The 72,089-nt window shown below is 37.6% G+C and overlaps 1 protein-coding gene across 1 annotated transcript; it reads right to left on the bottom strand.

The window, feature by feature from the left end:
• Positions 1-26,321: 26,321 nt before the first annotated feature.
• On the bottom strand, positions 26,322-70,539 carry LOC149079568 (motile sperm domain-containing protein 2-like). The gene is made up of 15 exons (XM_089240178.1): positions 70,245-70,539; positions 52,962-53,108; positions 48,864-48,950; positions 48,555-48,709; positions 48,071-48,131; positions 44,947-44,985; positions 43,464-43,588; positions 43,060-43,149; positions 40,485-40,535; positions 39,578-39,669; positions 34,503-34,602; positions 32,613-32,709; positions 30,517-30,643; positions 30,272-30,374; positions 26,322-28,794 (listed from the first exon to the last, which is right to left on the bottom strand). Exons 1-15 carry the CDS (start codon positions 70,330-70,332, stop codon positions 28,675-28,677), a joined length of 1,482 nt encoding a protein of 493 aa, XP_089096304.1. The 5' UTR covers positions 70,333-70,539; the 3' UTR covers positions 26,322-28,674.
• Positions 70,540-72,089: the final 1,550 nt, after the last annotated feature.

Below are 72,089 nucleotides of genomic sequence, written 5' to 3'. Positions count from 1 at the left end.
TGCTGTAGGTAGCTACGAAGTTATGTGAAGGTGGTTTTCAAGGTTACCGAACAATTCTCCCAGAGCAAACAAAGGTAATTTTAATTCTTTGTATTTGACTTTGAGCAAGTTTCCATTATTATTTTTATGTAAAATGAAATATTTCCATGCATGATTTAATGACATAAATTTTAACAATCATCATTTTCACTGATTTCATTTGTATCAACAACCCTAGTGGAACAAATACAGTCGAACCCGATTTAACATCATCATCCCACCCACAGAATTTTGACGTTGTATCAGATCATAATCATAATAGCGTTTCGGAGAGGCTGTATTACATAAATTCACATGTTTATTAAGAAATGTTGTATTTCAGTGTCTTATTTATATTGCACCATGAATAAAATAACCTATTTATACACATTCAATTTTAAGTTGAGAAAATTCATAAAAATTGTAAACTGTACAATCACTTGAATATTTCTCAATATAAAACTCAACAGAAACATACTTCCCTCTGAAATTATTGTAATTTCAGCGACACATTTTATATGTGCAAAAACAAAATAAGCAAGGGGGAAAGGTGGCATTGTTTTTAGTCCATACCATATTGGTTTCTCTCAAGAAATATCTTGCTATGAGTAATTATCTTTATAATAATTTTTTCAGATACTATTGAAAGAACAACTGTTTTTGACATAATTGCATTGAGGAAATTAAGATAGATGATTTCTTAATGGCTACCTATACCACTCAAAATTTGACCAGTGCAAGTAAAAACATGTACTGTTGAAAAACTTGTCTTCGCTATATAAATGAGAGGGAGGACATTAAAAAAAAACTTTTAGAAGCTATACTAACTGAAAAGCAATATTAATTCTTTGCAAAACGTGTTATATTTACTGATGAGCAAATTTTGTGAATGGAAATATTAAAACAATATACTTGACGACAAATAATATACTTTTTAACTAGTGAGACCATACAACACTGCAAAATTTCTATGTTAATTTAAATAGGGGTTCCCCGATCCACAAGAGGTTGCTAAGGATGTGTTTTAGAGTAGAGTGAAAATATATAGTAAGCTGCGTGCCAATAGGTTTTTGCACTTCATCTGTCTGACCAAAATTTTAGGGTAGAAACATGGCTCGAAAAATTGGAAAAGGCGCGGGCCAAATTTTTTGGCAGTCAAGCATATTTTTAGAAGAAATAATCCGAAGTAAAAAAAAATTATATTCAACTTTTTCAGCACTTAGTGATGATCTTCACATGTTGGAAGATTCAGACATAAACTCCAAATATTTTATGATCTGCATAGAAAATTTTAGGTGTCAGTATGAATTTTTTTTTTGCAATGTTGGCTCTTAAGATTTGCCAAGCCCTAGGTAAATACATCTAGTCATGAACATGTGCATCTATGTGGAACGCCAGGCCTCCCTTGCAAAACACAGTTTATACATTTTCGATCCTACTGTGATAAAATGGTGGCGAGTCGACTCAATGCTATTGTGCACGAATTATCTCTACTTATACAACTAAAGACTGTGTTATAATTTGAAATAAAATGGAACAGCTTTGGTATAAGGGACAGGTTGGCGATTTTCAGCGACTTTTTTTTCCGGCGCCAAATATGTCAGACGGCCCGAGAAAAAGCCGCCAGACACTACGTGCGCCAGAAAAAAAAAGTCGCCAGCATAGAAAACAGTAAAAACAAATGGCATAAACAAAAATAAGCTGTGGAGTGTTTAAAAAATAAAACTGGATAAAAAAAAATGAATCAGGGTTTAAATGAAACCCGGACCGTTGTGAATAAACAACGGTCCTGTTGTATAAATAAAAATATTCTATTTATTATAAATTAAAACCCGGACTCTTTCCGGACGTTTACAAAATAATTAAACTAGCTGGCGATGTTAGAGTAAAAAAAAAAATTGCAAAGCACGGGTGACAAAAATGTGTGGCGAGTCCCTTGGAAAAAAAGTTTGTTTACAATCAGTTGTAAACATGAAATCGCTGCCACCACCCACTGCGGAAAAACGATTGTTAAATAATTAGTAGTAGTTGTAGGCTTCAAACGGCATCCCGATTGGTTAGCGATCTGTTACTCTCGAAACCAAAAATTTTCTCTCCCTCTAACTACTGTTTCACGTCACGTGACCTTAAGGACTGGTAGTTCATAGTACCTCTTAACTACTAGTAGTTGACGCGGTCCTTAGCTGCAGTCCTCCGACCTGTAGTTCATTAGGACTAGTAGTTACTAAGGACTGCAGAGATAGTTCACCCCCTGAGTAGCCGCCATTGTTGGAGATCAACCGCTGCCACACGCCTCGGCATTGATTCAAAGAGACTTTGGATGTGTTCTTGGGGTACAGCAGACCAAGCAGCTTCCACGCGTTGCCAAAGTTGATGTGGCAGCTGGGGATGTAATCTGGGTCAATCGTTGAGCAACCATGGACCACATGTTTTCTATCGGCGAAAGATCCGGAGAGTGAGCTGACCAGGGAAGCAATTCAATCTGGCGATTGACGAAGAACCTTTGGACAATGCGTGCCACGTGTGGTCGCGCATTATCCTGTTGAAATATGGCTGTGGGCGAGCCCTGAAGGTAAGGAAGGACAACTGGCTCCAACACCTCGGAGATGTAGCGCTGGGGGTCTATTACGCTCACGTCGTTATACAACGAGGTCGTTAGTGACGTCACGCCCTTAACGCAAATTCTCAACGAGCCTCATAACGCAAATCTCAGCGACCAGCGTCAAAAACTTGATTTTTCTCAGCAACCCGCGGTATGTCGTTATCTATTTTACGAAAAACTCCCTGGTCCGAGAGTTGCGTTAGCTCCGAAAGGGATGGACCAATCGGATAATTTTCTCCGCTGCTGATAATCATCATCACTATCAACGAGTGCTGCAGCACGTGCGTTATTATTATTTTATTTACTCGTGCGGTTGGTTGTCCCTAATTTTCTAAGCAACATTTTTTTTTAAATTCATCCGGATTCTTTTTACTTTCATCAAATATTTGAGAAAAAGGTAGGCTATGCACGCACATGATACTGGCGCGCGGGGAAATTTTCTAAATTATTACGTTTAAAAAAATGATTTTCTATTGAAGTTCAATGACGCTATGTGAATTTGCAAAACGACTATCAAAAATATCATCATCATATATTACCATGTTTTTAACACATTTATCTACCGTCTTGATATTAAGTCAAAATCAAGAACAAGTAACCTTTTATTTACATCATCAATTAGACAATTGGTTTCCTTGTGTCACACATGGAAAATGAAGTGCCACCAAATTTACACTGTTGTTGACATCTTTTTTATACTCCGATCAGAAAATGCACTCAAGGATTAGAAAAAATTTATTTGTTGATTTAATAAAATTTACTTTGATTTTTTTATAGTGTACTTAGAGTGTGCGCAGAGTATAGTGTGTGTGTGTAATGGTGTTTACTGCATTACACTTCTGTGTACTGCACAGAAAGTAGCAATACTTAATTGATATTACAAAATATCAATGTTATTAAACGAATTAAGAATGGGAAAATCTGGAGACGTTTAAATATATATTGACGTCGATTTTGAACGAGATGTAAAAAAAATATTATAGTGAATTTCAAAATGTCTTGAAAACATAGCGATAGAGAGATTTACCAGTTAAATACTATTCTTATATTGAGATGAGTTTAAGATTAGAATAAAGGCATTTCCATGCAAGATTTAAAAAAAAAAAAAAAACGTTTTGTAGAGTGATTTATCTTTTTACCGAGTATAATTTATAACGATTTACCACTATGAATAATTTTTTCCAATCAGTATGTGTACAGATAACATTTTAAACGATAATGCTGTCTCTAAATCATGTTACTAAATTAAGTAACGTAATTCAGAGAATTATTATTCATTATAATGAACAATTTGATAAATTAATAATGAATGCATAATTTCCAATTCTAACTAATTTGTCTCCGTTGCTCTCACCTTCATCGAAAAATGTACGCGCGAGCGGCCATGTTTATTTCCGTAACGCGAACATAACGAGTGGTCTGCGGTTCTCGTTAGTTAACGTTTTACGTAGCGATGTCGATAACGAATATCGCTAGTAACGATGTGAGAAAAATCAACCTTTAGCGATGGTGACGTAAATCTATCCCACAATGCACCGCAAACCCCAAACACGTTTGAAACGCGGGCATAACGACATGAGCGTAATAGACCCCCTGGCCTTTTAAAGTACCGGCAATGCGTACTAGAGGAGTGCGAGAGTGATATCCAATACCGCCCCATACCATAATACCCGGTGCAGGACCAGTGTGGCGGTGCATAACGCAGCTGTTCAGCATCCTCTCTCCACGGTGTCTCCAGAATCGAATCCGACCATCGTGGTATTGCAGACAGAAGCGTGACTCGTCAGTAAAGACAATTTCATTCCATTGTGCCGTCCACATCCTTCTTTCATCGCACCATTGGCGGCGGAGACGTCTGTGGTTCTGCGTCAAGGGTAGGCGAAGCAATGGACGTCTTGCGGACAGACCACTCTGCTGTAAACAGCGTCGAATGGTACGCGCAGACACTGGATGATGCGGTACAGACTGAATGTGCTGTGCTATGGTTCGTGATGTGGCTGAGCGATCCGTCACTGCCATACGCCTGTCATCACGTGAAGTGGTGCACTGAGGTGGATGCGATAGAACACGTCGGTCCGTCGTACCCTCCTGCATCCAACGATCACATATCCGCATTACAGTTGTTTGGTTTCGTCCAACACGACTACCGATTTCCCTGAAAGATAATCCACAATCTCGGTAGGCCACTATCCTTCCTCTGTCGAACTCGGATACTTGATCAAAAGATGATCGCTGTTTTCTACGAGGCATAATTGATCGTTTTTTCGAAAAAAACACAATAAAAACACCATTGCCGTACTTCAAATCGTCGAAATGTCCAAGCCTTAAATAGCGCTTTGAAGTGGCGCCACAGGCGCGCGTGATGTGCGTCTGCGCTGAAATTCTAATCATTTGCATATCTCACCTCCGCTAATGCATGTTGTAAATTTCATATTATTTGCATGCTTCCTTCAGGGTGTTGCATTTACGGTGGCCAGCAGTGCATAGCTGCCAACTTTTGAAAATGAAAATTCGGGAGATTTTCGCGCAAACCCGTATTTTATGCTAAAACCACTCCCTATAGGGATTTTTCCAAATAAAATAGGGATTTTCCAAACATAAAAGTTAAAGCGTAGGGAATAAAATCCCTACTCAAAAACTGAAGTCAAATTAAAATGAGGATTTTACACACATGGAAGTTAAACCCTTGGGAATAAAATTCCTACGCAAAAAACAAGTGAAATTGGAGGCCAAAACTTCAATGATGTAAAAATAAATATTGTGTTCAATCAGAAACGCTGTGAAAAAACATTCTCCGCGAATGACCCCAAAATCATCGGAAGATGAAGGAAAACACCGTCAATTTTTGAAGAACACTGACTTTTTGTGACACTTGCTTGATGTTTTTTTTTTCACTTCACGACTGATGATGGCAATCTTTCCATGACCGATGTTTATGTCCGTAACACAACTTGTACAAAAAGGAAAAGTCGGCCCTTTTCTGGAACGTTTGATGAAAGGAAATTCATCATAATAAGTATCTTTAAAATTGATTAAATATGTTTTTGCTTATCAGTATTCATGCTTTGTTATATCGCACGTACGTAACTTCAACAAAAGAAATTTTGACCACATGTGCATCACCATAATCTTCAATTATTATCCAGGACTATTGGCTGCTAAGCCATTTCCCTGCACGATAAGACAAACAACTTTCTTGTTACCATCAGAGGGTTTGTAAAACTTCCTTAAAAAGGGAATTTCCCCATTTACGACGTGTGACGTCATTTCGAAAGGGAAAAAAAAAGAGGCTTCATGCCCCACAAGAAATTCCTTAGGGATTGTTTTCATAAGCGGGGATTTTTTTTAATGAAGTAGGGAATTTTTAGGGACAATTAGGGATTTTTGTGATTTTCGTAAAAATTCGGGAGATTTAAGAACTTTTCGGGAGATCGAGCGATGAAGATAAAATTCGGGAGATTCCCGAAAAATTCGGGAGACTTGGCAGCTATGGCAGTGTATAATAAAATCAAACAAGTTAACATTTCAATAAAATGGATAAAAATTATATCTAGAAATTCATTGTATCTTACTTGTTCCCTCGCTGCCTGGCGAAGTATAGAGCCCATTGGTACGCGGATCCTGTTGTCCTGATCCTGGCATAGAGAGAGAGAGAGAGAATGAAAGACAAAATTAAAATGTACGAATATATCAATAAACAGTGCACAAAAAATATATTCGCTTGCAGACCATTAGAACCTTGAACTTTCACCCTCTATATCGGGGTGCCGTAGGTGGGACATGAACAGATTATCGCTCTGCCAATAAAATGCAGTACTGCATTGACAGCATGGTTGCTAAAAGCGAATAGGAATGATGACTCACACTATCTCTTAGATAGCGGTAAATATAGAAATGTGTCTGAAGTGCATCTTTACCGCGGGAATCAATAGCTACCTATTAGGAATAAACGTATACCATATATTCGTGATAATTGATGCTAACTAATTATATGTGTTAAGATAATATGATGAATACGAATAAATGACAATAAAATCACCATACGATGATTAAAATGCTGTAGTTGCAACGATGTTAATAGTGATGTGATTATTGCTGTATGATTATAATGTAAATAAAAATTATAATGATCAATTATTTTTAACTTGAGGTGAAATAGGGGAATATGTACCGTACGCACAACTTTTAACCGAACGATGGCGGTATCTTGGGTTCTATTTATTGTAAAAATAAAAAGAAAGGTAGCATTCTTCTTCGTGTGTGTGTGATTTGAGGTCTTCCATAAGTGTATGTAGTTAATTTTTTCTTAAGGGGGTCATCTAGATGTGAACACTAGATAAAACTTTTGGTAGTTCGGAAGTAACCCCATTTTTTCTTCAATATTTGGATTCACTATCTCAAGAAATGCTGAAATGCCAAGTTTCATCAATTTTGAACGAACAGTTAGTGAAATATTGCCCTACCATTTTTTGCATTGGGAACCCCCACACCCCTCCAAAAATGGGTTTATTTGGTTTTAAGTATTTTATTTTTTGCTTATTATAGCAAAATCTCCCTATCACCACTAACGGGACCGTGAAAATGTGGCCGCTATTGGGAATCTTTATTTCTGAAAAAATACCTAACATTTACGATCTATGTAATATGTAAAATGTTAATCGGTTCTGTAATTAATTACGATAATTATATAACTTTATTATAATTGAAAAAAGTACGAGTGAACATTTTTTGATAGAAAGTGTCTCGAAATGGTGAAAAGAGTGACAAATTTTGGTCTATCTATTATATTTTCTATGAAATAATTAATACACAAAATAATGACCAGAAAGAGAAAATAATGACCATCCATACCGTCACGGTCCGCGCCCTGGAACTAGTCTGCCTGGTGCTTTGATTCGACATCGGATGGATCGATGTATTATGGATCGACTCCTATATAGAATATAAAGGGGTTAGTTTTTCATCGATAATTCTTGGATTTCATTCATGAAAAGTACAGAGAGAATATAGCAATGGGGGGGGGGGGTGTGCCCGAAGGCGTGCATCACTGGATGGCATCTGGAGACGATATGTTGTGGAGGTGCTTTGGTCCTTTCTTGTTCCCGCTGTTGTAAGCATCTCTTCTTTTGTTTGAACGTGACCCTTCGGGAGGCTTCCAGACGATGCAGCAGGAGGAAAAGAAAGGTCGAAAAATAGACCGATGATGATTGAAACCGAAACAAGTACACTCCGAGAGCCATATTTTACCTATCGAGTTCGGGAGCTCGGGCCGCGAAACATTTTTGACAAAATACTGTTATGACTTAATTATAACACCGAGACAAATAAATAATAGCTAAATGAAATGCAGTGAAACCTCGATAACGATTACGGACCAAGAAAAAATATTGTTGTAGAGGGATTATTGTTATATCGAGAGGTAACATTATCATCACATGCCCTGAAATTTCTGTTGCTGTTGGCATCTTTTCTGAATCATGTTGTTAGACCACCAAAAAAAATGCGCTTTTGAGTATTTATTCACCTCAAAAATAATTTAATTGATTAATAAAATTCATTTGGATGTATTGCCCCCGTAAAGAGGTTAATCGCAATACGCCGTGGCATGGCCCCCATGGCCCGGGACGGTTACCATCATTTGTTTGCTTTTTCACGCTATAAACTAACTACAGAAGGGGCCCGTTAAAAATCTGACCGAGGGGCCCGCAAAGATTCCAGCCTAGGGCCCCGCTACAGGATGTGGGGGCCATGATGGCCCTCATATCCTGTAGCAGGGCGCCAAGGCTGGGATCTTTGGCGGGCCCCGAGCCAGACTGATTCTCATGGGCCCCTACATAGTAAATTTACAGCGAGAAAAATAAAAAAAGACAAGAATCATCTCGGGCTCCCGAGCTGGAGCCCTGCCAGCCCAACCAGTGTGGGGAGGGGCATGCAGAGGCACCCACATGAATAAAACATTAAAGGGGGCTGAAAGTTGCTGGTCGTCCTGAATATATGGGACACAAGCGCGTACGCAGGAGAGAGAGAGAAAGAGTGCCCCCTAGGCTGGAATATTTGTCGGGTCCCCAGAACCAAGTTTTTCACGGGCCAAAATTTATAGCATGAAAAATCAAAAAATGATAATTGTTCCGGGCACCTGGGCTGGAGCCCTGTCAGCCCTATGTGGTATGTGGGACCATGTCTACCCATGTGGGAGCCATGCCACCCCCAGCGTCACAGGTGGAGTCGACTGATCTAATGTATATAGTGCTCATATGTATATATGAGCTGACATCATCATCATCGTGCCCCCCCCCAGACTTCCAAGTCAATCTTCGCCTATGATGGAGGGAGCATTGCATTGTTTTTACAGAAATTATTGGGGGCCCTCAGTTCCCTCATAATATGTATTGGGAGGGGCCTCAAATGGCTCCGTCGGCCCAGGGAACAGGGGGAAAAAAATTTCAAAGAAATTTTTATTTGAATATCATTATTTCATCAGCCACTGCAGAAAAATAACGAGCGGTGTGTAAAACACTGTGATGTTTCCACAAAAACTTTTGGCCCTGGGCAGCAATTTTGAGAGGACGGCAAGTTTTAGGGGAAACAAAAGCTATAAAAACAAAAACTATAAACAAAAAACCCGGGCACGGCCCGGGGGCCTCAAGAGAAGAGGGGCCTCACAGAAATGAAATCCAGTTCAAATTTTCTAGGATTTACCAGATAGGGCCTCCGAAAAACCACTTGGCCCGGGGGCCCATGATACTCTTAAGACGGCCCTGTCAGCAATGGGCCCCCCACGTCATCGAACAAGGCTTCTGGATTGAAATGTTTTGTGGGTATCAGGGCAGGATTTCCCAATCTCCCCCCCCCCCCCCCCCTCCCGCAGCTGAACTTATATGAAAAAATTCCTCCTGAGACTTCAGCCAGGAGCTCTGTGGGACCTTCCTTCATGAGAGAGCCATCTTTTCTTTCTCTTATTTTCGGTTGTGTGAAGGCTTTCTTGCTCTGCCCCAGGGATACAGTGGGTGCATCAATAGGACGGGATCCAGACGCACGTTTTACATTTGTGCTACTCGCCAGAGGACACACCGCATAACTTCAAAGTAGAATACTTCAAAGTACTATAAACTGGTGAGTGACTGGGAATTTCCGATATTTATTACCGACCAGCAGCAAAACACCTAAAAATCTCTAGCAGTCCAATCATAACGATGGAGTGCGTATTAACCTGTTCTCAGAAATGAAGGAAGTAATTGGCATGTGCATGGCAGATGTCAGCGACTAATCAGTGAAGTACCAGCTGCATATATTGTGTTTTGAATCGGTCACCAAGGTCAGGGACGTCGGAAGTGTTTCGAACCTGTGGGTGCTCGTCTTGAGTTCTATGTAGGAAATTTCGATTTCTGAATCAATTCTGTATTCATATATATGTGTGTGTGTGTGTGTGATTATAATCAATTTCTGTTCATTTCAATGTTATTCGAAGGTTATGAACTCAAAATTTATCTTAAATCGCATAAAGGCCCTTGGACCAAATATGGCCCTAGGGGTTATCTGATGCGGCCTGCCCTCCTCCAACCTAATTTTGCAAAAATGAACAAGCGGCACATCTACAGATCGCTTAAGTGTCCCGTGGTATAATTCCAGAGCATTTAAGTAGCCCATGGCACATTTTCAGTGCCATGACTCTATTATGTCTAGGCCTGCCCATCTCTCACTACTTTCTTGGGATGGATGCCATGTCCGCACCCTTCCCCGCAAAGTTAAAGCTGACAGGGCTCCAGCTCGAGGCAATAACCATTACTTGGCCCACTATTTAGAGGGGTGAAGAAGGGTCGAGGGGTACGAATTCTATTGTGTTTTATTTTTTTTTACATCATACATTTACTGAACGGTGGGGGAGGAAAATGTTTAATCTAGTTTCTAAACCAACAACCTCTTTACTTAAACATTACAAGGGGGGTGCCAAAATGCGTGCTTGCCCCGTGCTGACCAAGTACATATCTAGCTGCGGCTTTCGTACTATAAGTTCGTAAGTCAGTCGTTCTAAACCAGCGGTTCTCAACCTTTTTTTGACTCGCGGAGCCCCGTAGGTCAATTTTTTAACACTATTTACAATTATTTTTTTTAATTTTTCTCGAGCGGCCGAGGAGCCTCTGGAGAGTTTACAAGGAGCCCTTGGGCTCCGCGAAGCGCCGGTTGAGAACCGCTGTTCTAAACACTTGGAAGCACGTGGACTGGTAAATCTCTTTTGTGTAAGTGAAAGGCCCGGCTTCGCAATGCAAATATAAGCCAATGATAGGCATTTTAAACGACAAATCTAAAAATGGTACTACCAGGGCCACAACTAAAGGGAGCAGGGTGGTCCGGTGCGCTAGGCAGGCAAGAGTGGCATGGTGGTAAGATGCTCGTCTACTATCGCGAAGGTTGTTGTCTGGGTCCCGGGTTCGAACCCAAGGGAGAATATAGATAAGATATTTTTCCTAACGAACTCGAGGCGACCACCGATAGACAGCGCCTTCACTTCCAACCCATCTCACTAATGGCAGTAAATTGCAATATAGCGATATGTCCAGAGTTGGTGTTTGGTGAAATAGTAGGCCAGAGGGGGCACAAATTTTATCATCTAACCTCCTCTTCAGCATTATAAAGAGGCGCCAAAATATCCGGGGAGCGTACTTGCCCCGACTAACCAAGCGTCTAGTTGCGGCCCTGGGTACTACTCTGGTTTAAATAGCTTTCTCTGACACGGTCCCGCCCCTTCACAGGAGCAATGGCTAAAATTGGCTAAATCCGATAGAGCCTGGTCCGCGTGTTCTTTTTGAAAGAAAGAAAGTACCGACAACGAGGTTCAAGCATGGGGATGGGGGGCCCCCTCCACATCCTGAAGCAGGCCCCTGGGCTGGGAGCTTTCACGGGGCCCCCTTTATGATGAATCTATAGCGTGAAAAAACAAAAAAAAAATATTAAAATCCTCCCGGGGCCCCAGGGCTGGAGCCTTGTCAGCCCACCCCTTGTGGGGCCATGGGTTCAAGGCACAAAGAAAGTGTTCATATCGAAACTTTCAGCCTTGCCACGACACACAACCTACCACCATTTTTTTTCACAGAAATAGAAACCAACGATTTTGAATTAAAACTATTAAATTCTTTAAAAAAAAAAAGGGGGGGGCTATGGCTGGAGAAGGAGAGTGGTCATTCCAAAACATTTTCGCATTTATACGTCGTTTTGACCTGCATGAGCGTCCCAACTAACGAGGTTTCGTTATAATGAAACTGAGCCCCCCCCCCCCCATTTTGAATAACTGCACGCCTATAGCTAGGGCCGTAACTAGGCAAGCGTATGCACACAGGGCCTACTTGTAAGGGGACCCAGAATGGGCCTGAATTAGAATTCTTGCACACGGCACAGGAGTGGCACAATGGGCACGAGTGTGGCCATTGCTCAAGGGTTAGTTGCCCTGAATGAAAGGGGGGGGGGCCTCTCTTCCCACGAGAAAAAAAATGATTGACTAAATATGTTTACATAATAGGTGCCACATGCGATTTTAATATTTAAGGTCATTAAAATTATTTTATAATATTTCTATTACATAATTAAAATATACCTTTGAGACAGCGGAGAGCAATGGACACCACGGGCAAAGCTGAAATAGAACGTCTTGGCTCGGTTGCGTACTAACGACGAATGTTAGACATGTATGTGGGGAATCGGTCAAAGCCGACCACAGGATGAAGGTTGGCTATATTTCCATAATCAGGTTTCCTGCTAACTTGGCGAAATCTCTGTAACAAGTTTGGCGAGTTTCATATTACCCATAATTCCTCAAGAATTATAGCTATGGTAACCCTAATAAGACATGAAGCCATGATATTCACTAAATTATCAGTTTTTGATCATGCCACACACTGAAACTAACTTTAATTGTTATATATAATTACCTTTCATCAATTTTATGATGAATAATCTTTTATTGAAGTGATGAATTTAAATTAAAGGCAATATGAGCGTTTTAATCTGGCTATATATTCTTCCACCGGGGCGCCATGTTTGTTTTTTGTTGACATCTGGAATTCGGACGCCCTTGACCACCTGTGCGGCTTTGACGAATCAAATACATGAATTTTGCTGTATTTGATGGTATTTATAACCACTAAGACGCCTAATAACCACGACAGCGATTGGCCAGACTGTGACGTCACTTGATTAATATGAATAACATTAATTTATTACATAATAACATTAATTACTATTTAATGAAATAAATATTCTAAAGAAAACAAAATAAAGGTTATTAATTTATTACGTAATAACATTAATTATTATTTAATGAAATAAATATTCTAAAAAGACAGTATAAAGGTCATTAATAAATGCATCTATACCTATATCTTTAAGTACAAATAATATTGCATGCTCTGACATCTGTAGGCTGTACTTCGTATGGCCCACGAAAAGGTTCGCACCGATCCGTAAAGAATTTTTAAAGATTATTTTCTCCTTTCGTCGGGTTTTATCCTTATTGGATTACAGATCTCTTGGTGCTGTTGGAACAAAGTCAATATTTACCCAGGGCGACCGAGCGTAGCCAGCGGGAAGCGGATATATCCGCGGCGCAAGCGAAGTGCCCTGCGTTACTTGTTGGTCGATTTTCTTGCTTGATTGGTTCAAGCAAGATGATCATTCATGGTCATTCTTGATAAAATGACCATGATACCTATAGAAAACCCCTGTAGCAAGAAAATCGACCAACAAGTAACGCGGATATATCCGCTTCCTTCGGGCGTGGGGGTCGCGGGGCACAGCTCCCTCGCTACGCTCAGTCGCCCTGGGCAAATATTGACTTTATTCCAACAGCACCAAGAGATCTGTAATTCAGTAAGGTTAAAACCCGACGAAAGGAACGTACCAACAGTCCAATGAAGTAATTAATAACTGTAATAACTTATAATTACTGACTATAAATATAACATAGGTTATATACATCAAAATAATTATTATTATAATAATACTACTTAGTAATACAAATACAACGCCACAACAGGCAAATTGCCCAACGAGGTGGCTGACTTAAGAACATCATGGATCCCCGAACCATTTTTTGAAGGCCCCAACGAATCGGTACATGCGGGAATGTGCGTGTACGTGTAGTGAAACCTGACGTGAAGTTTTTTGTTTCTCTGTAATGCTTGTTATGTGTAGTGCTGCCATCAGTTTTTCTAACTATGAGTGAAGTGTTATGATTGAATGATTTATCGTTGTAGGACTGTTGCTCTCTGTGGCGAGACTTTTTAACGGGGAGATCGGCACGTATTTGCGCCTTGAAGTTGCGAACCACAGAAAACCAACTTCAGCCAACCACCACTGTGGTGTTCGAACCCGGATCCTCGCATCGCGAGTCCGTCACTATAACCACTCGACCACCACAGCGGATGTTAATTTGTATTTCTTATTATTATAGTATAAATTATTAATTACAATTGTTAATAATAACATTTATAATAAATATAACTTATTATTAATTATCTAGCACTTATAATAAATCAATTTCAATTCATTAGTTCTCATTTAATTGTAAAATCGACTTTTGCTACATTTTCGTGACGTCACAAGATGCTATGACGCCACATAGAGCTATTCTAACACAGCTACCACATATAAGCAAGTATCGCATATTGGCGAGATAAAAATTTCGCCATGACAAGTAACCTGGAGAAAAGCAGACGACAGAGATTATATATTACTGGCGGGAGCATCCAGCTACCGCGACTGCAGCGACATCAAATGCAAAGAAATCACGTGACTCGGTGAAAACAAACTTCCCGCCTGTCGATTTGTCCATAGAAATGTACAGTTCGGTCTCTAAATATTGGGTTTTGCAGATTTAAAAAAAGGATAGAGAGAAGAACTCATCTAAAGAGAGATGAAAAAAGATTAAGTTATTTATTTCATTAATACTGGAGAATCATTTATTTCATTAATACTGGAGAATCATTTATTTCATTAATGTGGAATAATTTCTTTCATAATTGCTTGAATTTTCCTTCATCAATTCTGGATTTTCCTTCATCAATTCTGGATTTTCCTTCATCAATTCTGGATTTTCCTTCATCAATTCTGGATTTTCCTTCATCAATTCTGGATTTTCCTTCATCAATTCTGTATTTTCTTTCATTAATTCTGGAATTATTTCCATTATTAATTATTATTTCTTTCATCAATTCTGGATTTGTTTCTTCCATTAATGCTGAAATTATTTCTTTTATTAATGCAGGAATTATTTCTGTCATTGATTCTGAAATTATATCTCATTAATTATGGAATTATCTCTTTCATTAACTTTATTATTCCTTCCATTAATATTTTATTATTATTTCTTTCATTAATTTTATTATTATCTCTTTCATTAATTTTATTATTATCTCTTTCATTAATTTTATTATTATATATTTCATTAATTTTGGAATTATCACTTTTATCAATGCTGTAATTATCTCTTACATTAATTATAGAATATTTTCTTCCAATAATGCTGACATTATCTTTTTTTTAATGCTGAAATTATAACTTTCATTAATTTTGGAATTATCTCGTCCAAGCTGAAATTATTTTTTCATTTATTGTTTTAAACTCCTATTTATATGCCATAAGAAAATAACGGGGGGGGGGTGTCGTGTTTTCTTTCACCGAGTCACATGATGTTCCAACGAAAGATGTTGGGGGACACCGTTCTCACAGTACTGCCAAGGCGGAGACCGCTGACGTCATACTCTCTCCGGAGGCTTGATTTATATACTATTGGTGCTGCCCAGGGGCGGTCTTGGGGCAGTGCGCCCGGTGCAAAATGAGAAGGGCACCGAAACGCGTTAAATATACATTACTAGAAAAATATCTTTAAGATACTTATTTAAAAAATAACTAAATATACAAAAATAACCGAAATATATACATGAAAAATGACCGAGATGAGAAAAAATTGAAAGTTTGTGTGTATATAATATTACGGTTATTTTTCGAAAAGAAAGGTATCGATGGGCAGTGCACCTATATACGTACAGTACATAGCGATTTGGGCAGATAAAAATACACGCTCTCTCTCTCTCTCTCTCTCTCGAGCTCTTTTCGTTCATCCATGCAGGAGATTTGGAGGGGAAGAAACAATTTCTTTCTCTTTTGTTGTGCAGTGAAAAATAAAATAATCGAGGAATCACCCTTGGTCACCCAATTTTTCTGTCTCCTTGAAATGGTTATGCTCAGAAAAAGGAGTTACAAGCCCCCCCCCCCCTTCCAAATCGGCTCGGGGCACCGCCGAAGTTGCAGGGTCCGGTGTTTTAGCATGATTAAAATAAGTATGATGAAGATAGATCCTTTGTGATGAATATCCTGCGTAAATGTGCGACGTTTTGCTTTTTTAATGTTTTTAAATCTCATAATTAAATCAAAAAAGTTGTGGTTTTATGCGTGTTTACTAGTTAAATAGCAGTAATCCCGTTCTAGAAGAAGCTTTTCTGACTTCTTCATTCCTTAATATCCAAGCAAGAGGTGTGGGGGGGGGGGGGAATGAGGACGATCACCACACCAAGAGTCTAATGATATCGTAGAATGAATCTGTCCCGTATTTTACGGGACAGTATTACTAGCAAAAATTGCCTCCTCTGACACATCACTCTGGATTCACGCCTGGGAGGGGGCTGACTACTGTTTTGCACCGGGTGCCACTAGGTCTAAGACCGGCCCTGGTGCTGCCATTTAATCTCGAAATTTCAGGCAACTCATGCGATGATGAAAGAGAGATAGGAAGAGTTCTTTGTTATTTTTTGGCATAAAATTTTTTTATGGGACGAAAATTTCGGTAACAAAATTCGTACATTTGCGATAATCGATTTTATGTAGAAAAAATAATTATTTCTTTGTACAAAAACATTCGGACAATATGGATGATCGAACAAATAAGTGAAGACACGGATTATGTGCTCTTCAGATAAGGTGACCAGATTCAAAACTGAAAAAGGAGGACGCCTGGTGCGAACCTTAGGCAGTGCCGTCTTAACGCATGCTTCCCCCCCCCCCCCGGGCAATGCCCGAAGGTCCTCGAGAGAAGAGGTGCCTCAGAAAAACGAGACGTAGTTGAATTTTTCGAGAATTTTTCAGGTAGGGCCTCCAAAAAATCCCTTGGCTCGGGGCCTATGATGCTATTACGCATCTCTCTCTCTATTACGGATCTTGCCTGTCGGCCCTACTTTTGTGGGGGTCATGGAATTCCGGTGCTTGATTTCTTTACTTTTATTAATTTACATTAATTAAACAAAAACAGCAATAAAAAATTCGAAAAATGATCAAAGTTATCGAATTACAACGTATATTTGATAAAGAGATGATGAAGCGCTTTAAAAGTATGACAAAACTTCATGTCTGATCAATACGGTTCGAGCCACGATGAAGTGTCAGCAGGTGGACCACGCGCTAATTATTATTAATAATTTATGAATTTTGTAAAATTAATTTAAATGCCGTTCCCTCTCAATGGACCGTGTTTGATTACGATCCAGACCATCAACGCGTTCCTGAAATAATGAAAAAATGAGAGTAATAGAAAAAAAAAATTCCCCTTCAAGATTTACTTCCGTAACACGAAAAGTTTGTAAGTCGGGGAGCAACTACATGAAAAAGTTTCATAGGGAGCCCCAAAAATGGTTTTTGCATTGGGCCGCAAAATTCTCCCAAGCCCGTACCTGTCTCCCATTTTTGAAATATCTCAGGGTATTAAGCAGTTAAAATCATGTAATTTGTTTGTTGGGCTCAGAAGAGAAAGAGCAACAACTCTCTTATTGGAAGTTAGAGGACGGGGAGGACGGGGGGGGGGGGGGTGTGGATATCGTATAAAAATACGATATAGGGCTTATGGCATTTTACTGGCGAACCATTGGTCCTAGAGGAATACTTCCAGTTGGAAAAAGTACCCGAATAGTACTTCAGATATTTGATTCATGTGTTGCCAGGGGTTGCATAATTATCAAAATGAGAAGTTAACTTTTTATACGGACACCCTGTGCCCCAAAACCCAATTGGAAAGTTGTGTTTCCCGGTCTCCAACGATAAAATTCAACGTTTCTATGTGCAATATTCACTGAGATATTTTTTATTTTTATAATAACGTGATCAGCACGTATTCCCAAGCGATCGTTACGATCTGTCCAGGGAATTTGTTCGTGTTAGTAGGCATCCATGCCCGATCCGGGATTCGAACCCAGACCTGCACAGTCAGAAGGTAGCACCCTAACCACTGGAAAGCTTGGGGGAAAAAAACAGCATTAAACATTTTACCCGCATTTAACGCTTTTTTTTCAAATATTTCCTCAATTTTTCGAATTCTCATGTCTCGGTGAATATTGCACTTAGAAACGTGAAATTATTTTAGTTGGCATCGGGAAAGGCCGAGCAACAACTTCTTAATTGGGTTCTTTGGCACACGGGGGGAACGGTATAAAAACTTGTTGTTTTTATTTTATAACTATACAACCCCTTACAACATGAATGACATATCTGAGCTGGACACGTGATTTGGATACTTTTTCTAGTTGGGTATGTCTCTAAGACTAATGGCTCGCCAGTAAAGTGGTATACGCCCTGTTATGCAGCTTGTATGTACAGCAGTACCGTCTTAATGCTTGGGCCCATCCGTGGGCCTCAAAAGAAGTGGGGGGGGGGGAAGAGGGGCGGCTCACCAAAACGAGATCTAGTTGAAAACTTCGAGAGTATGCTGTAAATTTGCCTGAACCCACCGAGGGTCCTGATTGGTAGATACTCTTAGCAGAGGTTTCCAGAACATCAGATCCCAGAACATTAGATACCGTTTTCACTTTTTTTTATTGGTGGGCCAATAAGAAAAATCTTGTGGGCTTTTAGGACACCTTTTCAGGAAATTCTGGGCAAACGATTGCTCCCCTTTTCCCTCCATAGGGTTGGTCAACCCAGTCCATTGCCAGCGTCAGCTGGAAGCCATCATTCGATTGGAAATATGCTAATCCCGATGATTCGCATACTCCTACCCGTGAGCGTGAATAGTAATTCGGTCTTTTCAGTGTACCTTGCGCATTAATTGATTTCTTTTCCGGAATAGCGAGCACGTGGTACGGTACGTGTAGCAGAAATGGTGTGAAACCTTACGTCGGTGTTTCTGAGAGAAATCCCCTGACGCCATCACTTTGTAGTAATCCCATTTATTGATGACGACAGCGTGGACTTTATTCCACAGAATAACGCTTTTTTTTTATTCTTCTCTGAGCCCCGACGTTCGCCGCACGAATGCTAATAAGAGAAAACATTATTCGATCGAATAAAAACGAATGAAACCATGTTGCGACACCGCCTGGTGCGGCAGCGAGCCGTGAGTTCGAGCACCTCAAGCGATAACGACCAGTCATCGTCCTCTTCATCCTATCAAACGACGATGACGAACGACGGACGCTGCAGCAAGACCGCAACATTCCGTCGGCTATCGTCCGATTCGTTGGACACGCTTCTGGATTTCACGCCTGACACCGACGCGACCAGTGGTGCTGGTGGTACCGACAACACCACCGACGCCGGCCGTCGTCGACATTCCGTGGTGTGCGGTTCGATCGTCGTTGACCTGCACAAGCCCCAGAGAAGTTTGAAGTCGACGTTGAACACGGCTCTGAGACGGGTTTCGAGCGCGGTGCTGTCTGTGTCGTTGTCGTCCCAAGCGAATCCCGAGGAATCGTTCAAAAGTGGTGCTGCTGGTGGTAAAGTCATCTTGCCTCCTGTTCTGCGTACTTTCCGTCGTGGGACCACCACCGCCACCAATAACAACTTTGATGATGAGAAGTTGCCACAACGTCCACCAGCGGCTCTGATCGCGAACCGCAGGTACAGTACGGATTTCTCGCCTCCGTCGTACCAGCAGGCCGTGTCGGAATGGAAGGAGGTCGGTGACAGCAACGGGCGTCCCGTATCGATGAAGAACCCGGATTTCCAGACCAACTGCAAGAAGCAGCATCTCTTCCAGAAGACTGCCAACGACATCGCCGAAGGTGACCTCGTCGTCACCGACTGCGAAAGTGCACTCTAGTGTCTAACCTGGGCGGTGGCGTATTAACGGGTGGGCCGACCAAAAATGGAGCCCGGTCCCCAAATTATTGAAGACTTCCATTAAATTCTGGTTTTTCATTAAATTGTGAAATTATTTCATTAATTCTGAAATTATTGCTTTCATTAATTCTAAAATTATTGATTTCATTAATTCTGAAATTATTGATTTCATTAATTCTGAAATTATTGATTTCATTAATTCTGAAATTATTGATTTCATTAATTCTGAAATTATTGATTTCATTAATTCTGAAATTATTGATTTCATTAATTCTGAAATTATTGATTTCATTAATTCTGAAATTATTGATTTAATGAAATCAATAATTTCATACGGCAATCATTTCTTTTATTCTGAATTTGTATTAATTCTGAATTTCCATTAATTTTGTAATTATTTTTTTATTCTGCAGTTTCATTAATTCTGCAACCGTTTTTTTTCCCGCCTATTCATTACTTATAATTTTTCAATTTTATTCTATTGATTAAGAAATTGTTTTTTTTTTTCTTTCATTAATTCCTGAAATAACTGCCTTCATTAATTCTGGATTTTGAATAGTTCTGAAATGATTCCTTTCATTCTGAAATTTTATTAATCCTAAAAATTATTTTCTTCATTGTGAAACTCTTTCATTCTGAAAATTTCAATTAATTTTTAAATTATTACTTTTATTCAGAATTTTCATTAAATTCTGCTATCGTTAATTCTGAAATTATTGCTTTCATTCATTCTGAATTTTCAATAATTTCGAAATTATTTCTTAAATTCTGAATTTTCATTCATTCCGCTATCATTTCTTTTATTCTAAATTTTTATTAATTCTGAATTTTCATTAATTTTTATTATTTTTGATATATAATTTCCATTATTTTTGTAATTATTTAATTACAAAAATTTATTATTTAATTTTTTCATAAATTCTAATATTATTTCATTCATTCTGAAATTATGGCTAATGAAAGCCATAATTCTGAATTATTGCCTTGATTCTGAAATTATTTTCACAAATTCTCTTCATTTCTTCCAATTCTGTAATTATTTATTTCATCGAATAATGAAATTGCTTTTCTTTTATTAATTTTTCATTAATTCAGAAATTTCATTTATTACGAATTTTCATTAATTCAGAAATTTAATTTATTACGAATTTTCATTAATTCAGAAATTTCATTTATTACGAATTTTCATTAATTCAGAAATTTCATTTATTACGAATTTCATTAATTCAGAAATTTAATTTATTACGAATTTTCATTAATTCAGAAATTTAATTTATTACGAATTTTCATTAATTCAGAAATTATTTCTTTCATTGATTCTAGAATTATTAGCTTTGAAATTATTTTCCTTTCATTAATTCTGAAAAATTATTGCCTTCATTAATTTCGGATTTTTATATATTCTTAGATAACTTTTTAATTTATTCTGGATTTTAAATTCTGAAATTACTTTTCTTCTATTATTTCTGAAATTACTTTTCTTCTATTATTTCTGAAATTACTTTTCTTCTATTATTTCTGAAATTACTTTTCTTCTATTATTTCTGAAATTACTTTTCTTCTATTATTTCTGAAATTACTTTTCTTCTATTATTTCTGAAATTACTATTCCTCAAAAAATTGGAAATTTTGAATAACTCTGGCGTAATTTCTTTTATTCTGAATTTAATTAACTCCTTAATTTCTTTTTACTAAAAATTTTTAATTCTTAAATTATTTTTTTTCATAACTTTTTCACGCATTCTAAAATTATTTCACGCATTCTAAAATTATTTCATTCATTCCGAAATTATGGCTAATGATAGCCATAATTCTGAAATTATTGTCTTAATATAAATCTGGACTTTTTATGGCTTTGAAAAAAAATGATTTTCCTTTCATTAATTCTGAAATTTTTTTCTTTCAAAAACAATTCTGACATTTTTTTTATTCTGAATATCCATTAATTCAGAAATAACTTTTTCTTTTATTAATTTGAAATAATTTCCATTCTGCGAAAACACCATTAACTAATTCTGGACTTTTAAAAAATTAAGAAAAAAGATTTTTTTATTCAGAATTTTAATGAAATTCTAAAATCACTTTTTTTTTTTTGCACCCTATCCTTCATTTCTTCTAGTTTTGAAATTATTAAATTTTTTCTTTCATTAATTACGAGAAATTAGTCCCTTCTCTCTATCATCCATCAATGCTAGATTATTAATTCTGCAACAATTATTTAGTTCCTGAATTTTCATATTATACAACTTCTTCCATTAATTCTGCATTTTTTTCCCCAGTAATTCTGAAATTATTTTTTTCATTTACTCTTGATTTTCGGCAATTTTGAACTTGACAATAATTTTTTCATTAATTTTAATTTTTTTTTCCTCTTTTTGTAATGTTCCAGTTACTGCTCCAATTATTATTTAACGCTCGAATGGTGGTAAAATGCTCGTCTACCACCGTGAATGTTGCCGGCAGGTCCCAGATTCGAACCGGGAGAAGAATAGAGATTTTTTCCCTAACGAGCATGAGGCAACCACCGTTAGATGGCGCCTTGATTTCCAACTCGCTATAAATTGCAATATATCAATATGGCCGGAGTTGGTATTTGGTAAAGAACAGGGTGTTTCAAAAGAATCACCCGATTTGAAATGCGTATATTACGAAAAATATTGACCACATAGACATTTAAGATTAATTTTATGTTACATGGCTAATCATAAAGTTTTTTTTTTTCACAAACCAAATTAAAGGTGCTCAATACGTCCACCTTGGGATGCACGCCATATGTCTATACGGTAGTCAAATTCTTCCCAAACTTTTGCGAGTATGTTTGCATCCACTGCGAGTGGATTTCTGTAGACTGCACGTGCGAAACTCTGTCGGATGCGCTCCACATTTTCGTCTGGCATGCGGGGACTGCCAGGGGATTTCCCTTTGCACAAACAACCCGTGTCACGGAATTGTTTATTGCTTATACCATCGCCTAATGCTTTGAGCGGTAGGAAGTTCAACACCAGGGTATTGTCGACGAAAAGCACGATGAACAGTTGTTACGGACTCACACTTCGCGAAGCTTTTGAACACAAAACGATTTCTGTTGTGCAATCGCCATCTTGACAAACACTGAAGTGGTGGCCGAAGGAAAGAGCGTTAGTGCTACCTGTCGGCAACTGCGTGAAACTCGAGACTTCCCTCTTTTTACCTATACATTATTCAATCAAAACGGATTAAAAGCTGAATAGTTATGATTTTTTTTAAATCGGATGATTCTTTTTGAAACACCCTGTAGTATTATTGTTTTTTTTGGTATCTTAAGCATTTCTAAGTGAATTGCGTTTGCCTTTTTCGTTGCTGACTATACCCCCAACTCGGACAATACATAGGGTGCATAGCTAACAGCTGGCACCGAAATTTACTTGCGAATCGTTGATCCCAAAGATATACTTCCAATTAAAAAAATATATTCAAATGACGTGTAAAACCCAGATACGTCATTTACATTGCAAGAATTTGTAGCTATATAGTTATTAAAATAAAAAAAATTAACTTCTTATATGGCCATCCTGTGCTCAAAAACCCAATAAGAAAGCAGTTTCCCTGCCTATCCTGAGGTCAACAATAGAAATTCCACGTTTCAAAGTGTAATGTTCACTGAGATATTGGAATTCAACAAATGGAGAAAAATTCTGAAAAGCAGCATAAATGCGGAGAAAAAAATGCATTTTCCGTTAGTTTTTGTGCCGTTTTTTTTCTCAATTTTTTTAATTCAAATATCTCGGCGAATATTTCACTTAGAAACGTGGGATTTCTTTTGTTGACCTCAGACAGGATAACTGAGAGACAGGATAACAATTTTCTAATTGGGTTTTTGAGCACAGGTGAGCATATATAAGAAGTTAATTTCCTTATTTTAACGACTATACAACCCCTAGCAACATGGATGACATATCTGAGTACTACACGTTATTTGGATACTTTTTCTAATTGGAAGTAGGTATATTTTTTAGGACCAACGATTCGCAAGTAAATTTCGGTGCTAGTTGTTAGCTATGGACAATTGTATTGTAAATTGTATGTTTCCGGGAAAAAAACTGTTGCTACCTATGTATGAAATCATAAGTGAGAAACTGGTAGTTAAAGTGAACGTTTTTCAGTTCTGACGATCCTAATCTGAACGAAATTCTAAATCTGACCATCCCCTACGATGAGCGTGTGCAGAAAATTAATCGCCAACAATTCCCAGGCACAGCGTCATAGGGAGTGAGTGCATCAGCATGTAAGTGAAAGATGATCAAATTAAGTCAGGGACTTGATGAGAGAGCAGGTTAGCAAATGAAAGTGAGTAAATGAGCGAGTTACTCGTAAATGTATGGTAACTCACCCACTCCACTCATAGTTACTCAATCACATATTCATTTGTTCATTCATATGGTCAATCGTGCGGTTACTCACTCACACGCTTATTTGTTAGCTCATTCACCAACTCATATGGACTAGACCTTGATGAGAAAAAAAAAAGTCTTCGCACTCAGGGCCGCAACTAGATGCTTGGGCAAGCATGCATTTTCACGCCCAATTGTAATGTTGAAAAGTAGGTCAAAGGGTGAAATTTGCATCCCTCGGATCCAGCGCCACACAGATCCCCCCTTCTTAGTTGCGATCCTGTTCACGCCTGACTAATCAGAGTCCTTTCTCGAGAATGTTATGGTAACTTTGTTGGACATTGGGTTACCGTTTCTATATCTAAACTCTTGGCGAAAAGCATTTGTCGCACCAAAGCTGGTTAAAGAACTCTTTGCCCAGCTCAACACTTATACTACTTCACCAAACACCAACTCTAGCCATATCGCAATTTACTGCCATTAGTGAGATAGATTGGAAGTGAAGGCGCTGTCTATCGGTGGTCGCCTCGAATTCGTTAGGGAAAATATCTTATCTATATCCTCCCTGTGGTTCGAACCCGGGACCCTGACAACAACCACCACCATGTCACTCGGGCACAACACTTACACTAGCAAACAAAATTGATGATACTATTGGTTTCTTTATTGTATTCATTAGATCGCAAACCGTGCCAATCAACAATCGCGTCAAACAGTAGCCTACAAAGACTCCTCCTTCATAATTCCTTCACTTACAAGCAATTGGCAAGAAATTTGGATGCGCTTTATTTGACGAATCGGCGATAAATATGACAACCTTGTCCTAACCTAACCGCATGTTAGAAAAACGGGAAAAAGAAAGAAAAAAAATGAGAATAAAACAGTATAATAGATACATGAAATACAAAAAATCAGAGGCGCCGACATGAAACATTGTGGGGGGGGGGGGAGCCGAAGGTTGCTGGGCTTACCGTATATACGGGATTCAAGCGTGTACGCAGAGGGAAGATGCATTGCGTTGTTTATCCAGAAATTATTTGTGGGGGGGGGGGGGGCTCAAAGGGGGCATGGATCCTTATAAGGTAGGCACAAAGATTTTTTTTTCACTCTCTACCTACCTGTTCTTTTTCTTATAAGCTATATATAGGGGGAAAAATCACTATATCAGGGTATATAAAAAACCAAGAAAAAATAAATATAGGGTTGCAACAAAGCTTCGCGATGATGAGTACAGAGGAAAGGAAACACAGAACTTGTTTGAAAATTTATTCCACGTTTACGTAAGCATGCTTGAAATCTGCTTACATAAACTTTTGTCCCTTGCGTACAAACTGACAAGACAAAAATGAAAACAATACCATAATTTGGCAACTGCTGAAGATTAGATGCAAATGATAAGTGTGATAAAAATCCAGTTTTATCCTCAGCATAATGGCTGAGCATTTTGGTGAGTAATTAATTCCCCTAAATTTATCACTTTCACTGCGATTATGCATAGTATCCAAGAGAGTTGTTGGTAAATTTAATAAGTACTAAAAAATTATCGCTTTTACATGTGATTTTGATCCAAGTGTTGCATCGTTGGTAAACATGATAAATCGCCTTTTGATCTATTATACATGAAATTCATACATTTATAGCATCGTTATATCGGGGTCAGACTATATTCCTCACACACACACTAGACTCAGTTGGAATTTTTTTTTCACATATTTATCAAATTCACCAATAAGGTATTATGCATAATCACAGATAAAGGCGATAAATTGCAAGTATTTATCAATGACACTGGTTATTATGCATAATTGCCGGTAAAAGTGATAACCATTTTAGTATTTATCAAATTTAGCAACGATGCCTTAGTACATTATGCATAATCTCTGACAAAGGTGAAAATCTTTTTTAGTATTTATAACATTTACCGACGCTTGGATATTATGCATAATAACTGGCAAAAGTGATAAATTTATAAAAATTTACCAAGATGATTGTTAAGCATGCATAATAACCAGTTATTATGCATGCTTAACAATCGATTTATCACATTTACTGTAACATGTTATCTTTCAAATCTGAAGTCCAGTGCTGTCTTTGACAAGTGGTCAGCCCTTATGCACATTGCCCAGACTTTAGTCATTGGGCGCTTCTTAAAGTGATCAACCAGTTGCTGACGTACAGACTTCGGAAATGAACTGTAATGTGTATAAACCACACACTAAAGCAAAAAAATACTACAGTCAACTGCAAAAATAATCTTTATTGATGTGTAAAAAAACTTTCTCCTCCCCCCCAGTAAACACTAAGAATTTAAGAAGTGTTTCAGTTCACACTTAAGATTTCGAGGAGGAGATCATTTGCATATGAAATTATAAAAATTACAAAGAAGGAAAAAAGGTATACCTTTCATCGCAATATTATACATACATGTATATACAAATGAAAAGATTGTGTTATTCCTTTCTTGAAAAGCGAATAACAAATGTATAAATTCCACTGTACAGGATAGAGAAAAATATATGAAAATAATTACATGCCGATAATATACTACACGTATAAAACAGATAGAGAAAAACAAAACGCGCCATGGGGGAAACTAACAGAAAACTCAATTAAGTCTCTTATCGCTATAGTATACAAGTGTATCAAAGACGGAAGAATACTGTTATACTTATCACTGATCATTTAAGATGCATTTCCTGAAATAGGTACACACTTTTTTTTAAACAGTTGTAACAATATACATTCTGAACAGAAGATATTAAGCATAGCCTTATCTTAAAATATTTGACAAAATTATGAAAATTCTCCACACAGATATTTTGCCAGAATGGAAAGCATTTAAAGGAATGCAGACTTAAATGGCAGGTATGATCAGTGGAAGCCTATGGGACACAGAGCTGTGATCCAGATGAAATTGTTCCAAATATTTCATCATCTCATCTACATTGGACGTGTTTCTTAGCTGTCCAAGGAAGACTGAAAGACTTCCATCATCTCTAGACAGCAGAGGAGATCATCACTTCATTAGACCTCTTCAGTAAAAACCAAGTGATCCCCTCAGCTGAACCGGGATGACTGTGGACATCTGCTGTTCTCAGACAGAAATGCTGTCCAGAAACGAAAGAGAACTTACATCTTCTCTGGACAGCAGAGGAAAAATCACTGCATTAGACATATTTTGTCATGACAAAGTTATTTCCTGAGCTGCCAGTGCACGACCGAGGGCATCAGGCCATTCCCAGATAGCTGAAAAGATCACATCATTAGACACCTTCAATCATGACAAGGTAATCTTGCTGTTCAAGGGAAACAGACTTGTCATTCCTGTACAATCAAGGAGACCACTTCATCACCAATATATATTCACAGCAAAGTGATCTCATCTGCCCAGGAATGACTGCCATCATCTTCAGACATCTGAGATTACTGTTGTGACTGAAGATGTCCAAGCAAGTCAGCACTTCAGCTGCACAGGAATGACTGAGCGCTTAAATCATTTCCATACAGGCAAGGAGATCACCTGCTCAGCCATCTTCAAGCATAACAAAGTGATCTCTTCAGCTGCCCAGGAAAGACCAAGGATTTCAGTTGTCTCCAGACTGCTGAAGGGATCACTTCATTAAAAGTGATCTTCTCAGTTGCCTGAGAGAACTGTTGACTTACATCATCTCTGGAAAGCTGAAGAGAGAATTCAGGAATTCTTCATTAGGAATATTCAGTAAAAACAAAATGATCTCCTTAGCGGCCTAGCAAGGACTGGAGATTTAACAATCTCGCTATTCTAGGAAAACTGAGGACTTTAGTAATTTCTATATGGGAAGGATTCATACTGCACACTTTGTTTAATTAATCGTCAAACGTGATATAAACTGATCTCCTTAGCTGTCTAGAACTGACAACTTAAATTTTATGTCATCTTTGGACAAACACAAGAGATCACTTCATCACCACTGGAGATGCCTACCATAAATGTAGACAAAATCATTGGACCTGGAATCTTTTGCGAAAATCATTTACTTTAGGTGAAATTTTCAGAAACTAATCTGCTATAGTGTTAAGTAAATGAATGCATACAAAACAGCATATTATAATAATAATACTTGTAACAAAACCATAATATCGAATAAACATTTAAAAATTTAGAACGAAAAGCATCATAGTATTGCAAACATCATACAAAAATTCTGAGCATTAACTCAAACTGCTTGCACGAACGGGCAAAATAACACAAAAAAAATCAACTTGGTTAACACTTTAAAAGCAAAAAAGTACACAATTCTTGCTTATAATGTCATATTGCTCCCAAAAAAAAGAAATAAAAAATCAGGGACTTCTATAAACAATAAAGATCATGACGTTTCTGAGTATTGCTATAATTAACGTACGTGTCAATTCCACACTGAAATAATGTGAAAAGCATTCAGCGATTTAGCAGTTTTATAACTCCATTTCAGAGAAGAACATGTAATCAGAAAAGAATATGTTGATGTAAAATTCACTCTCGAGATGTACACTGTGTCATTAATAGGCTCTAGTTGTTTTGGAATGAGCGCAGAAGAATGTGGCTTAGACCAGCTAAGCCATACAGATTTAATGTGTGTAAAATATCGTGCAAAAAATGTGGAACCCAATTACGAGGAATGCAATAAGAACCATCGAGATTTTCTCTAGCTTAGCCGATGATCTCTGCATGGCTTCTAGAGATTCAACCTGAAAATAAAACAAAACAATGAATTTGTTACAACCGGTATTTGAAAGCAATTTATATAGGAATTCTGTCACATTGTCTGATGTAGTGATTCAGCAAATGCATGCTGAAACTTTTCAGAGCAGTGCTTGCACCAATGGCACATGCTACGCTGATGTACTTACCTCAATTAATGACAGCTGTTTAGTAACAATACGCAAATGATACCAGCAACCAATTGTTGTAACACATTGTTCACAGTTTTTAGGCATACTGTTAGCAGACTCAGATTTCGGGAAATGTGTTAGGAGGTGCCATGTTGTAGGATTGCCCCTTATATTACTTGACAGACAAATTTCCCCCCAAATTATTTGGCTTCTGGTAGGGGCAATTGAACTCTCCCCAACTGAAAAAAATTGTTCAAATTTTTAGTCGATAGAGGGTGTGAGAAAACTGTCAGACAGGACAGATTGGAACTGAACCTTTGTTTATACAAATACAATGCCCCAACAGGCAAAATGCCCAACGAGGAGGCTGAGAAAAAGATGCCCATAATAAATATGGATGTTATATATTTTAAAAAATACAGCAACCCAATTAAAAATGCAATTACAAACAATATATATACATGATGAAATATTATACAATGCTCATAAAGTATACTTATGGTTGTCTGGTACAGATAATAGCTTGATTTACTCCAACATGTTATAATATTTCTTTTTAAACGTGACAATTGTGTTACAATTTACTACCTCTGAAGGTAAGCTATTCCATTTATTAACAACCCTATTAGAGAAAAATTCCCTGCGACACCATAACCTTGCATTGTCCCTTACCAATCGATACTGGTGTCTCCTTGTAAAAGTAGTCAATTGCCAGTGTACTAATAATTCATGGTCCATCCCGCTGAAAATTTTGAACACTTCGATCATGTCTCCCCGACACCCGCGTTCATCAAATGTAAACATATTAAAAAATGAAGTCTCTCTTCATAACTCAAGCCACGTGTGCCAATGAGAACACATGTAGATCTTCTCTGTACCCCTTCAACCAAATCTATGGCCCCCATAGGTATGATAAATCGCCTTTGTGACCATACTTTAAAGTAAAGTGGGTATCCATACTTAATCCAAAACATTTGTAAAGCTTCAGCCAGTCATTCATGGCAAAGGTAAAACAACTTCACAGATAGCACTTAATTCACCAATGTCAACATCCCAATGAAACCTTATATATAAAAGCATCAATAACAGCAAAATTCAGAAATGAGTCGTTAATCGTACACCCTGAATTTTATAGGACACTGATTTGCATACTTCCAGTGATTTGTATTTGACAAAATTTGAACTATTTTTTTCTGCACCAAAAAAAAACACCCTATTTTATCGTTAGAATAACTTTTTTCCAAACCACATTCAAATATACCAATTCCTTCAATTTTTTTTAATTTTGAAACTATTTATGGATTTCTGCAATCTGTATATATATATAAATTACCTTTTGTTCCAATTTTGACAGTGAGGCACTAATATTCTGAAGCGTAGTGTCCAATTTTGAATAACGTTTCTCTGATTCTGGTACACCGACTACACATCTCAACCTAAAATAATTAGTTATGTATATGAGAATTAAAATAATCATAGACAGAAGTCTAAATAGTAATACAGAATTGCTAAAAAATATAAAAATTTCTATTAAAAAAATTTCGGTTTCCATTTAATTACATAAAATTTTTTCATTACTTGTGATCAGCCATCAAGTCTGGGGAAGCCGTTCTCCACAGATGACTCAAGCTGGGCATGGATGTGCTGTCATCTGTAAGTTCCATGCCCATTATTAAAAATTTATCTGATGGAAGAGGCTGGTGGCCTGTCAACATTGAAAAAAAAAAAAGTTCCGTCAGAAAAAAGTATTGATTGCCAAGTTTTTCCCTTCTTTGGAGAAATAAAACTATAATTATTATATAAAAATAAGTTCCAACAAATATCCACATCCATTCTACAGTAGCATCGCCAGGGGCCTGTCTGTCCCCTAGAACTTGGGTACCATTTTTAACCAGTTCCGATCTAAAAAACAGACACAAATTAAGGCGATACAGACCAGACAAGGCATGGGCTGTCCCTTCCAGGATATTAGTCATTCACCCGAGTGGATTCAGACCTCTGGCAATGCCACGATGGAAATGATATTGGAGAATTATTCTTTATCAATACAAATTACTGAAACCACAAATTAGACAGGTCTTTTGTTCAAAATTAACTAGATTGCTTTATTTTGCACAAAATTAAGGAAGATATATCAATTAACATTTCACAAAAACACAGGATCCCACAGAAAAGTACGGAAAAAGCCCCTGATTAAATTAACTTATTTCTTACACCAGGGGTTTTCAGATGTTTTGCTGTAACTCGCCCTTATTTTTTTGCTGAAGTACTCACAACGAATGGGTTCGAAGGTGACGTCTTCAAAAATTTCTGAAAAAATTGCCACTGTTTTTACACATTTTAATATCATTGAAAATATTTTTTTTTAAAAACAAACAAATGGTGGAATTATTATGGGTCACTTTAAAAAAATGTGAATAAAGTCAAACCTCGTTAATGAGTCACTCTTGGGAAAGCAAAAATATGACTTAGTAAGCGGAGTAAGCCATAGCTGTGCCAATTCCTGCTTGGCACTTACAAAAAGTGACCCGGTAAGCGGAGTGACGTGTTAACCGGGTGACGCACTAACATTTTGAATGTCAATCGAAGCCTAGAACTAACTTAAAAATCCTGAAACACTAGAGTCTTAGCGTGACATCATTCAGACAACACATGATCAGGTACAACACAAAGAAAGAAGAAAGAAAAAGAGCTGGGTGTGAGAGTGAAAAGAAGTTTATAGATATTGCGAAGTAAGTATGAGAAACTGTTATTTTTACTAACTTTTTTGCAGCTTTAATAATTGTGTAATGTACATTTAGTATACAATCACTTTCATGGCCCAGGGAATTTGGGGGGGGGGGGGGGCATTCATACTTCCGGCACAACTCAATCGGTAGTAAATTGCCTATGGCGATAGACCAGAAAATGCACGGGTTGAATGAATGAGCTTTAATAATTCTGTGGTTTCCAACTTTGAGGCACAAATGCGAGCCAATCTCCCAGTTAAAAAGTCTCGCCACAGAGAGCAGCAGGCCTACAAACAGTACAAGTATTCAGTCATTACACTTCACTTCTGAAATATAGATGGCAGCACCGAAAAATCAAACACAACACTAAATATGCACTCGGACTGGTACACAAACTTACACCTCCGGCATAACTCACTAGGTACTAAATAACTGCCCAAGGCAGTAGACCGGAGTTGTGCTCAGTTTGGAAAAAAAAAACCCTTTAATAATTACACTTCGTCACTATTTTTGTTTTTGTGTGTTTCTGGGTGAGATATGAATGTACTTTGAGGAAGACACCTTGGGACACTTTCCTTGTTAGATCACAGTGGTTTTCAGAATTTGTGTTGCAGGTCTATGACTGTTAAAAGATAGAGCATTGAGCCAAGAACGTTGATGTGCACCTATTCAATGTTTAGTAGGATTGTGTTCAAACAATTTACACACATATTTTTTGCCTGTGGCACATATCAAGCATTTGATAAATGTGAGAGAAAGCTGCAATTCCCCCAAAGATTGAGAACCACCAATCTAAATAAGTGTCTAGACACGTGATTATATAAGTCCTGGTATTAATACTCTTTACATTAACCAAATAGATCGGATATTTTTTATCTTAAATATATTTGATCTTTTAAGAAAAAAATACAGTTAATATAAAGAAGTTATTATCAATATACAAACCTTGCACAAGAAACACAGATATATCTATGGAATTGTTAGGCTCTATGATACCTATTGAAGGTTTCACTCTGTAACTTTCTATGTTATTCGTTTTTACCTTTGAAGAAAAAAAAACTATTAACATACAGATTAATTGAATATCAGTTTGTAAATGCGTCAACCTTATGTGCCTAGGAGATGAAGTTAAAGCATATATATTCACATTAATTGCAAAAATTGATTGATTCAAAAGCAATATAACAACTTGTCATTTGTTTGAAGGCAGAAAGGGAAAAATGTAATGGGCCACATTCTTGCTGGCATGTAGTTAGCAACACGCATTTCATAACATTTTTATTAAAACATTAATGAGTAGTAACTTTCAAGATCTGAAGTACAGAGTATAATGATATTCAATCACAGTAATATACAGGGTGAATGTGACCTGTTCTGCCAAACAAAAGGGGGTGATAGAAGAGCCCAAGTACAACATGAAACACTCGTAACAACCTTGTCATTTCTCTGCTTTCAAGCTACAGTGAATAACCGATTATAGGGAAAAAATTCTAAATGTTGTGTCTGAAAAATCCCAAATTTGTGAAGTTTCTGAGAAACCTACATGCAAGCCAAGTACATTTTTGAAAAGAGCAGAGGAAATCCTATAAGTATGTCTGGATTAAATGGAGAGCTACACGCAGAAAGATTGAAAAAGTTCATAACTGAATTGTCGCCAAAATTGTTTATCAATTCCTCAAACACCCTTCTAGATCTAATCGATAAAACTTACCAAAACCTTGTCCATTGCATCAGCTTCTGAATGAGCCTACAGAAAACCGAATTGGTTTCCTGGTTCAAGAGAAACTTAGTTTTTTGTTGGCAATACATCAATGAAATCAGTCGAAGTAGATATTTGATGGAAATTCGGAATTGGCAGATACAGATTTTGGCAACAATTTGATTTTGCAGAAAAAGCCCTATAAGGTGAGACTACCTAAATCAGGATATCTGGATTTAATGGCGAGCTACAAGTGCTGATAGATTAACCAAGTAGAAAATCGAATTGTCGCCAAAATTCTTAGGGTGTTTACTTTGAGGAATGCTGATTTCAGTGATATATTGCAAATAAAAGGCTAAATTTCTCCTGAACCAGAACACTAATTTGGTTTATTGAAGGCTCTTTCTAAAGCTGATGAAACTGATAAGTTTTTGGTAAATTTGGCCAATTGTACCTAGAAGAGTGTTTGCAGATTGGCAATTTAAAATTTTGGCAACAATTCAATTTTGAACTTTATCAATCATTCATTGCTTGTAGCTTGCCAATAAATTGAAATATTTTGATGGAAATGGTGTCACCCTATAAGAATTTTTTTCCGCTCTTTCTACATATTTACTTAGTTCGCATATAAGTCTTTTAGAATTCAGGTTTTCTCAGACTTGAGACATTTGTCTTCTATAATTGATTATCTACCATAACTCGAAAACAGTTTGAGATAGGAAGGGTTGGTAGGGTGTTTTATGTTCCACTTGGGCTAGTCTATCACCCCATTTTGTTTGGCAGAACAGGTGACGTTCACCCTGTCTATTTGGATTGCATGTTTCATAAGGTGGAGCACACAAGGGACCAATACAATAAACGATACAACCTGCAACCTGACACACATTCATTAAAAAACCTGAATTTCAGGTTTTTCAACCAACCTATGTTGCAGGTTTTGTTGCTTATTGTATCGGCCTATTGTGCACCCTGCCTTAAATTTAGAGTGTTCCAAAGATATCTGATGCAGTTACTCTAATTCTAGCTGAAATGATTAAGTTTTATGTAATTAATATTATTGTGATGATCAATTAAAATCAACTAAAGAATGAAATTTCTACAGAAACTGATAGTTGCTGCCAAATAAAAAAAGATACCTTATATGTAATGTTCTTGTCAGATACACAAGTCAACTTTATAGACACTTCTGATGTCTCATTCTTTGATGGGGGAAAGAATATCAAATCTTGAGCAGGACTAAAGCAAAAAAGAAAAAAAACAAAATTAGTAGGAAATTTATACTGCAAAGTTTTATAAAAAAATTAATGTTAAATTAAGTTAAAAAGCAGTGACAGAAATGACATGGTAATAACAAAAACAGTTTTGGACAAAACATCACACAAGCAATTAAAGATAATTTTTTAGTCTTTCTTCACAATATCTATATTACATTCATACTCGTATATATATATTTTTTTAGGAGCTCCAAAGTCCATACTGTAAACTTTCCTATTTGATGTACGACCAATTAAGAAGAAAAGTTTTTTAAGAGCGACGCTCCTTTGAGACCACTTCCAAAATCCCAGTGCAAAATGTGTATCTTACAAGGTCCAATGTAAATAAGTCAAGGTGAACCAGATGATATTACTGCGCTGTCCATCCTTTTTCAAAGGGATTAGTTTACATTTTACTATTCAACGCCAGCAAGATTATTTTTGACAAATTAAGCACTTTCATTCTTAGCTCTTTGTAAACATTGTTTATGCCTTGGAATGTTCTAAAAATACAGAGGCAAATTGAATGTTACATCAGAGTCACAAAACCTAGAATAGGCCTATATATCCAACTGCTCTCTTTGTTTTGTTTTCCCACCTATACCGTAATTTTGAATGATGAATGTTATACAAATACAAATACAACACCACAACAGGCAAAATGCCTAACGAGGTGGCTGATAAAAAGATGCCCATAAAAATATGGTTGTCATATGTTTCAAAAATACAGCAACCCAATTAAAAATGCAATTAACACAAATTACAAACAATATATACACATGATAAAATATTATACAATGCCCATAAAGAATACTTATGGTTGTCTTATTCTAAGAATGGATAGCTTCTCGATTTACCCCAACATGTTTATCGTATTTCTTTTTAAACGTGTCAATTGTGTTACAATTTACTACCTCCGGGGGTAAGCTATTCCATTTATTAACAACCCTATTGGAGAAAAATTCCCTGCGACACCATAACCTTGCATTGTCCCTCACCAATCGATACTGGTGTCCCCTTGTAAAAGCAGTCGATTGGCGGTGTACTAAAAGTTCATGGTCCATCCTATCCATCCCATTGAAAATTTTGAACACTTCGATCATATCTCCTCGACACCTGCGTTCATCCAATGTAAACATATTCAAAAAATGAAGTCTTTCTTCATAACTCAAGCCCTGTGTGCCAATAAGGACACGCGTAGCTCTTCTCTGCACCCCTTCAACCAAGTCTATGTCCCTCTGTAGGTATGGTCTCCAAAACCTTACAGCATACTCCAGTCCAGGACGAACTAAGCCTCGAAAAAGCGGAAGAATGACTTTAGGAGAACGCGAAGAGACCTTTTTGAAAATGAGACCAAACATTCTATTCGATTTTTTGACAACCGCTGAACAATGTTCAGAAAACTTAAGTCGCTCGTCAATGAGAATTCCCAAATCGGTGACTCTAGTTGCATCCGGGATAGTGACACCATTCAACTCGTAAGAGAACCGTGGGTTGTTCGAACCAAAATGAGCGACCATGCACTTATCTACGCTAAACGTCATGCTCCATTCATTTGCCCATGCTGCAATCTTGTTTAAGTTGGTCTGGAGCAACTCCCTATCGCTTTCATTCCCGATTACCCCCATTAGCTTCACATCATCTCGAATTTGCTAGTAATTCCATCGATACCCTGATCGAGTTTATCGATAAAAAGTGAAAAAAGTATGGGGCCAAGGACACTTCCCTGAGGAACTCCACTTGTGACGTCTGTCCAACCAGAGAATTCCCCGTTCACCATAACTCGTTGCGACCTATCTCTTAACCACGATTCTATCCAATTCAGCAAGTTGCCCCCTATTCCAATCTCGTGTAAACGCTTCAAGAGTTTGCCATGTTGGACCCGATCGAATGCCTTCTGGAAATCAAGGTAAACAACGTCGACATTTTTGCTCTTACCCAAAGCCTTAGTCACGTAATCATAGAAGCAAAGGAGGTTAGTTACACATGACTTCCCCTTCCTGAACCCATGCTGATTATCCGACAATACATTATTCTCGTCTATCCACTTCACAAACTGCCTTTTGATGATAATTTCCAAAATTTTCGAGAGGGAGCTCGTCAAACTCACTGGACGATAATTAGACACCACTTCTCTACTACCCTTCTTAAATATCGGAACAACGTTAGCCAGTTTCCAATCTCTCGGGACGATACCCTCAGCAACACTACTCCTGTATATCTGTGCGACTGGCCCCAACAATTCATTAGCACCTTCCCTGAGAACCCTGGGATAGATATCATCTGGTCCTGGTGCTTTGCTTGCACATACATTTCTTAGAAGATTTAGGACCTCCACGTCTTCCACTTGAATATCGTTGAGCGTTTTATTACCCCATGCAACACCCGTATATCGAATATCATTATCTCCATTAAAAACCGACGCGAAAAAGTCATTGAAAGCACTACACATGCCTACATTGCTCTCTACTTTTGAGCCTCCTATCGAGAGGGGGCCAACTGTCCCCTTACATCCATTATTGACGTATCGAAAAAATGCTTTTGGGTCAGAGCCAATGTTATCTGCCAACCTAGATTCAACTTGCTTTTTACTATCCCTTATCGCTTTCTTCAACAGTCTTCTTTTATCAGTAAACAATGATAGGTCACCTCGTCCACTTTTATACTCTCTGAATGCTCTTTTCTTTTCAAGATAAAGGATCCGCACGCTATCCGTGAACCATAGAGGGTGTGATGTACAAACACGCTTTTTTCGAACAAAGGGTATGACGTCGTGCAAAACAGAGGACAGCTTCGTACTAAATTCTTCCCATTGACTTACCACCCCTACTGATTCCAACCGGTCTTTGAAAACTTCCGCTAACCTTCTTCGCAAAACATCAAAGTTAGTTCTCCGAAAACAAGGAACCAGTCTTTTGTTATCAACCTTACCCGAGGAAAAGTTACAGAGAAATCTGACGATACGATGATCACTGGAAGAAAACTCTTCCCCCACCGAAACATGTTCAACTTGATCCTCAGAACTAGTAAGAACTAAATCCAAAATAGCAGTACCCCTAGTGGCTTCTGATACATGCTGATACAAAAAATTTTCGAGCACCAACTTAAGAATCTCTTTCATACTGATTTCCAGATGAAAGGTTCTCCCAATCAATACCCGGGTAATTGAAATCCCCTAGTATGAGAACCCTCTTTCGCTTACACATGTAGGAAATTTCATCATGCATTTTGGCGATATAATTTTGATCCCTATTCGGTGGATTGTAACAAACCCCAACAATAAGCTTATGACGTCTTTTGTTCTCAAGTTCAACCCATATGGTTTCAATATCACTTCTCTGCACGTTACACTCTCTAGCCTTCAAACATGATTTCACGTATATCAACACTCCACCCCCTTTCCTATCAGATCTATTTCTCAAAAAAGTATCGTATCCGGAGATGTGTAAGAAAGATTCATCCCCATCGTTTGCCCAAGATTCTGTAATGGCTATAAGATCCAAGTCCTCCACAACTATCATAGTTTCTAAAAAATCTTTCTTGTTACCCAAGCTCCTGGCATTTATTAACACACATTTTAATTTGCCCGGTGGTTTGTTGTCAATCGAGAAGCCATCCAAGTCAGAGGTGGGTAATTCCCCGTCAGTACTGTTGTGATTATCATTAACTAACCCGCATTCCCGACTATGTGGTCTGGGAGTAAAAAACCTGACCTAAGACTATCTTAGTAACTATATAATGAATAGTCCAAGACCATGAAGTAGTAAATAAAAAAAAATTCCCATCCAGATAGAAGTTTTAATAACTACTTAAAACATTGACTCGAAATGAGTTTTTGAACCCTCGAACTAAACAAAAGAAAAATTAATGAACTAAATGGTCCACACACATCCCCAATAACCTGAAACAAAAGATACAATTTTTGCTTTGACAGAATCATTAATTGCAATCTACTACATTTGTATTATTTGACAATATTTTGATGATTCTCTCTTTGTTTAAAAAAAGTAACACAAATTTTGTTGACAGGATGTGGTAAAAAAAGTAAGAAAATTAGGACAAAAGTAAGACCTTTTATAGAAACGACAAGCGGTAGCCCTGAATTTTTGAAACTTGTGCTTCATATTTGAATGAGATAAAATAAACTTGGTATAATTGAAGCGCTGCAGATTAGTCAACATGTAACTCAAAATCAACCAAAATTATAATTCATGAAAATATGTTGTATCATAGACCATTAAATCAATTATACATGGAGTCACTTTAGACTCTCAACCTTGGGAATGTAATAAATGTTATAAGAAGAATTCAAATAATTGAACAACTCAGCCAGTTTGCTCTGAGCCAGCTGTTAAATTAGTGATACCTGTCAAAGGCGTAGGAAGGGAGTAGAGGCATGGGGGCCTGTGACCCCAAGATGACCAAAAATTAGGGGAGGAAATTTATATTTCAGTGTAAAAAATCAAAATATCCTTTATATGCTATATTAACCAAAATTTCTGATAATTTAAATGCTTTTTGAAGCATGGTAACTCAAAATTTCTCTGGAAGAAAATTGTTGTGCCCCCAAGGCTTTTGTACTCGCTCCAAAGGTCAATCCTACATATGCCTTTGGTGCCTGCATTATTAGTATGGCAGTGTTAAGCAGCTGTTCAGGTGCCCACTTTACAGAGATCCCTGATTACAGACTTACTTTTACCAATCCCCCAACCTAGCTTAACTAAGAATTAGGTACCTGTTTTTACCAAAACTGATTTTTCCCACATAACTGATAGTACATTAGAGTCCTGTTAATATTAGTTACCCTATTCTTCAGCTAGAACTATCAAAAAACTGGTGGTATAAACAGAGCAATGTGATATAAAGAGCTACTATTCTATAATCTTGGTAATAGCATTTCATGTATTTAAACTTACTGGAAAATCAGATTACAAAAATCATCAATACATAGTTTTCACCTTATCTTGAGTATTTCCCCTAATATGCAGTAATCGTCTGTGATCAATAAATGTGATGAATCATCTTTAGGTCTTCTTCTCCTGGGAGAACTCTTCAAACAAAAGATAAAAAAATTATAGTAAGAACTAGATAACTAAATAGATGGGGAGTAAGGTAGTTACTCCCTATGTATATAGATTATTCACAATATTCACTGATGAAAGTATCTGTCTTCGGTTAGTGAAGGTCAATCTATATACATAGTTCTTGGAGGAAGATACATGTATGATTGGGTAATCATAAGTCAATGATATATAGGGTGAACTCTCAAGTCTGTTTGCTGCAAATTACTGGCATACTTCCAATCAAGAAACAAACAATTTTTTTAAAAATTTTTGGTCTCGGGAGAGACAGGGCAACATCTTACTCTAGTTGGGTTTTTTAGGACATAATGACCAAATAAAATTTTTTAAATTTTAAATATCTATACAACCTTTTGAAATATGAATGACATATCTGAAGTCTACATATTATTTGGATACTTTTCCCAATTAGAAACATGCATGTAGCACTAACGGTTTGCCAGTAATGTGCAGCAAAAAAGAGTTCACCTATAAAAACTGTACATTACGGTAAAAGTCAAAACAAAAAAAGGCAACTATAAAAAAACTTTATCTGATTAATTTAAGTAATTAAATAAGTCCATGTGTAGGTGTTTTTAATGTGTAAAAAAGTGGACAGTGTTTCAAGCTGGGTCCTGAATGTATGTAATTTTTTAAGCCCAAAATATGCATAATTTGTTCTTTCATGTTTATGTTGCCATATAATAGCTATAAATTTCATCAAACCAAAATGTGAGTACAGTTTAAAAAAAAAGCACAAAATATAGAAGCACTGAAAATCTGCAATCAAATTCCAAAATCTTACCTGTGTTGGCTCATCGCCTCCTCCTGCATGACCATTTTGAGAGAAATGGACCTAAAAATATAAAAAGTGACAACTTACAAGGAATAAAAACAAATTTACCAAACAATGTGTTTTCTTATCAAAGAGAAATTATCATCTTGATAGAATGATATTTTGTGGCCCAAGAAAGGAGGAAACATTGTTAGATTGAAAGGCAGCATCCTAATTATGCACCACAAAATTCATTCCATCATGATTTGACAGTGTTACTACAACCAGAAAGTGAACTAATGAATATGTACTGACCACAAAAAATTTAGCTGATTAAATTTGGTTGAGTATTTCACCCTGTAAGGGAGTTTACCAACAGATACACTTCAACTACGGCAGTTGAATTGATAAAAACTGATTTAATTTCATTACATTTTTTTATTTTTTGGGGGGAAATCAGAGCATAAGATACATTTTATTTCTGGTATAATTGTGTTATAACTTATTTTCCAGTGAAATTTATGGAAACATCAGTCATAAGTAACACCAAATGTCCAGCAACTGCACCATACCACCGCCAACATGCTCCAGCAATCTACATGTATAAAATTGATTTTCTCTGTGCATGTGTGTGTTTTGCATATATACCAACCAAATTTAAGGTGATTGTAAGCTGCACCACATGACCTTCTATTTCAAAATAATGGGCAATGCTGTGTATGTTCTCTATACAAATCTATAATTTTAAATAGATCATCGCTAATTTTTGCGTATATACCAATTGGGGCACGACTTGAATGATAGGCTACTTTAAAAGTTCGTCACAGCTGGGAAAATGCCTGAAATGGGCAAAAAACTGTCGGGCAACAGGGCCTTAATCCCTCTTGAAATGTTTACTTTGGCTACAGTGGTTCTCTAATATTGTGTTTCAGACATGCATATGCCTTTATAATGGTTTGTCACTTTTTCAATCCTCCCAGGGACAAGCAAAGGGTGATCCCCATAGAAAGTATTAAAATTGCAGATTTCACTGTAGAAATGCAGAAATTTTAATGGGATTTTCCACCACATCAATAATTTTAAAAATTGTATTGAATTCTTGATTTTTTAAACATTGAGTTTGCTTATAGATACGAAGCCCAAAAAATTAAATATAAAGTAATTAGCCAGACATACTTTTGAGTTGGATATCCATGCAATAAAATTGTTTTATACTTTTCATTTATATCTTCTCAAGCATGAAAGATAATTTCTCCGTATTGTCTTATAATATTCAACTGCATAAATTCATATAGTTTAGGATGTTTTAAAATTAATTAAGGGCCCGTACAGTATATCGAAGAAATTCCACAGCTTTAATTAAAAAATTTTTTGGAGGAGAAACAAGCAAATGGATAGCTTGAAGTTCAAGGGGGAAAAAACTGAAATACCTAGTTCCCATCAAAAAGAAAAACTATTCATTTCTACATTTCTTTAATCTAGATTTGTTTCTTTCATGAGTTTGTCATGAAATCATCATATTGGTTAACTTGGACCCAGTTTGTATGTCCCTTAAAGAAAGTATGTCCTCATCCAAAAAACCTTGTTGAAGAAAACCTGGGCAGTTCCGGGTATTATACCTAGTTAGAAATATTGGCAATTGGAGAAGACAGATACTAGAAAGGGAAGCTCTAATCATGATGATCATGATCTCAGTGAAATTTAAGGAAACAAATCCAAATCTGGTATGGAGAGACCCATCGACCATAACAGTCAAACCAATCATGATGGTGATTGGCTTGACTGTCAAGTCCAAGATCCTCAAGAATCAAACAACAGGTTCTTTCAAATGTTGGGGAGTCTGAGAACGAGTAGCTCTTCGGCGAATAATGGTTTAATTTAGGAATTCATGGTAGCAGCAGCATGTGTGTTATCCCTTGTATTCCTTCCCTTTTCGGTGAAAATCTGTTGCACATACCAGGACTGGACAAATCCAGGTGCCAGGTCACTATGGTGGCTAAAAAATTGGTATTAGTGGCTAAAATTTTCTTTTTGTGTGTGTTCTAAATTGCAGGGCGAGAGCAGCAGAAAATGTTTTGAATTTATAGCAGCATATCTGCCAACATGAAAGAGGGTCACTATGCCCTGAAAAAATCAAAACAGTTCTTTTGAACCTTTTTCTTTGAGTATAATTTTTTTTGGTGCCTAGATTTTTTTCACGATTTGTCCAGCCCTGGTATATACAATGCATATTATGTTTATATATTTTTTCACACTTTTCCCCTCTTCTGTATTTTTTATTTATGCAAGATGTATTAAGCATTTAATCAAAATATCCTTTTTCCATATTTTTGCAGTTTGTGTTTTTGCATTTCTTCACTGTTTTTGAATTTCATTTTTTGTGCTACGATATTTTATTGCATTTATGTAAATTCTATGTATATACAATTTGTGTTTAATAAAGTTTTCTTCAACACAGTCCCACTCCTTAACAAGGGCAATTGCCAAAATTGGCTAAAGCTGATAGATCCTGGGCCGTGTTCGGTTTGAAAGAAAGTCATAAGTAACATGCAGGTGAAAAAATGGTTTAAAATATCATTGAATTGTGAAACTGGAGAATTCTTACCCTCCTCTGATCATTTTCTCTTGACACCTCTGTAATCTCATTACTATTCACATCACGAGCAAACTCAGGTGGTTCATACTCAAGCGTGCACTGTTGATACAATTTTAAATACTGGCTTCAGACATATGTGGAAATATTCACATAAAATATGTTTGTAAAGAAATTAAAGATATAAAAAGAATTGAAATTGCATTGATTGAAATTCAAAGAATATAACTGTCTATTATAATATTAAAGAAAAAATCACGTCATTATGAAATTTAAGAAAAAAATCTCAGTGTACAGTTCTTATATTAAACCAAATTTTAAGATTCATTTCAACTTCAATAAAAGAACTGTTTGATTACACAAATCAGAGTAAATGACTTTGTCTTTTAATGTCATAATTTGTGATAAAAACATACCGTTCCATTCATGTATACCGGTAGATCTTCTTTGTTGATGAAATCGTATATGGATGTTTTGTTCACAAAAACAATTTTCTCTACAAAATCTTCGGGAAGCCAGGACTTGATTATTTTCCAGGCAGCTGCAATACAGGAAAAAAATTTTAAAGGGGAAGGACAAATTCATAAATCATGAAAATAAAATAATTGTTATGGTTCAAAACTTAAATAGGAATTAGTTAAAGCATATCCACATAACATTGTAAGCCCATTTAAAAAAAAAATTGAGACCTGTATTCTTTATTCAGCTTGAGAAATTTCAAGCAAAGTAAAACAGTCACAGAGGACAACAGCATGTTCCTAGGCAAAAGTAAATTAATGGCTCTGAACAATTTATTGTTATTGGATATACGATGAAACAAATACTAACCCAAGTTATTAGCAAAAAATATTTGATAAAAAAGCTTTGACTGGTGAGCAAATATTCTACTGGCAAGAACAAAAATAAAAGCTGTCATTGAAAAGGGAGGATAGTAGTTTCTCAGATTGCAATAAGTAGGCATTTTTCCTTTAGGTGGGGGGGGGGGAATTGACACTACGTCGATAGTCTTTAATTTTATGTATTGCAGATTTAAACAAAACTATGTGAAAAATTAAAATAAATCGAAACACAGGCTAATACAAACTGTTCATGGAATTCTAATATAGTTATACCTCTGCTTACAAAAATAATGTCCTTGAATCACATTTGTTAGCAGTAAAACATGTTGTTTAATTAATTCTAGAAATGGCTCAAAAACTAAAGATAAGTTTTATAAAATACTGAAGGAAAAAAAACTACAAAAAAAGGACAGATACAGACTGAAGGCTGAGATAAACAACTTCACAATTGAATGAAGAATTTAAAGCAAAATTAAAAACTGAACATATCTTTTATTTTGCACTATGTACACTATGTCGGGTTTGTGAACCATAGTGAAAAAAGTGTGTGAGGTGGTGTAATATAGTCAGCTCATTTCTTTCTCAAACACATGCAGATGGAAAAGATGAGTTCCTAGAATATCCAGACTATTCGGCATTTAAAGTCTTGCTGTATCTACTGAAATCATAAGTCTGAGGATATTCTAAAAAAACTTTTCAAATGCATTTTCTCTCAGCTTAATCATTAATCTTACATGAAATAGCTCAAAATCTTTCTGAAAGAGAGGTGTATTCTGGGAAGCAATTCTAAGGTGGAAAAGAATTGATTTTGCTCAAGTAACACTTACTGACTCATCATTTTGATTAACATGAAAATTTAGCTCACGAAACGACTTTATGCTTGCACAAGCATCCATATCAACTAGAACATTCATAAGCAGGGATAAAAACATTGGAAAAAAACTTTGTTGACCAAAAAATTTGTGAACCAAAATATCACCGTACTCTGTGCAATAACATTTGCATGGAAACACCACAACTTGATATTCAAAATCTATCAATTCTATCATAAAATACTCACCATTAAAAATCCACGGCATCTCGTATATCAGTATATGTGCTACAAAGGAATGACGGGAAAAAGAGAAAAAAAGATTTAATACATTGACAGTGATGTACAATAATTGAACTAACTCTCTAATTATCAGGGTGATTATAATTAAAGTTCCTGAGAGAGAGCACTGAATGGTTTTTCTCAAAAACTGCTTATCCAAACACAGCAAAATTTTTATGATATCTTAATGAGACCATGGGAGAGAGATTTATGAAATAAAAAGTGATTTTCAACCACCAGATGAAAAAGTGGTGTTTTTTTATTGCATTTTACACTTTGTCATGGTCCTCCACATAGCATATCTACCAAGTTTCATGAAAGAATGAGTAGTTGCAGCCCTGCTGCACCTAAGATTTTTGCCGCTTCGGGACAAACATTATTTTGCTGACCCAACAACTTTACATTCGATAACTTTGTAACTGTGATATTTGTTCCCGCCTAAAACTAAAACACCTAAATTTTGCTATCTGGTAGGCAGTTGCCCCCTCAAGTTCTGGCCCTGTTTTCAGTATATTGACACTACTTCAACCTGTGTAGCGCCCATTCTGAAGGACACATATTCTATTGAAAAAAAAACTTGGTATATATATATTTATTGCATTCTATATTTTTCTATTGTCCTCCATGTATATATATGTATACATACATAGAGGACAATAGAAAAATATAGAATGCAATAAAAAAAGCATCACTTTTTCACCAGGTGGTTGAAAATTGAACTTTTTTAAATTTTATAAATCTCTTTCCTATGGTCTAATTAAAGTATTCTAAAAATTTTTTTAACTTCCTGCATAACTTCCTTCTATACCTTTGCCTCCCCCTTTCTCTTTTGCACATTGACATACATAAAGATAAACACATTTCTCCATCAATATTTGAATTTTTTCACCACATGCCTGCCACCATGATTTACTGTTTAATATTATACATAAATACTGTTATTAACATTAATGTAAATATTTTTGTTTTTACTTTTCTCTCTTGCTTGTAATTTTTTTTTCCTCATCCGAAGTTTTGAAGTTGTGATAGCCAGTAAAAACAATTTAGCTCCATGGTTGTTATTTTTTTTTTTTCTTCTGTATTTGTGTTTTTTTCTTTTTGAATAACTAATAAAGTGTGTATTGTATTATATTATATAAAAAAAATTGGCTGTATTCAGATAAGCCATTTTTGAGAAAAACTACTCAGAGTATGAGAAATTTTAATTATCAGCATTTTAACTTTTACCGGGGGGGGGGGAAAGAACATGTACTCAAGGTATGCATATATATATATTTGTATATAGATATACCATTTGTAGTGTATTTTCAAAAGCCGGGGGGGGGGCGGACCTCTGAACCCACAAATGACAGGCCTGTTAATTATAATCACCTTGTATATTTCTCATGGCATACTTTGTGGAACACGAGGAGTTGCATTTGTGTGTTCCAATTTAATATATACATACTGTATTTCTATATTATTTCCAAATTAAAAGATTAAAAAAAGCAGGCCAGAATAATAAAGTGTTTGTTTATCTGTTCTCATTTTATTCTAAAGATTAAATTTGTCCATTTGAAAAAAAAAACATGCAGATAAATATATTTAATTGATAGGTATCATGTTATAAGGTTAATAACAAAAAAGGTAACATAATTTATAGTTATGTCATTGAGATTTTAATAAAATGATATAAGAAAAAAAATAAGAGTAAAAAGAAAAATTAAGAAAATCTATGTTGTTGTAATATGAACAAGGTGGGTTATACTATTAAAAAAACACTACTGAAACATGTACTGCCCATTCTGGTGGATATATTTCATTGAAACTTGGTATATATGTTACATGGACCATGGGAAAGAGAAAACTGAAATTTAAAATAAAAACAAATTTTCAATCTCCAGTGGTGTAGAAGGTGGAAAAAATAGGCAATGAATGAATGAGTTAATGAACAAGAAACACAAGTTTTAAATGTAAAACTTCTTGTGTAATAACAGAAACTTGTTAAATATGCATTCATTTGGACCAATCACATATTCAAATGTCTTGTGGGGTGATCTTCTTAAGGCCCTAAATAGTGTTCCCTCACAAGTGCCTGTTACTGAGAACTTGTGCAGTAACAAGTCATTCCGGCCTTACAGAATGTTTAGAGACTACTGTCTTCATGCAAGAAGGTGCAACACCCCCATATTGGCATTAAGTGAAGGAACGTTCATGCTCAATTTGGAGATGATAGGGTAATTTCAATAAATTTTCCTTTTTCTCCAGACTTGTATGTGATTTCTGGTTAAGTGGTTCCCTGGAAGATCAAGTCCATGGAGGAAACCAACATACAAACATATCATGCCATAGAGATAGACAGCTTTTTCTCAGCCCAATATAAAAGGGAAACACATTTTCTGGATTTTACATTGAGGTGAACTTGGAAAGAAAAGTCATCTGGTCTCCATCGGGACTCGAACACAGGCCCTTTTGCATTCAGGGCTAGCATACTACCTTCTACACCAACAGGAACACGACCATCTCTCTTTCTGCCTTCCTTACTTCATGCACTGTGGCATGAGGCACTGAAGTAGAGGCATTAGCAGCCTCTCTTAACTTCAGAAAATAGCCCCCAGATGGGACGGTAGAGATAGGGATAGACAGATTTTTCTTAGCTCATTATATCAAGGAAATAGATATTTTTTGTATTTTATGCTGAAGTGAACTCGGAAAGGAAAGTCATCTGGTCTCTGCCAGGACTCAAACCCAGGCCCTCTTGTATTCTGGGAAGCAGGGTCGTGGCTCCAGTGGTGTAGATGGCAGCATGCTTGCTCAGAATGCAAGAGGGCCTGGGTTTGAGTCCTAGTGAAGACCACATAACTTTTTCTACTGTGATTAAATGGAATTTTATGTTTCAAATTTTTGTTTCGTGTTTTTTAAGTGCTACTTTTTAACATGGCGGTTAAAAATTAAGACTTCTTATTATATTGGTCTCTTTCCCCATGGTCCATATAACATATATATACCAAGTTTTAATCCAATACATTAATCAGAATGAGCGCTGCATAGGTCTCAGTAATGTCTGTTTAATTATAACGACCCTATATACAGAGTGGCAGTTCATACTCACCCAAACTATGAGGATAGTAAGACCGGAAAAGGGTAATCAGAAATTTGATCAAATCTAAATCCTGTAAGAACAAAGAAAACCATTAAAAGTCACAACTATACATGATACGCATACTCCTAGGACAATAAGAAATCATATAAATGATTATATATAATTATGATAGCATCCGTGGGTCATGAATTTAAGATATTAAATACTTCTGAGGTTTGCATAGTGAGAACACTGACACAGTACAATATACCATGACTTTATTTTTGGCCAGGCAGTGTATGAATGTCATTGCTAAAACCTTTCGGTTTGAAAAGAAGTTTTTTTTAAATAATTAAGCAAAGATTCAATTATTGCTATATTCACTTAAATTTTGTGACTTATCAAAATAATTTGAGCGGGCCAGATTTAAAATACGAACACATTCGCAATGTTAAAAAATTACAGCATGTTAATAAATACATCTCTATGAACAGAAAAAGGAATAAGCACATACAAGATTACTCAGTCCAGCATCGACACAATTCATGATGACAGTCATCTGTCCACCACCAGATTCTTCCTCCATCTTTTCCACCCAGTAGATCACAAATCGACGCATGTCTTTTGCGAACTCAGAGTTTTTCTTGTGGTACTTTATGAGGAGTAAAACTATAAGATGATCAATTATAAAATTACTCATACAAATATGATTATCGCTAACTAAATTATTTACATTTTTAAAAGGATGTTTCAAAAATTACATATATTATTTAGTCGTAAATTCCACTGCAAAAATTACGGACATTATGATGGACACACTTACTTATTGGATTCCCATTTTTATCTTTGTTGTATGGAAAGGCTGCTCTGGCATTGAAGAAATCTGGAGGAATGGACTCACCTGTACAATCTAGAAGGCATTTGAAAAAAACCCGATGTAAAAATTTAGAACTTGGTGAATAAAGAAAAAATAGTTGAATTTCCTAGGAACAACACATTAAAAAAAAATTAGGGCAGACTGTGTCAGACACTGCCACATGGTTCTGACCTGAATAGGTTTTATTGTGCCTTGAATCAAGTGTTAAGTGCCATTACCATAATAGCTTTGTCTTTGGATTAGCTAACAAACAATACCAAATACTATTTTTGTTGTGACCTCAAGATACAGTGGAAACCATTTGTTACAAATCAAGGCCGTGGGCCTGGTGCCCAGACAGAAATAAATATTGAAACCCTAATGATATTATTGGGTGCAAATTTGCCATGTGCATCTGGCGATACCTTTACTTTTGGCGAGTTGAATACTTTCTGAGATATAGAGGAAAACAATTTTATGAATCTGGGCCATGGGACTGGTGTCCAGACAGGAAAATATATTGAAACTGGAGTGATATCACTGAACATTGAAGGACCGGACACACCCCGCTTCCCATCTCAAGGAGATATCAAAGCGTTCCCGAAAGATGGGTGCATCCGGAATTTTATTAAATATGTATATATATATATCTATATAAATTTGTATAACAGAATAGCAAGTCCAATTACAGAATTATAAATCAACAGAATAATTATGATAAATCATGATCTAAGAATCAAAATCGAAATTGATATTATAGCGTCCTTGGCACGTCCGGACTCAATAATCAAATTCCGTTGGTGGCGGTCCGTCCACGCTCGTTGGATGTCACTAGTCGTGTAGGCCGTACAACGACGAATCGATGTCATGTTTGCGTCACATGTCCTGGTCAAAGTGTCCAAGTCAGCCAATGTTCGGACACCCAGATGTTTTGGCTCATTCTAGGCACACATTCCTGTTCCATAACCATCCTACGTCTTAATTCTCCTGGGCAATTAGGAGATTTTCATCATTCCCAAAGCTACATTGGATGGCTAGCTGGATTATGGGTGGCATTGATTCACCACGTTAACATGTTAAGTGTTTATAGTTTCTAAAATAAAGTTCGCCGTTCAACCACGTATCAGTTTCGTGAATTTCAGTACCCCTACGTGGCCGCAAGTTGTAGACTCTCCCTCGTATCAACTTTACTGGTCTGGACGGCTGAAATTCATCCGTGCTTCTTCCGTAGTCTACCCTTCTTGTCGTGCAACAAATATAGGTTACGGTCTAAAAATTGAATCAAATTTTGAATGCGCGAGAAGTTCATCTGACTTTGTGACAGCTGACCAAAATGAAACGCTGATGTGTGTGGACATTGGCAGACGTAATGCCATAGCATGATATCATTGGATGCACCTTTTCTATGTGTGTCTACTACTACTACTAAACCACACATGTACCTCGTTCATATTCCTCTGCGGAACCTCTAACGAATTGGTACATGCGGGAATGTGTGTGTACGTGTAGTGAAACCTGACGTAAAGTTTGTTTCTGTGTAATGCTTGTTATGTGTAGTGCTGCCATCTGCCACCAGTTTTTCTAAATATGAGTGAAGTGTAATGATTGAATAATTAATCGTTGTAGGCCTGTTGCTCTCTGTGGCGAGACTTTTTAATGGGGAGATCAGCTCGCATTTGCACCTCGAAGTTGGGAACCACAGGAAACCAACTTCAGCCGAGCACCACTATGGCGATGGTGGGGTTCGAACCCGGATCCTCGCGATGCGAGTCCGTCATTATGACCACTCGACCACCACAGCGGCTCTATGTGTGTCTGATAACACTATTACTTCTGAATTGCCTTGCGTACTTTTTGAGATATGAGCTTTTATAGAATTTAATCACACAACTTTTTGCAAATGCTATCAGTATTGTCAGGCGATTTAAAAGACATTCACGTCAAAAAGAACCAAAAGAATTATTTTTCCTGGACTTGGTGCATATTGAAAATTTCAGTCGCAATGGCCACTGGGATTTGTCATGCCCTGATATAACTGTAAATAAAACCACTAGTGTTATAATTATGCTGAATTAATTTTTTTTTAAAACTTCAATGCCAATCGTAGTGATAAACGAGGAAGGGGAGGGGAAAAATAGAACTCAACGAACATAGTAATTGAAGCAATCAATTTTTCAGATTAAAAAAAATACCATTTAAAAATGCCTTAAAACTTCATTTCATATCAAAATCAATAGAGGGGTGAAAAAAACTTTTCGTTCTAAAATGACTGTGTCATAAAATATTATGATGCTTATTGCTCATTTACCAGGCAGCGTTAGAATTGAAAAATAAAAGTCACTTGTCCCACAGACCAGTGAAGAAGAGTACCCATTGGTCCGCAGGCATCATGAGTTGGTCAGCTAAAAGAAAAATCTCTTCTGAATAATAATTCATTTTTCTAAATATATTGTCATTCAGAAGAGTGATATACCACTAAGGGATGTAAAAAGCCATAAAAGAACAATTAGAAATTAGTAGTCAAACCTTATGAAGCCACCACTGTTGATTCTGTGGCTTTATCGACAAACAAGTGAGGAGGTTTAAAGAGACAATCCTTCTTAAATTACATTTCCAGAAAACATTTTGCAGAGATTAAAACAGCAACATTGATTACGAAATAATTAAAACAAAACATCTTCACATAAATGCACTTGTGTTTTTCAGCATATTCAGCAAAAAATGACATTTTCAGGTGCCAAACTGACTAGCGACGTTTTCACTACTGGTTCCACAGACCACCAATGATTTCAAATGCTGCTAGAGATAAATAAATTTTCCAAAAAATTTTTTTTTAAAAATCAAATTTCACATGTATTTACACATACAAAAAGAAAAATTTTCAAATCAATATTTTGGAGAAGCTCTCTAGTAATAAATTTGGGTTTAAAGATGATTAAGTGTTGTCCTGGCTGCAGATGGACAGAATATTCTACCTATATACTGGCGAGCTTCATTTGTTGTGTTAGATGCCATTTGCGTAGAGTGAATTTATTTAACCTCTTCTCGGCTGCTGTCCCATCAGCGTAATAATATACTCTTCATCAATTCCATCATTCTTATTCCGTAAAGGTTTTTATTCATAAAAATGCCCTTGAAATTGGCACTCAAGTCAAGATTTCAACTTGAAGTTGAATCCACTCCACAAAAAGTGTGAGGGTGGATATGTTGATCCTTCACAAATTGTTGGTTAGTTCCATAATTTTACTACAGGACTTGGGAACATCAGTCAGCTGAACTTGTATTTGAAGAGCTAGAATTCCATTGTCAAAACTTTTCTTTAAGAAGCTTATATGCTTGAGTTATCATCATCATATTCATTGAGGAAAAAAGCAAAACAATATGTTTCATATACTGTACATATTAGCTCAGATAAATGACAGCTTTGAATCCCGAATAATCCACCTGGTTACAGCAAGCATTGGGAAGAGTTTTGCCGGCAATTGTGATATTTTTTCTGTTTGGTAGCTAAAAAAATAAGCACTTTTCATTTTTATCGAGTGTAAAAAAAATTGCCTCAGTCTTTGCCACAGTGAAATTCTGTTCTTTGAATTCTTTAATGAATACATCATCCACGAGATTCATTTTATGTGCCCAGCATTAGTAGTGCAAAATGATGTCACCAAGAAGTGATTTTAATAAGGCGAATAAGCAGTCATATAATGCACACTAGACTACTACTTCTAGACCCTTTACTTGAGAGTATTCAACTTTGCATTCTTTTAAGGTGTCAATTATAGCTTGGAAAAAGCACATGGAAGAATTAACGATGGCAAAGTGTATGAGTAAATTATCAAGATTTCACGGAAAAGTAGTAAGAATTCAAATTTATTCATAAAAAGTGATGAATTTCACATTTATTGCATTTATTTCGTGAACAAAACATTTTGTAAATACAAAATTTACGTATCCCCACTCATTACAAAGAATAAACAGGATGTAAACAAAAACAATTTCTAAATTAAAAACATGGTGGAGAAACTGAATAAACATGATCTAATCTACATGCTAAAAAAACGTACAAACCTTTGACACCAAAAGACTTCCGCCATGCTAGAGCTTCCTTAAGCATACTATACGCTTGATCAAAGTTCCCTTTCTTGTGAAGAATGAACCTTTGACAGTACTTGTCATCGGTTCTGATTCTATCCAGATCCTCCTGCTCATAGTCATCTGGAGAAATCAAAATTTAAAAAAAAATTGCTTTTAGATTTTAAGTTGAGGTTTCTTGCAGTCCAGCAAAAAACATTTAACATTGCAATGCACAAAATCATTATAATGTATTCCTGAACACATTATAATGACTGTTTCCTGCTTATGCAAAGCTCAAGTCTATCGCTATTGAGGTAATTGACTCACATTTTATAGCAGATGAAATGAGCTCTGTGCATATAACATATTTTTTTAAGGAAAAACATAACAGAGTGTGCTACTACTGCTGTCTGATAAATGGGCTGGGCAATCAATTATATAGTGTTTGTGTTGAATGAATTAACAGGCCAGTCATTATGGAGGGGGAGGGTTCATCGCCCCCTGGCTTTAGAAAATTGCACTAGAAATGGATATATATACATACATTGTGTACAAGTTCTTTGCCGCCCCCCCCATGGTAAAAGTTGAAATGACGCCCTGAATGCATTTTAATAGGATATAGTGCGTCTGGCAGGTTGCTGTGGTATGACTTTTTGGGAGAATTTGGTTGGCTTACATTTCCCTCTTAAATTTTGAGAACAAATAAAAAAGTTTAAAAAAAACCTCAATTCTTGCTTCAAAATTAACATAAAATCAGAACCCAAGTTGCTCTCAAGCAGAACAAATGCTATCTTAGCCACAGGTCTGCCTGCTCCATTATGCAAGTATGAGGGAGACAGCCCCTTAAAACAGCTCCGGAAGAAGAAAACTACAACATTCATCCGAAGAACCATTGCTCACTCAGTAACAGTTAAAGTTGAGCAATGGGAGGGGGGTTACCCGAGGCAATCGGAAGAGCATCATGAACCGCCCCCCCCCCCCCTCTCTCTCAGACAAAGTAGTTTCTGGGTGTGTTCTATGACTGGTTCGAAATACCAATTTACATACATACTTTTTAAAACCATTGCACCTGATCTTATTATCGTGGATTCCCATGCATCTGAGGCTCTATGGGCCAAAAAATACTGCTATAAAAATAAAAATCAGTTCTGTTTTGGTTGGCAAACATATGCTGTTCTTTGTTGTACTGTGGCGCCATCTGTTGTGAACACAAACACATACAAGTGAACCTTTTGCCACGGATGCGTACACATTGTAAAAGTAATTCCCTCTAGGGAATTTCTAATGAATTGGTATATGACAGAATGTTTGTTCTGAGTGTATCTGTAGCTCTAGTGTTTTTATGTCATCAGAGTCATGTGTTTCGTATTATAGTGATGCTGCCACCTGCCTTCTATATTTTGAAATGAAAATGGCAGATGCTCGAATGTTTGTGTTGTGTAAATAACTTGTAGAATGTCTGTGGGGAGACTTTTTCAAATGGAAGACCGGCTCGCATTTGCGCCTCGAACTTTGAAAACCGCAGAAAACCAACCTCAGTCGACAACTGTACCGCCAATGGGATTAGGACCCGAATCCTCGCGATAATAGTTCAGTACGATGCCCACACGACCGCGATTCTTTATGTACCGAGTGATGATGGACGGACTTAGCCTTCCAGATTATTATTACAACAAAATCTGTACGAGAAATATATTGCTCCAAAAATGTGCTTTTACAACAGTAAAAAAGGAGTTGTGATTATTTTAGGGTGAAATCCAATGGGGAAAAGTGACGTTTAATCCTAAACAAGAAATGTTTGGGCCGAATGCATTAAACTAAAATACTCAAAAAAAACTAAAACTCGGAATACTGCTGCTCCTTTGGCGCTGAGGTGCAGAAGTTATGCAAAGCATGTAAAGCAGGGCTTACACATCGAGGAAAAAATCTCGGCGACAACGAAAAATTTTAGGAGCCAAGCGTATTTCTTTTTCCCGAGCTAGTAATCAGACACAGAAAATTTTAGATGCCAATATAAGGTTTCATTCGCTATGGCAACCTGGCATCTGGGATTTGTCATACCCTGATGTAAAAATTTTTTCCATTGAAATGAATATTTATCAGACTTTTATCGCCGATGTGGTGACTTTTTGAAGGGAAGCTATTTACTGTGTATAAGGCTACTATCATACCACTACAGTCCAATCTCGTTAACCCTTTAAGCAGCATTGACAAGATATCTCCCCTCCTTAAAAGCTTCTTATTTTGATATTGACAAGCCCAGGTATTCTGTAAAGTTTGTTTCACAATGAGGCATTTTCCCCTATACCCCCTTGGTTTGCACCTGCTGGAAATCGGAAGAAAGCCTATTTCATTGAAAAAAAAAAAGGCATGGCATGGCATTTTGAAGGGGGTTTGGTGATTTCTACAGAGCAGCTCAAATATGGTTAAGGAAGCACAAAAAACTAGACATGGGACGAATATTCGGCCCCCTTTGCCGAATAACGCTTAGGTATTCTGCAGAATATCTGTGAAAATCCAAGTACATCAAACTAATTTTAAAAAATTATATTAATTTCAATTTTTCCCATAAATTGAAAATTAACTGATTATATTTTATTGCATGGTGTGTATATATCCTCTCTGTAAAACAAAGTTATGCCAATGTAAATTTGTACAAGGAAAAATTACACAACTTCACTAACAGAAGGATGTACCTAGACAAGAAACGTATTGAGCTACTGAAAGGCGCAAAGAACATCTAGAAGGAAAAAATAAGAAAATAGGTCATAAATTTTATGATGCATTACTAGTTGGGAGTAAATAATGGTCGAGACATCCTCTTAATTAGATGTAAAATTGTAACAAGTGCCAAAAAAAAATTGTGCTCTTTGTGTACACGTAATGTCCTCGTGTAAAGTATGGCTAAAGAAAGAGTTTTCCCACCCATTATTGGCTTGTCATTTCTACATCTTCGTTTATCCTCCAACTGATCAGGTTGGGGTTTCCGATCATATATTTGTGGACACCATATGTAGTTGCCGGAGGTGATAATGACATTTAAATTGAAGTAGCTATTTATCCATAGTTAAATTTTATTTGACTCCACTAAGACTGTTCAATTCTAGATACGGTTAAATATACGGTTTATTAATTAGAAGAAACACACGGCACGTTAACACATATATACGAAATAATAATACACGGACACACAGTCAAAAGACATCTCTACTCTGCAAGAAACCAAAGCCTTCTCTGCGAAAAGCGGAAGAGAGGCTAAGAAAAGGCGCGCGCACATAACGAGGTGTTGGCAGATTTATGCTATTCGAAACCAACACCTACACACTCTTGCCGACAGCATCGCCACAGTACTCCCCCACGAGTCCGAAGGACGTTAAGCTTGATAAGGTGTTACAAAACGGACTTTCCGTCCGGACCTCGTGACGAAGCCCTGCGGCGAGGCTGGGGCATTACATATAGATGATTTGCGAACATTAGATTCTTTGCATTCGAGAGAATTAAACAAAAATGCAGGTTTTAAACGATCAATAGAAATACACTTAGATTCATTATTGATACGCAAAGTAAAAAATTTATCAGTCCTATTCAAAACTTCATAAGGTCCTTGGTAAGGCTGCTGTAGCGAACGCCTTACAGTGTCAACCCTCACAAAAACGTGTGTGGATCTGGCCAAGTCCTTGTGCACAAAAATGTTTTTTGAGGAATGATTGGACAAAGGCGAAGGACGAAGCTTTGACATAGTCATACGCAAGTTCGTGACATAATCAGATTTTGAGGTGTGCTTACCGGAATCTTTGAAGAAGTCTCCTGGTAACCTCAGAGATGTTCCGTAGACCATGTCCGCCGGCGTAGCACCAAAATCAGGTTTGAAACTTGAGCGTATCCCGAGTAGAATGGTAGGAAGAACGTCAACCCATCTTTCAGTGGCGTGACACATGATGGCAGCTTTCAAGTCCCTGTGGAATCTCTCGATGGCTCCATTGCTTTGTGGGTGGTAAGCGGTAGTACGCACCCTGTCCACACCCAGCAACTTCGCAAGAGATCGGAAGAGTTCAGATTCAAACTGAGAACCCCTGTCCGTAGTAATGCGTTCTGGAACGCCAAAACGGGAGATCCAATTCGACAGGAAAGCGAATGCCACAGTTTCAGCAGTCTGATCGGGTACAGGAATAGCTTCCGGCCATCTGGTGAATCGGTCACTGCAAGTCACAACGTAGCGATTTCCTTTACTTGGTGGAAGTGGACCCACGATGTCAATATGGACATGCGAGAACCTTGCGGAAGGTAATCCGAATGCACCAATAGGAGAATGTGTGTGACGACCAACTTTGGATCGCTGGCAATGGATGCAAGTTTTGCACCATTCTTTGCAGTCCCTTTCTAAAAATTTCCAGATGAATCGTCTGCGAACCATTTCAGTAGTAGCTTTGGCACCAGGGTGGGAGAGGTTGTGCACTGCATCAAAAATAGCGCGGCGAAACGTTGACGGTACGTAAGGTCTAATTGAACCAGTGGAAACATCACACTGTAGAGTGACTTCAGGAGAACCGAAAGTCATTGGTTTTAACTCGAGACCTGAGTCCATTTCACGAAGTAATCGCAATTCTTCCTCATCCTGAGCGCAAGCCATCTCGGCGAAATCGATACTAGGAGGTATTTCAATTTCCGATATTCTTGAAAATGCATCGGCTACTGCATTTCGATCGCCTGAAATGTGCTTGATACGGGTTGAAAATTGACTAATGAATTCTAGATGACGAATCTGCCTAGGTGAACATTTTTCACTTTTTTGGGAAAATGCATAGACCAATGGTTTGTGGTCTGTGAGAATTTCGAAGTCAGATCCCTCCAGCATATGTCGAAAATATTTCATTGCTGAATATATCGCTAGCAATTCTCGATCGTACGCACTGTATCTGCGTTCAGCTGAAGTTAGCTTACGCGAGAAGAATCCTAATGGCTGAGTTTGATCATTAACTGCTTGATTCAAAACTCCGCCAATCGCGAAATCAGACGCGTCGACAGCTAGAAGGAGATGCGCACTTGAAATAGGATGAGCCAATAGAGCAGCATTGGAAATCATTTCCTTGCATGACTCGAATGCAGATTTTGCTTCCTCAGACCAGACGATTTTTGTTTTATCCCGTTTTTGTTTGCCTTTAACTAGATCATGTAAACATGCTTGCGTAGAGGCAGCGTTTTTCATGAAACGATGATAAAAATTTATTAGTGCCAGAAAACGTCGCAGCTCATCGATTGTGTTGGGCAATGGATAGTCCAAAAGTGCGGTAACACGATCCGGCAACGGGGAAATGCCCTTTTCTGACACAAGATGACCTAAAAACTGAATTTCTTTGAGTCCAAATTGGCATTTGTCAGGATTGAGAACTAAACCGTATTCGCTTAGTCTCTTGAACAACACATCGAGATCTTGTTCATGCGACTTCTCATCAGCTGACGCAACAAGAATGTCGTCTAAGTAAACATAGCAGAAGTCGAGATCCGAGAGGATGCTGTCAACGAATCGTTGAAATGTTTGTGCGGCGTTCCTGAGCCCAAAGGTCATGAAAACATACTCAAAGAGACCGTGCGGTGTAATCACAGCCATCTTGGGAATATCACTTTCTTTCACAGGAATCTGGTGGTATGCCTTTACAAGATCGAGTTTAGAAAATATTCTTTTTCCAGCCAGACCAAAAGAAAAGTCTTGAATATTGGGAATAGGATAACGATCAGGAGTAGTTACGGCATTCAACCGACGAAAATCACCACATATGCGCCAACCACCTGTCTTTTTTGGGACTAGGTGGATAGGACTAGCCCAAGGGCTTTTGCTAGGACGAATGATGCCTTGCTTCAAAAGCAAGTTAAATTCTTTCTTGACGGCAAAAAGTTTTTCAGGAGAAAGACGTCTAGCCTTTGCGAAGACGGGAGGCCCTGATGTTTCGATGAAGTGGATAATGGCATGTGGTTTGGGTTGAGAATTTAAGACCGAACCAGTGAGATTTGGGAACTTGGTCAAAATTTTATGGTATGTAGTGGCACCAGAAACTGTAGTTAGACCGAGAGAAGGACCAGTGGTAACGACACCAAGAGAGTATAGAGTTGTCAAATTATCAACCAACCGGCGATTCTTGACATCAACAAGTAAACCGAATCTCTCCAAGAAATCGGCACCCAAAATAGGACTTGTGACGTCGGCCACTAAGAAATTGAATGAGAATATTCTCCTCAGTCCGAGATCAAGTTCAAAATGCTTAGTTCCATATGTGTGAATTTTAGTGCCATTAGCCGCATATAACGAAAGGTCGTCAGGCTTGGAAACTTTGGCAAGTGATTTAGGAAAACAGCTCACAGCTGCACCACTGTCAACAAGAAAACGAATTTTCGATTTTCTATCACAAATGAATAAGCGACTTTGAAAGTGGCAATCTCCGGCCGCCGCTGTAACAGGATTGCCCACTAGTTTTCCGAGTGTTGGCAAGGTGAAATCAACGATGTGCTTTTTCACCATATCGAGCATGATACCAGCACAATTTGCGTCGATCGGAGCGATCTGAAGATTTTTTTCGCTCACGAGTTTTCGAATTGTTTCGCGACCGACCTCTGTATTGGTTTCGAGAACGAGAGAGCTCTTCGACTCGTGTAGCGAGCGATGCAATTTCTTTTTTAAGCTCATGCAACTCTGAAGAAGGCAGAGGAGGTTGAGACACCTGAGAAACGACAGCGTTGAAACTCGAAGCTTCTAATATGCGATCAGCTATCTGAGCTAAAGAGTCAAGAGGATCCCGACAAATCGACAAAATTTGTTGAACACTGACGGGTAATCTTTGCTGCCATAATGTGCTCAAAACATCATCACTGATTGTGTTATTCGACAAGTTTCGCATCTCACATAGTAGCTGGGACGGTTTTTTGTCGCCTAGCTCGCACTCATGAAAAAGAGATTTCAAGCGAGCAGTTTCAGATTGAGCAAATCGGGAAAGAATACGTTTCTTTAGAGTCTCATATAAATCGTGTGAGGGAGGATTACGTACTAAATCACTCACGTAAGACAAGATTTTTGTGTCGAGAACGGAAATCACCGAATGAAACTTCGTCTTATCCGCGGTAATGCCTGCCGTGATAAACTGGGATTCCACTTGAAGGAACCATAAATCAACGTCGGCTTCCCAAAATGGAGGCGCACGGAATGAAACACGTGAGACTTCGGTTCCCGAAAGGGAAAGTTCAGTCTGACTAGCAGTTGCTTGCGGATTTGCCATAGCGAAAGAATGAAGACGGCAATAGTCCTACGAAAGAGAGAAATATTCACTCACCACGAAACTGAAATTAAAATCCACATTGCAGAGAGGTATTCATGATTCGTTGTAACGAATCCGATAGTCCTGAGTCACCAGTTTGTGGACACCATATGTAGTTGCCGGAGGTGATAATGACATTTAAATTGAAGTAGCTATTTATCCATAGTTAAATTTTATTTGACTCCACTAAGACTGTTCAATTCTAGATACGGTTAAATATACGGTTTATTAATTAGAAGAAACACACGGCACGTTAACACATATATACGAAATAATAATACACGGACACACAGTCAAAAGACATCTCTACTCTGCAAGAAACCAAAGCCTTCTCTGCGAAAAGCGGAAGAGAGGCTAAGAAAAGGCGCGCGCACATAACGAGGTGTTGGCAGATTTATGCTATTCGAAACCAACACCTACACACTCTTGCCGACAGCATCGCCACATATTCCTGTGATTCTGTTTTGCTTTTGTGTTTTCTACCTCCCCAAAAAGTTTGTACTTTGAGTTTTGAATCACTCTGTACATAATCGTTAAATTAGATTGTCAATATCACGGCAATAAAAATATTTCAATTACCAATTTTAATAATATAAATTGCATAATTGAAGTTCAATGTAGTTTAAAACTACTAATAATTTTATTTTCAATTAAAAACACTAATTTTATTTATAATTATAAATTTTTAGAAAATAGATAGGTCAAATCACTATTCGTCCCATTCCTACAAAAAAACCCAAAAGCATCTCGTGCAAACCAAATTTCACTTGAATTCAACGAAAACAATTGCTTTAATTATGCTCAATGTGAAAAATATTTAATTAAACGTGGTTGGACTGTACTACTAAACTCTCCGGGGCAATGAGAGTTAAACTCGAATAATCCACAGTGCCCGGTCGTGCTCAGTCTGTTCTAATAAACCAAACATACATGTCGTAAACATTTCTCTCATGAACTTGCATTATTGCCAAACGTTAAAAGTGTGTTTTGATGTGTTTGGAAGTGCCGCCATCTGATTTTATTGCGCTACTGAATGAAAGTTATTTCTCTAACCGAAAGTCCGATTTCTACTAGCAGTGATAAAAACAAAACAAGAGTGAGAGAGACAATATCAACAGAAATACGAAATTTAAAGCAAACGCGTCTTTTTTTTGCTAATGTATCGATTGAGTGAGTGTGACGCGTTCGTAATCAATCAGACTGAGATGTGTCACGGTAGCGCTAACCAGATTGTAACCAACGTGACTGATAACAGAAGCAAATAAAAAACAACACCGATAAAAATCCAAAATGACGGCCACAAGCATTTCTCACCCGATAAATGCTAACTAACACCAAGCGGAATTTCAGAGGTCACCGCAATAGGAAAAATTTTATCACACTAGCCAAGGAATTAGTATAATTGAGAAAAATATTTATCTCTACCTCTCGGATTTTTAACTTGAATCCTTAAGAAAGACGTTTAAAAAAGTTCGAAACTAACAAAGCTATATATATTAGCTTTCTGCCCCCCCCCCCTCCAATTCCAAAATGTTTTCAATATGAACACGATGAAATATATAGAATGCAAGTCCTTCATTAGAACCCGTTTGAAGTACGCAAAAACCGTCAAAATAGGACGAAAGGTCACCAATAACAGAGTGAAAGTTATCTGATCTACGTACACAAAAAGAACTCGTCAAGGCTTCCTCAAGTAAAAACTTCCTCTTTCCCGATAAGTGACATGTCCAGGATAAAAAATACATTTTTAATAAGAATAACTTATGTACCATACGTGCAAATAATTGAAACGACAGGGTAGACTTCCACCGAAATCGCAACGGCAGCAGTTAGGGGTGGATTCACATCTACAGGCACGGCAAACATTCTTTAAAATGTCTAGTACTAAACCAGACATGCACCTCGTCCATATTCCTCTGCGGAACTTATAATTTTAATTGGTACGTGTTGGAATGTGTGTGTGCGGGTAGTGAATCTTCCGTGAAGTTTGTTTCTGTGTAATGTTTGATATGTGCAGTGCTGCCATACATAAAAATATCTGGCTGCGCAGCCACGATACGATAGATATGAAAATTCCTTCATTGGTTTTACGTTAAAGAATGTTTGCCGTGTCTGACACGACTCATCAACTACGTTTAAAAGTGGATTCACACCTACAGACACTCGCCGTGTCTGACACGACACGGCGAGTGTCTGTAGGTGCGAATCCACTATTAAACGTAGTTGATACCAAAAAATGAGATCGGTGACCCGTGCAGCCGCACGGGAAGACGCCCTAAGAGGAGCACCAAAAATCCGAATAAAAAGGGCGAAAATAAAGCTTTGGCAACCAAAACAAAGTGGTCAGGGAAAGCCAAAAATAGGTCCATCACGGATTTTCCTAGAGCCCCCAATTCCGAATGGCCACGAGTGAAAATTAAGTGGAAGGGGAACCATGGGAGATTATTCTGGGGATAATGGCGCAAGGGCTACAGAGATCTGTGAGATGTGTCAAATGTTCAAATTACTCAAATGTTCCATAGATGTAGAACATTTGAGTAAAATGTGGAGAGGAAAGGTGTAACTTCTTTCTCTATAGAAGTCCGGGAGCAGTGCCGTCTTAACGCATGGGTACATCCGACTGTATGGGGGGAGGGGGGCCCCTGACAAAAATTTTCGCGAGTGCCCGTGTAAATGTGCAGGCGTTCATTTTTAACCGGTAGGGGGCCTCATAAAGTTTACCGTGCCCTGAGGCCTACGATTCTTTTAAGACGGCCCTCCTCGCGAGTAAAAGATCCCAGGGGGCGGCTCGAGACGAAATCGCTACCCGTGCTAGATATCTTTTCGGCGCCCTTCCAAAGTGGCAGCCGCACCAATAGAACGATCCGGAAAAATCGCAAGTTCGTATACGACATGAGTATGCATAAAAAAAAAATAGTTTCTCTGCAAATTAATAAGGCCAATATATTGCAATCGGAGTTTGACATTTCCACTAAATTTTTCCGGCATTCAATTTTTTCCTTCACTTTTTTTTGGCACCCCCTCTCATAGTGGTACCCCATGAGGCCGCACAGCCCAAGAGCAACTCCTGGGGATCCACCTTATTCATGAAATTTTTGAGCGCCACAAATTTACTCCGAAATTAATTTAATAAGTAGAAAGGGTCTCACTCCTGGATATTGGGGAACCCGTTTAAGACCGGGGGAAAAGGATATGTTCCAAAAGTAAGGGCGGCTCGAGGCCGAATTCTCACCCATGCCAGACATCTTTCCGGCACCCATCCGGTGTATAAGCAGCAAAACACACGCAACCCTGAAAATGAGCAGATTTCTATATACCAGGGCTTGACAAATTAATATATATATTAGGCACCAGCCACATTTTTAGGAATCAAACAATTTTTTCTCGTAAAAAAAACAAGTCCAAAATCAATTTTTTTCTCCACTTTTCAAGGTTTTAATGACTTTTTTTCCCCTTTTAGTATACACCAGTGTTTTCTAAAATGGGCAATATCACCCTCGGGGCGGCAGAAGCTTTGAATTTAATATAGGATCCTATGACTTGAATTGGGGGGGGGGGCGGCATGGAACCAGAAGTTTGAGAAACTATGGCATAGACCAGCGGTTCTCAACATTTTTGACTCGTGGTATATAATTTCTATGGCGGAGCCCCGTAGGCCCATTTTTTATTTATCAACGTTACTGATTTATTTTTATTATTTAAAAATATTCCTAGTTATTTCTCAAAATTTACTGGTTCTTTTATTTCCCTCGAGCGGTCGCGGGGCCCCCTGGAGATTGCACACATAGCACCGGTTGAGAACCGCTGGTATAGACGAACTCACATAAATTCCGGAATTTCTTTGTTGCCCTCAGGTACTTATCCAACCACACATCATAAAAGTATTTTAGCCTCCAGTTCCATTTCTTTAGTCACTATGGCGGCGAGCTTGCGTCTGGGATTGGTCGTCTCGTTATACACTGTGCATGGGCAAAATTGAGAGAGAGAGAGATGACATACCCCACCCCCAATATTTCTCAATATACTGATTCATATTTAGGTCTGGTTGTTTATCCATGTTTTGAGATGCATCGCATCAAAAATTAGTTTTTTCTGCAGATTATTCCATCCAACGCATTTATCCTTTGAATTTTAGACAAAATATTTTTTCAATTTTTTTTTCTTACCCCGGATTTGGCACCCCTCCTGGGACTGTACGACCCAAGAGCCGCTTTTGTCCAAAGGGTCATAGGTGAAAAAATATTTTAATAAATACTAAATTAGATGATTCACAGGCGCCTTCTGTGTGTTTGCGCCTGTCACCAAGGAAAACTCCACTGGAATGGACATCTCTCGAGTTTTTGAAGGGTTGCACCCCAGGTCAGCTCTGTGGGGGAATGTGAACAAGTCTGACTAATTTTATATTTTACTGCAAAAAATTTTACTTTTTTTTTTTTCCGTTTCAGGCGTCCCACAAAACTGGCCACACTCCTGAGGGCGGCTCTGCTGGAATCAAAACCCACGAGATCTTCGATGCCCCCCCCCCCCAGAATATAATTTTTCACAGCCCTCGTTATAAATTTATAGTATGCAAGAATAAAAATAACTAGATTGATCCTGGGTCTCACCGCCTAAGTGGAAACCTTTAATTCCATTCATAAAATTTTTTTTTTGTTAAATTTTCCATTTGATTTGATGGATTAATCTGGGCTTGGCAAATCAAGAACAAATTTCGGCGCCAACTAAATTTCTTAGAGGCCACGCTTCCTCCCCACCAAGAAATATATGGTCAGAAAGATATTTCTTTTTCTTCAACTTACCAAGCACATGTGACCCCTTTCCATGCTGGATGAGACAATTTCTGGAAGTTCAGCAACCCCACATATATAATTTTAGGCCACTGCAGTGGCAAATTATAGTCAGTGAAGGTCCCGGGCGCTAAAGAAAATATTGGGCACCTTAAATTTAAAAAAAAAAAAAGAATGAAGTTTTGGTTAGTCTGGGCGCCAGGTGTGCCCGCCATTAAATCCGCCTCTGCCAATTTCCTGGTAATTGTCAAACCCTCATACAGGCATATTAATTTGCAACAAACAATGCATCAATAATTGTTTATAATATGGAGCTGAAGTTCTTGTTATCATCCTTTTTGGTCTAGTGCAGGGGTGGCCACCTCACTGTTCAAGGGCTAACATAATGGTCAGCTGCAGCGGAGCGGACCGCACCAGAGGAAACATTCCAGTGTATAAGCGGCACCAGTAAATGGCCCAGAAGCTCTCAGATTTGTGTCTGCCACAAGTAATATAGTGAAAAAATACAATTTAATCATTAAAAATTTACTCTGGGCTCCACTTCATAAACTGATACATATCCGTTGTTTTTCTGGTTCCCAGCTAGTGTAGGTGGAGTGCATCAAAAATTACTTCTTTCTTTTGCAAATTAGACCATTCAATTACATCCATAGTTTTAATTTTACAGGCAAAAAATTTTCTCAACATTTTTCTGAAATTATTTTATTTCCTTAGTCCTGAAACAGTGGGGTCAAGCAGGGCTCGAATACACGCTCAAGGAATTTATTTGCACACTGGTAGACTTCGAAAGAAGTTTTGTTATTGGGATGGAAAGCAGGCCAAAAGACAGTAACGTGGATATTATTGACTATCCGGAATAGGTAAACAAGTGATCTTACCAAGATAAAATGGACTAGCTTTGCATGAACCAGCCAGACCACCTGCAAATGTGAAAAGATACACACACCATTACCTGGTGCTTCTCTATGTCCATAATGAACCACAATTACACTGAACCAGATTTGCAATACATGTATTCTTATTACTTGAATTAACTTTTTGGAACAGAATATCTGTAGGCCTATATTTTGGTTTGAAAAAGTGACAGTCAGCTTCAACGTGGAATTACACCAACCTGCCACGTCAAAATTTAGAGATGACTGCTTCTTTGTTTTCAACACAAAAAATTGTGTCTGGGTGTGGAACTCTCCTGTTTTCTATGGTACAATTTGAACCTGATCATCCTAAATGGCACATTTTTGCTCTTTGGAATTATTAGGGTCTACGTAGCCTATATAGTTGGTTGTAATTTCAAGGTTTTCTTATGAGTTGCCACCCATTTCGAAAAAGTTTTGTCACTGCGAGCTGAATACCACATAGGTCTATGCATTCAGCTACAAATACAAAGGCCATAGAAAGGCAACTTGACCAACTAGGTCAAGGAAAAAAATGGGATAAAAATGTCCATAGCAAACTTTAAGAGCAATAAGTGAATAAGTGTATATAAAAAAAGAATGTGATGAGAATACAGCTAATTACTATCGTCACTAGAAATAATGAATGCAAAGAGTTTGTTAATCACGTCTGCTGTGGAAAATGATAGCTCAAATAATGAGATAAGAAAATCAATTTGATACAAAGTAATTTTACCTAGTCGCGGGCCACACAAAATCCACTCACAAGCCAGCTGTTGTCCACCCCTGGTCTAGTGAATCACATAAATCAGCAATATAGACAATTTTTTTTAATTACCTGTTGCACCCAGCATGACATCACTATCCACGTTTTGCATAGGCCTATTACACTCAAGAATTTGAAAAACTTCCTAATGTGCATTGGCCTAACTTAGGCAACTGTCCTCGGACTAATCACAGAACAGACCGGAAGAACCACAAATTTATCTCTGTGGTACATACCCCCCCAAGCAGGAAGTGTGGCAGAGTTCTAGCTCATCAATCTTTTCAGATTCACCAACATTCTTTAGATGTGAATTATCAGCGGGGGAAATAACAGGACGCTTACATGAGCAAAGCATTGCTTCCAACAGATTGGAGATGCCCATTATAGAAAATAGTTGCTAATTCAACAACATTCATACCCCTACTCACTCACAGGTGGAGATACAGGGGGCAATGCCAATCTGATGGAATATATTGAACCGGACATGCATCTCGTGAACATTCCTCTACGGAATTTCTAACGAATTGGTACATGCCGCAATGTGTGTGTGCGTATTGTGAACCTAAAATGAAGTTTTTTCTGTGTAATGCTTGTTATGTGTAGTGCTGCCATCATGTTTTCTAACTTAGTTAAGTGTTACGATTGAATAATTGTACCGTTTTATAGGCCTGTTGCTTCCTGTGGCGAGATATTTATTATATTAGGATTATTAATATAATTTTTATTGTGGTGAGATATTAATATATTAGGATAATAAAAAGTGCATTGAGACCAACAAACAATTATTTTAGGTGATTGTTAGAGGCTATTTACTGGAAAAATGTCCAATTAACCTTGATATGTTAGGACTGAAAAAACCTAGGATTTACCAAAGAAAACTGGTAAAACCCAGTAGTAATGCTAAATCGTTTGTAAAAGCCTGGAATGTGAGCCCAGGGTATTATCCTGCAATCACTTTGCACATGCACATTCCTAAAAGAGAGGAACTCAACGAATTAGAAACATTAATTTTATATTATATAATTTGCAAACATTTTTTGTCTCAACACGTAAATTCTTATCAACTCAACACCACAAAAGTCTCGTCACACAGAACAACAGGCCTACAAACAGTACAAATATCCAGTTACCACATTTCACTTCTGAAACATAGATGGTAGCAATGAAAAATCACACACAACAATAGATATGCGCTCAGACTGTTAGGTACCCTTCCGGCAGAACTCACTAGGTAGTAAATTGCCCATGGCGATAGACCTAACTTGTGTTCTGTTTTAAAAAAGTAAAGCATAAAACTGATTTGTTGGTATTTGTCAGCAGTTTCATATAATTGCTTGTTTTTTTGAAATTTTTCATACCCAACAGTGATGAATTTTAAGTCACCAAGAGTATTTGTTTTGAATAGACTAGGCTTCACTATTTACGCTTCATTGCTGAGAGGATATTATTTTTGTTGCCGAGGGGAAGGAAGGTCACCGAAGAATATAACCAATAAATACTTCTTACCGTAACATATACATACTTTTTTTTAATTGTGGCACTTAATTGAAATAGAGGCCAGCCACTTCCATGGAATCTATAAATATATATAGTTCAGGGGTTCCTAACCTTTTTTAGCCAAAACCTAAAATTAACACCAAGATCAGCTTTGCGACCAATGGGAGTGTTTGTCTCCAAAGCGGAATATGCTGAAAATGGTGATGTCGCAGGGCAATCAGTGTTGCTGCAGAACAAACTAGTAAAATTTTAAGAATTGTTATTAGATTCATAATAATGTAGAAAACATTATTATGAGAATTTTCACTGCAGAACATTTCCAGTGAGCTGAGGACTTGTTGCAGAACAATGTAAAGCATTCTGCTTTTGGGCTGTTTGTTTTTCCAAATTAGTTGAAACGAATGATGCAATAAGTGCATTTATAACAGGACCCCCCCCCCCAAAGCAGAATGTGAAAAAACCGGGATGTACATCGCAGAACAATTAACGCTACTGCAGAACAATTTGGAAGAATTTTAAGAAAAAGTGAAAAAAACAAAACAAACACTATTACATGTAAGGGGATTTTCACCGCAGAACATCTCCAGTCAACCGAGGGCTTGTCGCAGAACACTACTAAACATTCTGCTTTGGGGAACAGGACTGTGAGTGGATTTAAACGCATCCATCACGAAAGCCCCCACCAATCAATTTGGGTTGCTCAAGAATATCTGACTGTAAGTGAATTTATGCAACTCATCTCGGAAGCCCTGGAAATCAAGTTTTGGTCATGACCAGGACTTGACAAATCCAAAGCGCTAGGCGTGATTACTGAATTGGTTTCTGAAGGAACACAAAATTATCAGACTGTGTCAATATTTGTGCCAACATGAAAAAAAGGTCAATAAGTCCCGGAAAAAATAATTATTTTGTACCATTTTCCTCAAGGAAGATGTATTTCTTTGGCTTCTAAAAGATCTGGCTGCCACCTAAACAAATACAAAGCCACAACAGGCAAAATGCCCAACGAGGTGGCTGTTTCTTTTTAATTTAACAAGCCCTGGTTGTGACCCACAGCTCAAGAATCCCTCGCTATAAGTGGATTTGTATGATCTATCTCTAAAGCTTACGTGAATCACGTTTTCGTTGTGGCTCGTACCTCAAGAATCCTTGGCTGCGAGTGGATTTGTATGACTCATCTCTAAAGCTTATGTAAATTAAATCCAAGTTGTACCCATAGCTCAAGAATCTCTGGCTGTAAGTGGATTTGTATGGCCCATCTCTAAAGCCTACACGAATTAGGTTTGGTTCACACTCCATCCCTCAAGAATCCTTGTGGGTTTGTATGACTCATCTCTAAAGCGTGAATCAAGTTTTTATTGTGGCTCATAGCTCAAGAATGAGGCTGTAAGCGGAATTTGTATGACCCATCTCTAAAGCCTATATCAGTGATTCCCAACGTGGTTGTTAATGACCCCTGGGGAGGGGATGGAATGTTCCAGGGGAGGCGGTAAAAGCTATGGGTATAACATAGGATTCTATGGGTTAGATTGCATTGGGGGCGATGGGACAAAAAAGGTTGGGAAACTGGCCTATATGAATCAAGTGCGAGTTGCACCCATAGCTTAAGAATTCCTATCTGTAAGTGGATTTGTACGACCCTCTAGGAAGCCCTTGCAAATCAAGTTTGGGTTGCAACCCATAGGTCAAGAACCACTATTGAATCTAGTTGTACATAGAGACCATTTAAAACACCTATGTGGATTGCAAAATTTAAAGTCACCTCTCAGATATTGCTTTTTAGTATGAATGCAATAGCTTCTTAGGAGAAATTTACAGCCATACTTTCACAACTCATTAAAGGAAAACATGGGGGGAAAAGGAATATTTAACACTTTAACTTTCCTTGACCATTAAGGAAATTCATTTCTTGAAAACACTCAAGCCCATAGTGACTGTATATAGATGCTTAAACATAGTAATGATATCAATGTTGTAATGTTGATTGAATACATCATGTATAACTACTTGATTTTTAAATGAAAACTTACCAAGATTTGCTTCGGCGAAGAATTTATTCCTCAACTGGATGTGCAATTCTTCCTCGTTATCCTGTTCTTCATTTTCCAAAACAGCCATTGCTTTTGTTTTTTTTAATTTAAAGAAACAATTCGCTTTGCACTAGTTGTGAAATAATTATATCTTCCCGGAGGACACAAATGACCACAGCACGCACAGCTCCCAGACACGGAACTCGACTCCAATCAACACACGGGTCAACACAAAAATGCATCACAAAAACAAGAAACAGATTGTGCAAGACAAAATTTGGTGCAAGACAACGACGAAGAGCCGGCGCGCGAGCGCGGACATGGACGTCGTGGCGAATGAAATCTTACATCTGATTCCAAACTGTTACTAATAGCAGATAAGAGGTGCTTTGTGATTCGGCAAATGACATCACCGCTGGATGACGATATCTACTGTAAACCAATCACTGTTTACTTTATTGACGCTAGCAGACGAATTTAATGGAATCGTTTGTGACCATATTTTTGAGTGAATACGGGACTTTTTTTTTTGCGACATTTTGCACCGGACGCAATGCCGTCTTAACGCATAGGGCCCACCCCGGTGCTCAGAAAAATGAGATGTAGTTGAAGTTTTCGATGAGTATAAATTCGCCTACTTGGCCCGGATGCCTCATCCTGGATCAGGGCCCCTAGGCTGGAGTCTTTCACGGGCCCTTGGGGGGATTTGGGGGTGCATTTCCCCCCCCCCCCGAAATGAGAGAAAATGACCGAAAAAAGGGAAAAAGATGGCCAAATCTATGATTCTATCACTTTGATTCCCCCCCCCCGAGCGAAATTTCTGGCTACGCCCCTGGTCCTAGGCCCAAAGGCTAGAGCACTGTCAGCCTCATCCTTATGGGGGCCATGTGGTGAGTGACCCAGTGGGTGATCGTATGAGCGACAAGCTGGTGAGTGCGTAAGTCTTTCATACGAACACTCACTAAATCGCTCACCCAGTCAGTAACTCACCCATTCACTTGCCCCCATTCAGGAAGGAGCGTCTTAAGAGCATCACCGACAAGTAGACAAGTCCCTACCTGGAAAATTCTCGAAAATTTCAACCGGTTCTAATTTTTGAGATTCCTTCCAACCCACTCCCCCTTCCTTAAGGACACCCGGAAGTAGCCCATGCCAAGTATTAGGGATGGAACGTTCTTGGGCGAAATGTACTAGGGGGCGCAGTGTCCCAGGGACGACAGTGTCTCTGAAACATCGGGGGGGGGGGGCGGGGGAGAAGTTTCTGGATCCCTTTGCTACTCAGCATTTATTCGGAAGCTCAAATTAATTAATTTAAATTAAAAATTACTGATTCAAAACCTTCAACTAATTGCGTACTTGTGGCGAATCACGAGATATTATTTTGAATCGGAGGAAAAAAAAATTTATCTGATAGCTGAAACAACATCGGTCTAGAGGTGTATTAACAGAGGGGAGAATGAGAGCGGACTGTAGCCGAGGGCGGAAAATTTCAGAAATGATTTACACAAGTGGTTAAGAAAATTAGTAGAATGTGAAAAGTGCAGCAAAGTTGCTATAGCCCACATGAGGTAAAAAAAAACATAAATCCGCCTCTGCTTAGGTAACGGGGGACTAGGTTAGTGAGTGACCAAAAGAGGAACCAGTCTAATGAGTGATCAAAAGAGTAACCTACAGCGTACGCAAGCATGTGACTGACACATTGAAATGTAATCAATTTTTGCTAATCTGAATGCTTCTCGAAGGTTAGTAATTCAGTTTCTATGGAAAAAAATTCTATGTGCACTTCCCCCCCCCCCCCACAAAGGTCGATTCTGCATACATCTCTAATGAGAGTTACCTACATAA

Source organism: Pholcus phalangioides, unplaced genomic scaffold, assembly GCF_987345545.1.
Source record: "Pholcus phalangioides strain wild (caught in Gottingen) unplaced genomic scaffold, Ppha-v1.0 ptg000012l_1, whole genome shotgun sequence".
NCBI lineage: Eukaryota > Metazoa > Arthropoda > Arachnida > Araneae > Pholcidae > Pholcus > Pholcus phalangioides.
Note: the sequence above shows the minus strand (reverse complement) of the source record. Positions and strands in the feature narration are given on the sequence as shown.

Coding starts and splice junctions, on each gene's coding strand:
- LOC149079568 (XM_089240178.1), bottom strand. CDS start 70,332: ATGGCTGTTTTGGAAAATGAAGAACAGGATAACGAGGAAGAATTGCAC. Junction 40,536..43,059: donor GAGAAAATGATCAGAGGAGG/GTAAGAATTCTC, acceptor TTATATTTTTAG/GTCCATTTCTCTCAAAATGG. Junction 30,644..32,612: donor ATCTGTGTTTCTTGTGCAAG/GTTTGTATATTG, acceptor CAATGTTGACAG/GCCACCAGCCTCTTCCATCA.